We start from the raw sequence: 72,089 nt of genomic DNA, 5'->3' as shown, positions 1-72,089 counted from the left end.
TTTAAAGTAGACTTCTTGACCATCCACTCCATGCTAATTTCAACATCGGCGCGGGAGACAATGATGTTGCAGTTTGGAATTTTGATTTGGGGGCGTGGATCGTTTTGCTTGGGCATCTAAAGGCGTATGAATATATATTGTCGTAAGTAACATCAAAATGTCCTGGCACGAATACGTGCACAATCACCAAAAGATCATTATGTTGCCAGATTGCTTTATTCTGGTTGGCAAAATGGTTGCCAATAATCTTTGATTGATCAACATCTGGTTGGGAAAATCTTGTCAGGGCCAGTTATCACCGAAGAGCAGTGCCAATAAAAGACCCCCCCAAAAAAAACAAAAAAAACAAAAACAAAAACAAAAACAAAAACAAAACAAAACAAAACAAAACAAAACAAAAATAAAAACAAACAAACAAACAAACAAACAAACAAACAAACAAACGAACAAACAAACAAACAAACCACAAACAAAGAGAAAGATCCAAACATAAGAAATGTTTCTTGCCTCTACCACCCACTAGGACACGTCACCTCGATTTGCCGATTTAGGAAAACCATTTTTTACAACCTCCCAAAACCTACTGAAAATCAATGATCTCAGACTTTCTCGGACGGTCGTCGACCTGTCTTCGCTCAGGCCTACTGATATGTGGTTGTGGGGGCCTTAGATGGGTGTCGCAATGACATGTAAATTTTCGGTAAGTGTCACTTTTTTGTTTGTATACATTTTGCAAAAGCTAAAGTTCTTTGATATAATTATGTGGGTACAACATTTCAAGGGGAATGGAGAAAAATGGCATCGCTGTGTTTAAGACTTAGAAAATACAATATTATCTCGTTTTCTCATATTCGAGACCATTTATTCAATTAACTGCAAAGTCGTATTCCCAAGAAAAATGAAGGGAAAGGAAAAAGTGTTTATTATACAAAACAAGAGAACATATCGAAAACCTAAGATGACAACAAAATCTGTTCTTTTTGCTTTCTATATTTTTGACCTATGGATCCGTGCCCTTTATCTTGATCTTTACACTCGGTTTCAATATGCGAACCTACTCTTACACAACATGATTTGCTTTCAGATGTGTTCCATCGTATTTCTTCAGCATTTATACTTAAATTCAAACTTCCATATAATAGATTCACCACCATGTTTTATATGCTTGTAATATTCTATTGTTCACCCAATAAATAGCTGGATATTATGTATGATTTTCCTTTATCATATTTGATGTATTTTTCATCGGTCATTTATTTTCAAATCTGAAAATAAAATTGAATATAAGATTGAAGTTGAATTTCAAAACTTCCGCTTTGAAAGAGGTCCGTTATCACTATATATAGCTGTCGGGAGATCGCAGACACTATGACATAATTATACCATATGTCCCCCCCCCCCAAAAAAAAAAAAAATACAACGGGATCCTCCGCAATGATAACTTTAAAAATAATGAGTCAATCCAAATACAATTTCAGGGTATGAAACTATAACTCATTGTCCATATCTTACAGAAAACCCCATCCGATTTGCTTCAGTGCATGGTCAAAGAGAAATGAGGAGTTTTGTAGAGCATGTCAGGAATCCCTTCCCTCCAAGTTCTGTCCATTGTGTTCACACATTGTGAATTTCAAGGGCATCCAAGTGCTAAACTTGGAGGAATCAGACTCATGACATGCTTTACAATAATCCACATTTCTCTGTGACCGCTTAACCAAATTGAATGGGGTTTTCTACAAAATAGAGCTAAGATGTTGTATCTTGAGACCTTGAAGTAGTATTTAGAAAGTGTAATCATATTGGGAGTTATCAATGCGAAAATCCGATTGTAATTATTTTTGGACATACTGTATTTATAAGGATTTGTCCCGTATATGCAAGCTATAGAATGTTTGTGAGATCGCAAATACCATAATCGCTCATACTCTTCCTCATTTTCTTCCTCACCTCCTTTCAGTTTGTAGGCCATCTTCTTCTCTTTCTTCTTCTTCTTCTTCTTCTTCTTCTTTCTCTTCTTCTTCTTTTTCCTGTTCTGTATCGTTCTTTACTTTCTATATTTCTTCACTTCTCCTCATGTTCTATGCTTCCACTTCTTTTCTTTTTTCTTCTTCTTTTGCTTCTTCTGTCCTTTCATTACTTTTAAGAGGAAATAACTAATTCATGTTATCTACTAGTTTTATGACTCAATATAGAATATAACGCAACTAAATACGATCTAACTCTCACCATGTGCCACGTGTGAAATAAATCAATATCCTGTTTAACGGCTGTTAAAAAATCGCTCAATGAAACAACAACAAAGATATTAAGATGGAGATAAATATGCTTGGATTTCCTGACCAGTATATGTATGTTTTTTTTAAACTACTATTCCGAATATTCGAATCCTTCTTCGAACAACAGGGAGACCTTTTGTGTCAGTATTATTTCGTGTGTATCACTCTTTACGTGGTTTTCATGCAACACCTGCTTCAGCGAATTTTAGTTCGATGGGACCACAATGCCTTATTGTCGCTTGAGGGCAGTAGTCATCTCTTGCACTTTTGTTCGTTCGAGTGGAAGGTCGGAGTGCAAAGACCTAGGAAAGTTCGTGAGCATTGCTGTATGCAGCAGGGTATATCATCAACTTTTTATTCGTTAGTGTAGGTACGGCTTCATATGGTAACGTATGGAATCATCATTTTCACAACGTTTAATTCGTATGCAAATTGAGGCAGTTTAGAGGGAAGTTAAGAGGCCGGTTTGAGAGATTCCCGGGAAAGACGTTGCTGCGAAGAGCGCATAAAACAATCTTTTAGAGATCGTCATGATATATAATGAGCCAATTTATCGATAATATATTCGTTGTAATATCTATCCATATCACGTGGTGGAATTTTCATGGTAGCCGGAAATTGTCTTGTTCTTCTTTGATTTGTTTACTTTTTTTTCGACAGGATACTAGCTCGGATTCTAAACTTAGCATAGGCATAAAATTTCATTGGATCATTGGACTCATATTGAACTACGCTAAGGTTAGTAAGGGAGTAAGTGGGGTGGGGTGATATGTTTTCTCACTTCAAATAAACTTATGAATTTTCCCGAGTACAATTTTGTTTTTGTTTTAATAATAGCATTTGTTGATTATGCCTTATTAAATTATGTAATGGTATATCCCACATGTCCAGAAACAATTTGATGAAGATTACTATCTCCATGTATATTCTGGAGTTGTCTACAGGTATAGAAATGGCAGAACTATGCCGACTGGCCCCGTCGCCTCATTGAGAGCTTGCATGATTATATAGTTTTGAGTAGTCGAGATATCTACACCGTCTAGATTTTGATTGCTGAGCGCTATAATGACGTCAAAAAAAAAAAAACCACAACAGGAATCAATCGGTGATCAATGTTCTAGTAGTATCATTCACTGGATTTTTCGGATTCTTTCTGTAAAGCTTTGAAGTCTATCTTCGTTTAAGTAATCAGACCCCGAACAATTTCTCTAAGTGTTTAGCCGATAATCACATCAATTTGATCGTGCCTGTGAATGCATTGAAATGATACATCAGTGCTACAGAGCTTTCGCGTTATCACGCTTCCTCTTTTCTTTTGTCTATGGATTTTTACTGTTTACTATTATTTTTTTTTATTTGCATGATTTCCTATTGAGAATATATTCCAAAATTTTACTTTTCCAATTCTTTGGGTGAACAAAGGCAAGATGATTTGTTAAAGAGCGATTTGTTTTCTTAGGGACAATCGAGAATAAAACAATCTAAGAACGTTTTTTTTTTATTTTTTTTAAGTAAGCCTGTTATATTACAAAAAAGCACTGTTAAAATACTCGCTTGCGAACCGTCATGTTACGTCTAACCTGCTTACAAATTATATTCGACAAAACAGAGGTCGACATAAGAAGGTTAACACTGGGTGATAAAGTTCTTCGAACATCGGAGAGAGTCGCCGGGGGCAAAAGCTATAAAACTCAAGCAGAAGACTTGAAGATGGCGGAATAAATCGCCTTGTAAAAGCAGATCGAGGATTGGGGGTACAGAGAGGGTTGGTTGCTCAGGTAGCCGCATTTAGGGCAGCTACCAGGGTCTGGGCAGGTGGTGTTTTGTGTTTTCACGTTCCCATGGAGATAGGTTTGGACGGTAAAACTGACTCGCTTTGGTCGGTTTAATGCAGAACAATGATACAATATATATATATAAATATATACACTCTGTATATATATATATATATATACAACACTCTGTATATATATATATATATACATTTACTCATATATATATATATGATTATAATTATATATACATACATACATACATACACACATATACATTACAAAACGAAAATTGTAATATACAATCAGGAAACATGATGGGAGTCTCTCACACAGGATTCGTGAAATAAGAACATCGAGTCATAAGTCTATGATAAATGAATACATGTGATCAGTTCAATTCAATTCATCGATATATATATATAATATATACATACACATAAATGATATATATATGTAAATAAATAAATAAATGAATGAATATATATATATATATATATATATACATATATATGTATATATACACATACTAGTATATGATTTTTTTTCATACTTAGCTTCAAGTCGCCGTATGCGTTTTAACGGATCGATAGATTTTTAAAAGAATGCAGTCGTCGGTAAAAGCTTCTGTTAAGGATTCTCTGAATCGTGTTCAGCATTCACGCACAGCCGATATTTCAATTCCTTCTTCATCAATTGCCCACGCCAGAGGGAAATTTGTGAGAATTTAAGGGTCTCAGAAAGAGAGCAACTACTTACACAGATTCAGTTTACTTACTGCGATGGAAATCATCTTCACTGTTGACTCTAGGCGTAATTTTGATTGAGTGTATATCATCTCTATCTCTCTCTCTCTCTGCATGCCATGTGGTTTTTCTGCATGATCACGTGATACGCAGTAAGAGAAGCAATCGAGAATGCTAGAGCGGTTTTTTTTTCCCCAACGTGCTGATATAAGAAGTGAGTCGATCATTTCTTTAAAATGATTGTGAAACATTGCGCATGCATGATCAATGCGCAATCAATACTATTCATAAGTTATGATGACATTTTTAGGTTAGTACTTATCATCACAATGATGACAATGAAAACTGCTATTTAAAGTAATTGAAAATCATAGTATTCCTACAGTACTGGTATACGCAACCTGCTACTACTACTACTACTACTACTGCTGCTACTACTACTACTACTACTACTACTTACTACTACTACTACTACTACTACTACTACTGCTGCTGCTGCTGCTGCAGTGACTTTTTTTTTAGTCGTTATCATGATTAAAGTAATTTCTAACAATCACTCCTTCTCGTTCTCAACCGCGCAACATTTTTAGATATCACCTCTAAAATCATGGGTAAAAACAAGCTAAAATTCGACACACCATTCGCAGATGGTAGCCGCCACTTCAAGAAGACTCGTGTTGTCTCCACCATATGGGTTGCATCATTTTCTCCCCGTGCAAAAAAAAAGAGCAGACGAATCATCGGGAATCAATTACATGTATTACGTCATCATGGGAACCCTGTGGTATAGCGTGCGAATTAAGACTCTGAACTCGTAGACCGGAATGTCTTGGGTTCGAATCATGCCCGGTGCAGACTGACATTTTTGGACGAGATAGTTCAAGGTACATGCCCGATCCTGACGCAGGTGTAGATAAGTGAGGAGGTCGCAATGACTAGCCCCTCGGGGAGAACGGCACTATAGCAACGAAGCGGCTACGATGCGTTAATTGATGCTCAGAGAAAACTTAAACTATTGCCATGCTTGCACATAATCTCTTTAGCTTTGTTTGTGTATTGTTGCTGTAATTGCGGCTGTTGTGTCATTGCTTTCATTGCGAGTCGTTTATTTTAGCTTTCACAAAACATAGTGGGGCTCGCCAAAACGTAAGGACCATTTTTACTACTGGTAAGTGTAATTCGTACAAATAGAAAGTTGATTTTTTAATCATATTGCTCAGTGAAAAATTACGAACCTTCAAATACCACTTTAGGAAGACATTACCAATGTGTACAGTGTCTCTTCCCCCTTTCGTTCCCTCTTTATGGAAGTGCCTATCTTCAGAGAAATTAACGTACAGTACATAAAACGCGCGATCATAAAGTCTAAAATATTCCTTAATGGGCATATCAACTTTGAGTCATTTCATACATTGAATCGTTCTCCCCCTCTCTCCCTCTCTTTGCCTGACACAAACGTATACATACACATATACACACACATACACGCACGCACACACACACACGGCAACACAAATAGACACATTTCTCTCCTTTTTTCCATTTCCTCTCTAATATCCTCTTCTCTGATTCCTTTTCTTTTCACCCTATCTCCCTCTCTCTCTCTCTCCATCTCTCTTCTGCCAGTCTGTCCCTCTCTTCCTCCCCTCCCTTCTCTTCTCCTTTCCGGATCCCCCCTCCGAGTCATCTTTACTCCCCCCTTTTCTCCTCTCTCCTCCAACATCCTCCAACATCCTCCCCTCTCCTCCCGTCCCTTCTCCTCTTCTCTTCTCTTCCCCTCTCCCCTTCTCTCTTCCCCACTGCTCCCCGTCGCTCGGCGCGCGACGCGAAATGACGAAGCGAACGAACATCGATATTTTGGCGAACCAGACGACACTGTGTTTGATCTTTGGAAGCATACCACACAGACATCTTTCCCGCCCTTCGCAAGACGAGCTCATCTTCGCTGTGTTCCACAAACACACGCTCACCTTGCATGGTATTTCCAAAAATCGATACCGGCTCATGAAGCTGTATCAGACTAAATAATGTACACAAGCACACAAGAACAGACGACAGGAATCTAATCGAAGTGGATGATTCTCTCTTCTTAATTTTTTTTCTTCCCTCCAAGAATTCTGCATTTCTCCCTTTCCACAGTGGACCTTCCCGCCACAATCTTCGACAATGAAATAAACTGAATGAATGACGATAAAGGGGTTTACCGGCCGATTCTTTTTAAAAAGAAGAAGAAGAAGAAGCGTACATTGTTTCAATCCACGCGGAATCAAACCAAACCTCGCGTAATTTTGACACTTGGATTGCGCTATCTTTCGCCTCTCTCTGACCAGAAAGCTGCGTCAAATTTTCGAAGAATTGCAGCAGCACAGGACGTGCACCACCTGACAGTTACTGTAAGTACATCAAGGTGGATCCTCGAGGGCAAAGGCAGGAAGAGTCCCGAGCCAAGTTACACCTCCATTTGTAGCAGTCGTTATTTTGTCATCGCCGAGCTCCCCAGTTCATGTTGCGCTGAGCTATATCATATCATTTTCCACTGACGGATATAGCAGTTTGAAATCCAGCTGTGTGGAGAGTCAGTAAAAGCCGCTTCATCTTAGCTTTCGCTACTTTCGTGACATTTGTACTCAAGCTCTCTGTTTGAAAGTATTCAAGCAAATCTTTAAAAAAATATACCCCGACAACGACGACAGAAAAATTTCAAAATGGCTCTACACTGGATGGCTCTCATTATGTCCGTGCTCTGCATCGGCAACGGTAAGTACTGTTTTTTAATTTCACGTGTCTCATGGTCTCGTGCATTCCATGCTGATTAAGATCATAATGTGCATGCCGCATCGTTTTAATGACTGTGAGTGCATGGCGGAGAATAAAGAGCGGTATAAATGGAAGGATGCGATTCGAAAATGTAATGAACCGACTTTGACCCGTAAGGGACCGGTGTGACAGGCTTTCAAGTTCCAAAAACTTTATCGAGACGGCAGACTTGCATTTTGAAGATATTTTTGCCGTCTCTTTTGCAGACTTCCCCCGGAGTATCAGATATGTTAACTGACGAAGGTTCTTTGCCATAACAATAAGACGTATCGGGGTGAGTGAGGACACCCATGGGATTGTCACTTGAGGAATGAAAGTAGTCATGGTACTTCTTTTTATTTCTTCATTTTTTTAACCTTCTGAAATCTGAGAGATTATGTATTTCATCTGAAAATTGAAGGCACTCACAACCTGTGTGCACTCACTCGAGAAATATAGAGAAAGATAAAGAGAGAGAGAGAGAGAGAAGATCTGTTCTGTCAACGAAATATCTAGGATATAGTCATAATCTGAATATTGTACGGTATTCATTGTGAGGATTTCTACCGATCTTTTTAAGTGTAAGTGAAAAATGAAAGTGGTGTAAACGTGTCGTCGTTTTATTTTCCGAAAAGCCTCGGAGACAGGAAATAAAGCATTCGCACTTTTTTTTTTTGAATAAAAAAAGGAAGTCACGGAGAAACGATGAAAAAAAAAGTGAGAACACCTTCCCGCCAAGATTGAAAAGGTTAAAATGAATCGACGCTTGAACAATGTGTGGAATTGAAGAAGAAAGACGATTACAAAGGGGAGCGGAAGTGAGCTTGATTTTGGACAAGGAAGGAGAATATACTCTGGAAAATTTGTGGAAAAGGCATTTTACCACCTGAATAATGGGTGAATGAATAAAGGCGACAGGCAAGAACACACGTATCGAGCACTGTCAAACAGGGAGGGATGCAAACCTAAAGAGAAGAAAGAGAGCGGATGGTGAATTGAGATAATCTGATTACTGGAAGCGATGCGTGAGAGTTTAAGATAATGTCTTTCACACAGATATGTTTCTCGGCAAATATGCTGTGTCTTCCACGTTGATTATCGTCTCCCCCCGCTCGTATCGATCGTGAGTCTGTTCAATTCAGCGCCGTTCGTCAGCCAACAAGCTGTGAAACAAGGGGGCAAAACCACATTGTGACGTGGCGTCACAATAATAGTCTCGAATGCCAATTTCACCATTTTTCTTACTTTCTGTTTTATTATTTCTTTTTTTGCAAGGCGAAGAGTACGAATTTGTTTCCATTCCGATGCGAGAGAGAGAGAGAAGGGAGGGAGAAGGGAGGGAGAGAGACCCCCCCCCTCCCCAAGAAAACACTCAAACAGCCGACGTGTTATTCCTACATGTTGCGCAGTGTTTTCTGTGTACACCGGGAGTGAGCAGCTGAATGTATTTGCCAACATTTGGCAGAAGTGTGTGGGCCTCTCGGCGATTGATAATATCTATGTTTCTGTTCGTACGGGAAGAGAGGGAGGACCAACTCACACATTGGCAAATAAAACTGTGTCGGCGACGGAAGGGGAGGGGGGAGGGGGAGGGGGTTGTCATTTTGAAACATTGTACAATGGTGACGCTATAGAAAGACAAGAAATCCAATTTGCAGGAGGGAGTTCAAGCCCAGGGGTGCATTGAGACGAAAATATTGCCGAATTAGCGCGCGACTCACCGATGGCCTGTCAGGTGGCTCTGAAAATGGCGCCCAAAAATGAAGATGCATCGTCTCCAGTGTTGTTTCACAATGCGCCTGAGCGTTGTGGATCATTTGTGGGCACGCATTTAACCCCATTAAGGCCATTATGCGTTGCAGAATGTGGATAAATTTTCATTTGATATAGCAAAACCGCGATCTAAAATGCGGTCCCCTTAAATGTTTGGGTGGCAAGCCCGTATCGCTCATTCCTGAAAGAGTTCGCTACGTAACCTCACTTTGCACGAAGCCTCTTTCTTTTTTTTTATGTGTGTGTGTGTGTGTATATGTGTATGTGTCGTCGGGAGAAGACGCTTTCGCTCCAAACGACATTTTAGCCCGGGAAAGTCCTTTTACAGCGATAGGCTAATCCACCAATTAGGAATGAAAATTGGATTATGTGTTACCCATGCTCCAAGATCAGTGTATCGCTTCGCCAAGGTTAAGGCGTGCCGTGGCAGAGATGTTCTAATATAACGCCGAGCAGCGTGTTTCTCACGTCTGCAGCGCGTATCACATTCGTGGGAAAACTGGCATACGATGAAGATCAAATGAATAATAATAACAACAACAACAACAAAGAGGAGAGTCCGCCTTTTCATGAACAACCTAGTACATTCTTTTCTAAAGGAGCAAAAACAAAGCAAAACAACAGCTTGTTATTACGTGCTAAACAGACCATTTTTCTGTATCTATGAAAAGGGCAATAATGAAATTCGAAAATTTAAAGTCCAGACTGCATCAGGTAAAATCTAGTTGATTTCTGTTAGGTGAAAAGAATGCTGATACTTGTTCGATATCATCGTAAAAACACCGGAGTCAGGGAATGATGGGGGATGTCGACAACGTGATACTTGTTAAACCTTACATTCACACGCAGACCAGTAGAAAGAAGTACGCGATTTTCACGAGCATTCTTCTCACATTCATTTGTTGTCTTGTTCGTCGTCCCTTTCCTCTTCTTCTTCCTCCTCCTCCTCCTCCTCCTCCATTTTTTTTTCTCCTTCGATAACCATTGACTAAGGGCGAGGTTATGTAGGCAAGTTGGAGGGATAATGACGCTCGGTCCAGTGTTTCAAGGAAAGGGATATCACGGAGTCAATCGTGTCACGAGATAGCCGACACTATTTCTGGGGATTTTCACAATATCACCAACGGTGGTTGGTTTTCTCTTGCATAAAACTGCATTTTGCTCCAAAGCGTACAGTGTATACGCTCTGCTGACATTACAACGGGACTCTCTGTACACATGCAGTGAGTTTCGTGACACTCTCTGCAGAAAAAAAAGGGGGGAGAGTACTTCTTATTACTTTCTTTTAGGTGTGTATGTATGTGTTTATTCATATCTATATTCATAATTGATAAATCTATGTAACTATTTATCTATAAGTAGACACACACACTATATAAACATATATAATATATATATATACACTTGGTGATTCTATCCTTCTGTGAAGAGTGCTCGATATCCACAAAGGAAGAGCTAGACAGAAGTATATATACAGCAGGTTCATCCGTATGTATGCATACATTAATATTTTTATGTTTATATATTAACATATATTCCCCACGGGTAAAGAGTAGAAATGATTGTGTTTTGTCTTGAAATGACTTCCATGGTCTCATCTTCTAGGATTTAATCGTTCTGGATGTATGATATTTCGAGGATGTTAATCTGATAAGTCTCCTTCTGCGGGGGAATTCGCGTCCTTGGCCTCTTAATTGAGGCAAAAATAATTTTTGGAATATATCGTCAGGGGACGAGACCTCGTAAATATAAAGCCAATAGAATTGAAGAACTATACTTTTTTTTAGTTCTTAAATTTTACATGTACTTTTATTTGCGCTTTAGGTTTCCGTGATTAAGTGAGTGATATTCTCTTTGTTTGATCACAGGAGGATGGATGAATTTGTTTAAAGCATAACAGGAGGTTGAATGGAGGAAGGAGTAATCTAAGGGCTCAATGGTTTTGAGAGAACAATGAGGGGGAAAAGTCCTCTATTTGGGAGTTATCTGTAGCCTGCATTCCATTGTCTTACCAGGGCAGATATATTTGAGCTGAAACTAAGAATAAGAACATAGAGATAGAGAGTTAAAAAAACCCAACGTTTTATAACATATCTTGCCGCAGATACTAACCTTTAAACTTGATCCGAGGGCACATTGACGGCACTAGGGATTTGCTTAACGAGAGTGTCCATTATAAAGTGCATTTCATTTATATTTGAACCGAACAATCTCATTGGATATTCAAGGGAGGTGATATGAGACCCCTGAAAAGAGTTCTTATCGATCAGATCCATTTCTCTTTTGTCTTCCACAGCCATTTTGATTTAAATGAATTCTTAATTCACCATCATTTCAGAAATATAACTATAAAAACATGCACAAAGATATATAACCAACATATAATCTTGAAATCAAGACTCAAGACACATTTTGTCCATTTAACTGTGCATCATTATCAAGTATATCAGAAGCTTTTGCAGCACAGAATAAGATATGTACATAGGTTTTGCGCTTTATGGATTGATATTATTATCATTGTTATCATTATTGTTGTTATTATCATTATTATCATTATTATTATTACTATTATTATCATTATCATTATTATCAACATTATTACTATCATTATTATTATTATTACTATCATTATTATTATTATTATTATTATTATTATCATTATTATCATTATTATTATTATTATTATTATTATTATTATTATTACCAAGTACAAAACAACTAAGACTAAGAAAGAAGAATAACATGACAGGAGCACCAAGAAATCAATTGTTATATAAAGAGGCCCCAGTAAAATGATCACTTGAATACTACCGGAAAGTAAAGACGGAAAAGGGGTAAAAACAAATCGTTTATTATGTATGTACAGGGGGGTGTTTCATAAAGCTGTTCGTAAAGTTACGAACAATTTACGAGCGACTGGTGATCAGTTGCGATGTGCTATACTTACTAGAATTTCAATAATTCACCACAAGAACTGATCACCAGTCGCTCGTAAGTCGTTCGTAACTTTACGAACAACTTTATGAAACAGAGCCCAGGTATAAGTCTGCAAGAGTAGATCAAGCGAAATAGATAAATATGATATGAATAAATGTATGAACGCACAGCCGGGGAAAACTAATAAAGCAAGGAGAAAAGCTGAATACAAGTTGAGTAAGGAAAAGTGGGAATTATTAAGTCATGAGTCTGAGAGATAAGACTTTAAAAAGGCTTAATGTAAACAGTAGTGACAATAAAGGTTAACATTCGATTACTCTATCAGTCCAAGCAAGTACCCTGTGAGGGATAAACCTGAAATACCCTCTCAGGGCTATTCAGCGGCTCAACGAAGCGTTGCGATCGCACATAGTCGTTGCATGATGATACCACGAAAAATAAGCAAAATACACAGTCCCCCCCCCCCCCCCACACACACACTCACGTACGCATACAAGCACAGGCACCCACGGCAAAAACAACAAGGGTGTCAACAACATCAAAAGCAAAAACAAAACGAAAACTGGCATCATTCAGAACGTGTTGATTTCGAGTTTCAAGATACAGTTGTGACTTGTATCTTGAGAATAACGTATAACCATTTTTTTTTCTTTTCAAATCATGTTCATGATGTATCAATTATTAAATCTGTATTTAATAGTCACATCCAGTATCAAAACGTACCGCTCTGTGACTGAGAAAGCAGCCATCTGCAGTGTGGACATATTAATATATACGCATCTATAATATAAGAGTAAGAACATCTTCTATAGACGATCAAACGCAATTTCAAAACCCAGTTTTGGCAACTGAATGGATTTCGTTCTCCTACCTGCCCGTGGCCGGTACACTCGCCGAACTGTAAAGACGCGATGGTATCACACATCTCCTCAACTGGAACTACAGCTGTATTTTCAGTTATGACACTATCACAGTCCCAAGTAGATATAACACAAAACGCCATCTTAGTCTTCAAAAAATGTTATCGATGCAGTCATGACAGCGTATATTCCATACCATCAGGGAGGTGGAAAGAGATTTGAATAATTCTGCCTAGTTAGTGCACAGGGATAAACTGAACCGTGTATGGTCTCAGTGGCAGCTAGCTGACTGGTATCGAGGAAACCCGACTAAGGAATTAAGATAAAAACACAAAAACAACATTACTCCCCCACCCCCACCGGTTGATTAGGGCCTGGATGGTATGTGTATGTGTTTCACAGTGATTTTCCACAGCAGACACTCTGCCGAGCGAGAGTGCAATGTCACAGCACTTTCTCAAGATCGACGCAGGGACGTAATCAATGCACATTTGATTTTTCTGATAAACTGCGTTGATACCATCTTTTAATGTCCCCTGAAGATCATACTATAAAGATGTAAGCATTGATTTCATCCTACATAATGTGTTTCCAAAATTTACAGTTGTGATTACATGTACATTATATCGAATGTGAGATGAGCGAGCTTCCTTCGTACAGCAGCCAACGTTAGCCCACGAAAGTAGCAACCAAGCAAGCAAGGCGAGCCAGAGAGCAATACGATCACCATTCCACGTGGGCTAACTGCACGGAGGCACGCGGTGTGCGCGCGTTTTTCTGTTTCAGTAGCGATAGCCTGAAAAATTCAGGCCGGATTGAATGAGGCTAAGGGGACAAAATTTTCGAACATTTTGTGCTATGACAGAGAGCGTGTGAATTTTGCTCCCCGCGGATTATCCTTAAAAAGGGTCTATGAAAGGAAAGACTAATAATCTTCTCTCTAAGGGAAAACGAGCGCAATCCGCGGGGAGCAAAATACACGGTGTGTGTTTAAACACACGCATGTCGAAGCGGTTTTGTCGGTTCCCATAGACTTTACACGTGAAGGCGATTCTCTTGGCACTGAGCCAAGTTCGGCGAGCTCGCTCGGTTCTCCCGTTTTATCCTCTATAGGGTATTTCGGCGTTATCCTTCACAGGGTAGTTGCTTGGACTGTCTATATGAATAAGGTAATAAATCCATAGACTTTACCTGTCAACAAGATAGCTGACATCAAAAAATTCAAGCAACATGATCACTAAGACAGAAATTTGTTTTGACTTTTCGTAATTTGCAGATCATCATAGTCTTCATAGCCTTTAATAATACACCACCATGTTTCTCATCTCTGCGCCTAAATTGAAACCGTCATGAGTTGTCATTTTTCTTTTTCTTCGCTATATTGTCCGCTTTGCCCCACAGTCAACTTATCCTTTGCTGTTTCCTCACAACTTATGTTTGCTTTTGCAGTTTTATATTGTGATATAGTAATGCTACACACTAGTTTTCCAACTAGTGTTTTCCTTAGTTACACCAGACGACAGCAATTTGTTACAGTCTCTTGCCGGGCTAAGGGAAAGTAGATCCGGTGGTATCCTTCCTCATAGGTGGGATAGGTTTCATCCTCTCTACACATGTTGGTTTGCCATATATAGGGATGCGTTTGTTTTGGGAGTCTCTGTTCTTTTATTCAAGGATCATCCTTCTCCGTTCTCTCGGCCGACACTTGTTGTTTCAGTGCACGCATAGGAAAATTCAGTTCAATTAAGCCAGGACGTTTTGCCTGTCACGTGATACAAACCGGGAACCGAACAGTCTGTTGCCGCGGTCTGGAATTTAAAAATGGTAATCGAAACCGATTTAATTTACTCGGAGGACCAAAGAGGCCGATAAAAATGCGGTCGACGAAATTCAATGCCCTCAAAGAAATGTTGCGATGTGATTCTTATTTGCATATAATGTGCAAACGTAGCAGTCATTCGATACGTTCAACTTGAAGTTGAATCATTCGAATCTCTACTTGGACACGCCATGAAGCATAATCACTCCAAGATTTAAAGATTTTAATCCTTGACCGGTTGCGGTAAACTATAGTTGTATGCTACGTTAGATAAAATGAACGAAATGAGCACTATTTTTTTTCTTCAGAGAAAATGTAGTTACGTTCTAAACAGTAGTCATATTACAGTTGTATCTGATTGCGCATGTATAAGATGATGCAGCTCATCAAAAAGCCAACCAAAAGATAGAACCCATGTGAAAATCAAGAAATCCTTTAGCAAGGACAAATCATGCTCAAATAAATACATTAAAATAAAATCAATATTGCCTCATTCTCTTGAACATATTATTTAGCTTGGTTTATTTTTTGAAAAAAAAAAGAAGATGTTAATCTATCGAGCAACCTGACTCGCACATCTTCAAATCTCCTGCGGTTGATAATACTGATACTGCTTCGCCATATTGATCTCAAGCATCAATCCGGAGAGCTGCTGCTGGTCAGCAGACGTTGGGCAGGTACCGGGCCAGTGCGACGGCAAGAGTTTCCTTGGTGTTGTCAAGTGCGTCAACTCGTCGCATGAAGATGTGAAATCACTGATGCATTAGGTAGTGTCATATATTCTTCTTATTATTTTCCATCACGGTTATTGTTATTGTTATTATGATAATAATAGTGATGATGATTTAAATAATTGTCATCATTATCATCATTATGATCGTTATTACAATTGCCCAAACAATGCTCCAATTGTTGAAAGACGTCGAGAGAAGAATAAAGCCAGTCATAACATTTTTGGAGGTGCTTTAAGGAGATGACGCCTCTCGTACCAAATAGAGCAATTGTATATTTGGGGGCCAATCGAATAAAAGAGAGCTCCTTATTGAATCTGAACATCAATTTCGAAATTTTATCGTGTAGACGACGCCTCTTCCTGAAGTAACTCCATTATCATTTCTGTCATTTTTATAATTTTATAATACAGCTCCGGTTTGGGTAAAGGACCTTTAAAATGAACACACCTAGTCAATAAAACCCAACGCCAAAAAAAAAAATAAATAAATAAAAAAAAAATAGTTAAATAATCTGGCCGAAATGGGAGGGGGAAATTAATCATTAAGTGGGTGATGACCGTTGACTTATCAATAGTCTACTGAACAAGATATTTTTTTTTTCTCACGAGTTGCTAATGAGCTGGTACCGCGGCCCCCTGGGATGTACGAGCTTACCGGGATTCGAATCTAAGATCTCGTGTCCGAAGCCTAAATCCAACATCCCACTGGGCCCGCTGTTATGATATCGCTGAAGCCAGGTATATAGATGCGATGTGTCTTGCTTTCTTTGGAGTGTTTGCTTCCAGTTTGGCTCGTCTGAGATCGTGAACAAACAATGTGGAGAGGAAACACAGACGTCATGTCCTTTCAAGGTTGAAGGATGATTTTTCCCCCTCTCCGCGCCCAGATTGTAGGTTGAGAGAACGGAATAAGGCCATGGTACGGACATCAGGTCTTTGGGAAGTACGTGGATACACACTTCCCTTGAGTACTATATAATGGAAAGGCAAGGCATAACTATTCCAAATGTTCTATATATATATATATATATATATATATATATATATATATATATATACATATATATATTATGTGTGTGTGTGTGTGTGTGTATTCGCCTTTTCATCGCTGCATTCAGTCACTATTTCCTAATGTTTTCTATAGTACTCACGGAAATAATGTAACATGCTAATAGCCATGTATACATTTACGACGTATATGCACAAAGTGTCATTAACGGAGCCATAAAATAGAACAGAGAATGTCATAAAACATTGCTATATGGTAGACTGCTACCTTCTACAAGTCAGACGTGGTTCCTGTATCATATATCATTAGTACTGTCACTGTTCACAATATCGTCAATATCGTCATCATGATTTCGTCAGCTTCATTGTTTTTTTTTTCTGCAGAAGTGTGTCTTTCCGTGTATTTGCACCCAGCAGCCTACTGCCCCCTCCAGCCAGCAAAAACACGAAAACATAAACAGTCAAAAAAGAGGAGGAAGAAGAAAAAAAAACACCCGAGCTAAGGACCTCGAAGTACACTCCTGGGTCTAAAAACGGGGAGTCGCTGGAGGTGATTGATTGAATTTTTCGCGGGCAGGGTTCGCGCGCACCATTCCGTAATTTCTCGGCACACAACAAAGCGCGCTAGCGGCTCCTGATTTTCCCGTTAGCCCTCTATTGAGTCACAAATTTGTCAAAGCACTCTATCATACGTCACGCTTCAGCGACGCCTATGACGTCAGTCGGTGACGGAGTTCTCCTTTTTCTCGGCAATATCATGGCTCCGGGTTGAGCGCCATTCTGCCTATTATGCAATCTGCAGCTGTGCTGAAAAGCGCATCTTGTCATTACTCACGTCATCCTAACCCATCCGTAGCTCACGCATAGCTCTCCCTGATTGAAATTTCAGAGTTACATCCCGATTTAAGACACCGTGAGCTATAGAGACTTACGGCCGGTGACATAACTCCGCAAATTCTCCTTTGCATAGCAGTGCTCTCCGGGTAATTGGGTACCGCTTGCACAAATGTTCCGCGTAGCAGTACGTTGCGGAGGCCGTACAGGGCAAAAGTTCCACAACAAACTTTTTAAACCTAGTGACCGGGTATTCTGTTTTTGTATCAACAGAACTTTTCCTGATCAATCAAAGGTTATTCACGTACGTGTACGTTATGCAATTCACCATCATCAACTGCCTTTTTTTAGCTTTTACGGAATTTTTACAGTGTAAAATGGCGAAAGGGTCATTAGACATTAGAGTCTAAGTTTACCTCAAATGTTAATTTGGTATCGCAGACAACCTCCACTCAATGGTATGTGTGTGTGTGTTCATGTAAGCGCGCGTGATGGATTACATATAAATGTCTATGTATGTGCGCGCGCGTTTGTGAATGTGTCTTTACACAGAATCACAAAAGGCCATGTCATATCTATAGTTTCATGTGAAGCAGCTGTCCGTCCTGAAAAAAAAAATATCGAGGTAATGATTGATCATCATTTAAATGCATACTTCTGGATTATGTATGATGCAAAAGCAATCTAAAAGGTTTTGCATGGACAAGACAGATGTGCAGAATGTTGCAACGTCTATTTTGGTCTTCATTGTCCTTGATAAAAAAATTGCCTACATTCATGACCAATCCGAATGTCGTGATTTTCCGTCATTATTGTCTTCATTCGCTAAATCTAGGTTGGTAATGTCTTCAGCAGCAGCAGTAACAAATCTTGACAATAGCAATGCCAGCTGGTAAAGCCGTCTTCTGTGAACACGTGGAATATGTAGCGTTCATCATCTTGTTAGTACTGATTGTGGACTCAGGTAAAAGGAAAATGTTAAAGGACGATAAAAGGAAAATAAAATGAGTATTAATAGGCGCGGTCATATTGGCAAAAGATCGAGATCTTAAAGATCGCGATCTTAAACTTCGCGGTCTTTTGCCAGTGTGACCGCGGCTAATGAAAACACTTAAAAAATTATCTGGAATGATTAATCGAAATAGCCAAAAATGGTCTAGTTTTATAAAGATTCATGAAAATTGGGACGTCTGTGAGACGACTTTCTAATGCCTTTGCAAGATTTGGGATAGGTGTTGTGCATACGCGCATACACACAACTGTATTACGCACACTCTCTTTCTGTTGTAAGCGCCTAAAACCCGGATTACTTCCACGCGTCAGGCCACATTTTACCAACAGCTATTCGAATACGGAGATTGATTAGGTTCAACGCTAAGCTCTATCCGACCGTGTCCCATCAAGCGGAGGGTACTGTATTTTTCTGATGTCAATTTATGCCATACGATGATGATGATGATAATGATAATGAGCAGCAGACGTTTAAATCTTAAGCTGTATTCCCCTCGAGATTCCTATCAGACTTCTTTTCCTCACTGAAAACAACTTCAAACCTTTTCAGGTACAAACCTCGTTTCTTTCTAACCAAGATAAGTTTTATCTAAAGATGAAATTTTGAGCTGAGATTGCGTGATCGATCCAAACTTAATTATAGCTGAGACCATCAATGGGTTTTGTGTTTTTAAAAAAGTCCTTTTTTTCTCTAGATTTCGTGTACAAGTCTTTTGAAGAAGAATAAGATCTTTGTCGGCAAAACAGTGAAAATTTGATCAAAATCAGATGCAATTAAGGGAAGTTAGGAAATTGTAAAGTTGCACTTATTTTTTCAAAACAGTTCATACGAATTTGAGTGAGCTGATGATGTCATCACGTCATAAATTGCAATTAATCGTGTACACAAAACTGACGAAAATTCATTTCTCTGCTGTGGAGGTGTTACAAAATGATGTTATTTCGGGTTGAATATTCTAGTAACTTCAAAATAATCATCGGTAAGACATATTGGGATTAGGACTTAGGCGTAACTGCGCTTGAACAAAAAGCTAGAAATTTCAAGAAATTATGTACAATTCTTTGGCAAGTTGTGAAGCGACGATATAATCAACTATCGCAAGTCATGCGCATATTCATATTGACCTGTTAAGAAGTGTTTTATGAAAAGTTACAAAGGTTCACGATTTCATAACTTCCTTAATTTCTATCCGACTTCGATCAAATTTTCACTGTGTACTAAAAACTTTTACTCTTATTTAAAGACTGTTTTTTCCCCCGAATTAACAAACCTTCAAAATTAGGAACCACGTTTCGTTTTCGGAATAGCGAATTTACCCTTTTCTTTCGTTTTCGGAATTAAGAATAACGATCCTTCGGAATAATGCCACGAATGTTCTTATTAACGACAATTTCCTTTTTCATTTTCGGATTCACGGACCTTCGGAATGACGAACAAGTGCACGGTCCGGAATTTCTCATTAAGCAGCAAGTGTTGGTATTTATCCGCTAATGTCACTGAATGTTGCGGTAATGATCGTTATCGAAATGGTTTTCTGGGACTCTGTCTGATGGGCACCTTTGCTTTCGCATACCTCCTTTCCTTCCTTAAGGTCTACTTTCCAGGAGACGACGGGTCGATGAAACTCAATTCTATTTTTCATCAAAACTTAAGCAAAAAAACAAAAAACAAAAAACAAACTAAACAACAAAAACCAAAAATATCGTGTTATCGAACTGAAATATCACATTAGATTTACGACCATGTGCTGTTGCATGCAAGCGGACATCAAAATTTTCACCATTTTCCTCGCCAGAGTAGGAAGCAGTGCAGGACAAAAATCATTGCTCTCCACATCTGCTAATCTAATTCTACAGGTGTATATGCTGAACTTTGGCAGAATTGCATAGCAGGTGGAAAAATCTCTACGATGCCAAAAATTAATTTAGGAAATGCACGTGATAAGATTTATATCGCCTGAATGATGTCTCTGATTGAATTTAAAAAGAACGTCACAAATTTGTCATTTGAATCACGTTGTTCCTTAAGATGTGAAGCGGGGAATAGCTGAAAATCTAGTGTAAGATATTTTATGGCAGTAATGCCTGGAGTTGGTGTATACTAGCATGATAATGAGAAAGCTGATTCGTCCACTTTTTGGTAGGGAAGGGCAGCCTCTATTTTCTTAAAAGGGCTCCCATGAGGGAGAGTTTAAAAAGTGCGAATCAGCACCGTATTTGAGGTGACTCCAATGAATAGTATAAAGTCATACCAACTTATATTGTGGAGGAGGTTTAGTCAGATTAACGCGTTTTAGGAAGTATATCGATGCAAGACGTATCGACATTATGTTAATCAATTGAGGTAGTAACATCATCACCCACATTATATTCCTTTGACCTGAGCATAAACCTAAACTAGACTCCTTGTTTTTAAGGTAAAATTAAAAAAAAAAAATCTTTTGCATTATTTAATGATAAGGGAGTAAAGATGATTTTCTGGAGTGCTGGAATGTCGGTCATTATTGACCAAAACATCCTGAAATGTTTAACCATGCGAATGTTTTATAAGCTAATGACATCGGCATTTCATATAATTTGCATATCACGTGATTGCGAACAAAGCACCACAACCCTAAAAATCGACAGTACTTTAGGTTAATGCAACATGACAAAAAAGAAAAGAGAAAACACCGCGAAAGATGCCAGTTTTTCTACAAAAATAGACATGCCATCTGATTTTAATTTGGAGCTGCTGCTGAATTTAAGTTACAACTTTTGAAACCTTTAAATTCCGTAACTATTATTTTATGCCCTAATTTTTAAAGAATCTTCAACACTTTTCGCTTTGAACAGTCAACCGGATGGTGTGGAAACTCGCTCTAAGTCTGTCCATACTATACCTAAAGCATTCATAGCACACTGTGGACCAATGAGTTCATTTACAAGAATGGTAATATAAAGGAAAATAACTTCCTCCTCAAGTGCAGGGAAGAAATAATCCTTGTTATAATCACCATTTTAGTTTAACATACATAGCTGAAATAAAATGAAATGAAATGAATAGTATAGTGATGAAAATTTTCAGCAGTATGTTCTTTCGTAAGAGTCTAGGACTATATATTTTTCATAGGTATGATTCCATTTGGTGTTCCGTTTCCGTTCTGTCTCGGCAAAACACGCCATGGCATCGACACACTGACTGCTTATATACACGAAAACCTCCCCAAAACTCGCTGACTCAGGACATGCAAACACCATATTATGTGTTCATTTGGCAGATTGGTAATTCCACCAATCCGGGCTAGTCATGAAACTTTAGCCAGTCTAATCAATTGACTTGCCAAGAAATCAGCTTTCTTGTAAATATTTGAGACACACATTCTGTTTTTTTTTTCTTCCTCCCCGATTTCTTTCTCAACATTTCATCTCACGTCCTCTTCCGTTACATTTACGTCAATCGAAATGAAAGCCGCAACAAATCAACAAAGGCGCTTGAAGTATAGCAAATCAAATTACGAGGTACGCGATATTTCATTTCCGAGACACTCACAGGGCACACTTGTCTTTTCCTGTGGTGATTTCTCCCTTTTTTTTCTTTTAGTTATACTCGTCCACTGATTCTATTTAGATGAATTACAATATTAGCTATTTTCAGCAGCTTGTCCTTTTGTGTGTTCTCGTTGTCTGATTCGTATTATATGACATGTATCAGCATTATATTGGTTTTTTTTTCGAATGTGTTTTTAATATGGCATAACCGTCTGATAAAATTGCCGGCTAATTCAATGCTACTAAGTATCTTGAAACAACAAAAGGGGCTGCCAATGTGCATTAGGATGAATGAGTCCCTTTGTTAAGTTATTTCTAAGTGGGGGCACTGAGGCATAGTGGATAACACTCTTGACTCCAACGTCCAAAGCGGAGAACCCGAGTTCGATTCCCGCCCAGTGCTCACGTCCTTGGACAAGATACTTTTACCCACCATGTCCCTCTCGACCCAGGTGTATGAATGGGTACCTGGCAATGCTGGGGTAATAACAATGGCGGGGCCCTCTGGTAGAGCAGTGGCAACACTACAGAGGCTTCCCTGGATGGCGAAGACCGTATTATTATTATTATTATTATTATTATTATTATTATTATTATCATTATTATTACTACTACTACTACTACTACTACTACTACTACTACTACTACTACTACTACTATCATTATTATAAGTCCCAGCTGTAATGCGATTGCTTTTGTGAGTCAGAGATTTGACTGTCGCTTTATTTTCCCGCTTTATTTTGTTTTGTTTTGTTTTGTTTTGTAATAACGGATCGCAAACTCGTAGATTATATAAGGGAATACGCGAACATCGAACCAAGAAGTAAGGAAACAAAAACAAACAGAAAAAAAAAGCAAAAACAAGTAAAAGTCAGCATAGGCAATCAGATATCATTGTGGAAAGATGAAATTCATACCTTCTCTTCAATCATGCTGCAGTACGTTTGATTTCTTACAGTTTCCAACTGAAGACCTAATATATCAATCCCTTTACATGCAGTCTGCACATTATCTTAAACGCTTCTTTTGTTTTGCGAGAAGGTAAGTTAATGGATTGCGTGGGCAAAATATGGGATATTGATATCGGAATATGATTAATAAGTGCGCGCAGGAAGTGGTCTATGCCAAGAGAAACTATACACCTACCTAATTACTGGAGAAAATTTGATTTTGGTTGAGACGGATTCAATGAGCAACAACGACACTAGAGAAAGTGACCCGGATGTTCAGTGTATCAGAGATAATTAATGATTTTAGAAAAGAAAAATATGACAGAAAAAATAGCAATTGGATTAATCTGGAAATGAAGGCAAACAAGACGACAGCCAAGACAGTATCCAGATAGGATTGATGGTGAATGAACGAGCCGAGAGTAATAAAACTAGCACGTAATAAAACTATAGCGCATTAGTGAAAATTACAATCGGGAGACACGCTCAACGCCCTCAAATTGTATTTCACCGTCGGCTGCTAACTGTCTGTTACAATCTGCAGAACGTCCTTAATAATTTGAATTCATTCGGGTTCGTTTCATAACAATGAAGTAAAAAACAAAACAAAACAAAACACCCACGTGATAAGCCTTAATTCATAAAAAGTTGTGAACTATGCCGGTGTGCGTGTGTTTAAGCGTGTATGCGTGTGTCTGTGTGCTATACACTATGTGATCTATAATATGTATATTATGTACAGATTTCAATATCTGACATCACATGCTTGAAATGAAACCTCATAGAACAATTAATTTGTTAACTGATTCTCGCCATATACATATTTCGAAATGATTTCACACATATCTTTCCTTTCTTTAATGACCGTCGACTTGTATCGAAGGCAATATATCCATGCTTATTTTCAATAAGATAACGTGAGCTCAGATGCAATGTGTGTGCATATGGTAGGACTAACCATATAGAGATTTTCCTCACCACCTACTCATCCTATAAGCTCTGTGGGACTATATCCTAACAGTGTATTGGCAGTGAATGGGAACAAACGAACAGGTGCACCGCGCCATATGATTCACCATCTATGTAGAAGCAGTAAGCTTTGATGTAATGCACATAAGCGGATCAAAACATATCCCTTTATAGGATGAATGGCAGTTCGCAGTCTATCAAAGCGTTTTTCTCCGCATCAGCGCCCGATCAGTGCCGGGCGCTTGAATGAATTAAACATGAAGTCCGAACTGATGCCTCCTTAGAATGAGAGCAGGCGAGATGAGTTGATAAGAAGTGAAATTTGTGGAGTGAATAGAGAAGTTGAAGAAGAAAAAAAATCTCCTGCAACTTCCAGAAACTGTGAGCAGAGGCTGTGGGAGGCAAGGGAGGGGTGTCATGATGAAGATGATAAACAAAACAAAACAAAACAAAAACAAATAAAGAAGGATATCATGGAGCTGAAATGCGTTGGTAACATAACGACAGCAATATGATCTTCTTTATTCAACCAGGGTACAGCTTCGTCAGTATTAGCACAAGCTGCTCTCCCCCTGGACCCTGGCGTTATGATCACCCCATGAGCAAGCATTAATTGCCAAGTATCCATTAACCCTTTCTTTGCCAATGAATCAAATGTGTACAAATTTCACGCACAAACCTATGGAGGTAGTTAATGTGGCACACAGACGGTTAAATACACCTGGTTCGAGACAGACATTGTGGGCGAGACCTGCTGTCCAAGGATGAACTCACCTGGCAGAATACGAATCCATGACCTTGCGTGTATTTATAAATCCGGAGCCTTACTCACCATACCAATTTAAGGGAACAAAATAACCCTGGATATATCTTTAAAATGAACTCCCTGAAGAAGACGATTGAACTTCCTTAACGGGGGATTAATGACGAGGATGTCGACATGCGGTTATGTAAACGCTTATTTGATATGATCTTCAAAGAGATATAGGATCATATATGTTTTATATATGTTTGCTTAAATGGACATCAAAATGTGCTTATTCTTCGAATCCATCTCACTAATTATTCATCAACGATAGCGGGAACGCCGGTTGGGAGGGGCTATTAAAACCCGAAGCACACTGTGTATGAATAAAAGATGAGTAGCGGAAAGTAGAAATTGGTGCAATTAGAAGAGATATTAAAGCAGTCCAAGTCAACAGAAATTTTGGATGAGGGGAGGGGGTCATTAAGAGGCAGTAATGGTGTAATTGTATAAATTGATGGATGTTGAGATTGAGGAGGACAGAAATTTCTCTACATTCGTCCTCGGAGACGCGAGAAAAGTTTCAAGTCATCGTTGAGTATTATCGATCAGCGTCCATCAGCCGCACAGAACTCTTCGCTCGCAAGCCTGCTACGCTCACGGAAGGCAACGACTCCTCATAATATACGTCTGCTCCGCGGCAGTCCATAGGAATTTTATTATTTAGGAGAATTCAGGACCAGAAATCATTTAGTTTAACCAAAAAGAATTGTACCAGGTAAACAAACTATGCTACCAGCACAATACGGAAAATGTTTATCGAAAGCAGATTAAAAATAAGAAAGTAATGAAATGCTAAAGACCAGCTATTTTGTTTTGTTTTGTGGAAAACACTTCTTGAACAGTTGAAATGAATGTGCAAATGAGAAAGCTGTTGATGTTATCAGCTAAATTGATTTCATCGATCGCATAAAAAAATGAGGAAAATTTAATTTTCTGCTGGAAAGGTTTCAAGCATAATCTTATTCCAGGATGGATAACTTCAAAATAATGATCTGTCAGATATATCAAGTTTTGATGCAGGGATAATTGCGTTTGAACAAAAAACTGGAAGATTTGTTTGGACAACCTATATGTCAAGTTGTGAGGCGATGACATCATCAACTCACATTCATACTGACTGTTCATGAACTGTTAAGGAAGATTGTGAAGATTAGAGGAAACTTCACAATCTCATGACTTCTGTAATTTTTCATTCGATTTAAAACAAATTATTTTCATGGTTAAAACTTACAAAACTTTCGAAAGTTTCTATTTGTTATCCTTAAATGTCTTTTAAACCCCCAAAACATACAGCCCACACAAACAAACAAACAAACAAACAAACAAACAAAAAACCAAACATATCAAAAACAAAGAGATTGAGCCAAACAGAAACAAAGACAACATTCCTGTGCAGACTTTCGCTTTGTTGCGTCACATGGGCTTTCCAAGATCACGTGACTTCTCATGGGCCTACCGTGATTCAATTTTCAATCACACTCGGGTCATTGATACCTCGGCCAACGACAGAATGACAAAATGCTGCCCGAAGGTTTTATGGAAATGGATTGAATTGCCGATGTTTAGCGAACTGTCGAGGAGTTTGCAGCGTCCGTGATTTCCCTTATTCTTCTTTCTTTCCGGTTGCTATGGAACTAATTCAAACTCAATATATCCGCAAAGGAATTTGTATAGTTAATGAATGAAAGCCAAGAAAAAATGACAAACTGAATGTGATGGCAAGAGGATACCAACCGTCAAATGTAAAAGGAAAAGGAAGATAGCGAGATTGACTGATGTTTTTATAAAAAGAAGCATTCATGATAAGAATGGAAAAACAAGTGGAATGGTAAACGTAGTTCCGTCATTCATTTTTTTTTTTGGGGGGGGGGGGGGGAGGAGGGGGGGACAAGGAAAACGGAAGTTGACAGAAGAGAGAGAGGGGGGGGGGGGATGGGGTGGAGAGGAGAAAAGCGAAAGAACGCCAGAAGGTGAAATCAAGAAATGCAAGGGCCTACAAGGAAGCAAACGTCATTCTCTCATGGCAGTTACGGGGGTGAAAGTGATATAATCTCGGGATCGAAAGCAATTAATTCTGTTTCCCTGGCGAGATTTCCCGAGTTGACAATGTGCAAACTGAAGCTATTATAAAACTAGCTCTAATCGCTCTTTGATTACGCATCTCGGGTGCGCGGGAAATCGCGGAGTGGGTTTTTGTTATCATAGAGCCGTCAGCGCGCAGGGTCTAAACTGATAAGCACCCTTTTAACGTGTACAGTTACCACCTCCATCTCACTTTGGTGCACGATGCCAAATAGGAGTAGAATTGTTTTCTTCGACTCCGGCAAACTTTCCCTAAAAACTTTGCTTTTGCAATTCTTCGGTGAACATTTGCATTCTTTCTGTGGTATCTTTGAAGAATACAAAGTTCTGTAGAATGACAACGTAGACTTTTAGCTCATCCCTTTTCAGTATCTTTTCTTCTTAGAATTTGTCTTTGATTGCCTTTCTGATCATGTATATATATTTATATATGCAAATGATAAACATATATATATATATATATATATATATATATATATATACACGTGTGTGTATGTGTGTGTGTGTGTGTGTGTGTGTGTGTGTGTGTATGTGTTTGCGTGTGCGTGTGTGTGATAGATCCATGTGTTAGTACAGACCAAAGACATCGGTGAAGGAGAAGTTCACTTCGCAGAGCTGACAAGTTGTCAAACTTGGTGACATATGGCCATTTGTTTCAGCCCCTGAGCGTTCTGCCGTAAATTTGACGAACCAAATCTGATCTCATAATCTCCTACGCCGTGAGAGTGGTCATCAACGCAGCATCAATGGGGCGGCGTCCTCCCCATCAGGAAACGGTCAGCGGGGCGTTAAAATGCTCGCGGCGTTATATATTGACCATTGGTCGCATCACGGGTTCAATGAACGGTGACAGCGTAGTTTGGTCCTTGTGTCCAGTTGTCACGGTCAACTTGTAGTGTCGTTGATATTGCTATAGCCTAAGGCCACTCACCATGATAAGGCTGAATTTCATGGGCGCATCCAGTAATTGCTGTAGATCTAATGGCAAATAAAGAAAATTAATAGTGTCATTAAACTTAGTTGACCCAAATTCCCAGTGTGACGGAAAAGTTTACAAATTACTCTTGTTTCCCGCAGTTTCTGGTCATAAACAGGGACCGGAATGACGTACCCTACGTGATTCAAAATTCCTATTTAAAAGGAAATTGAGGGTGTCAATCCCGAATCCTCGACCACGTTGAAATTAGTAATGATCTATATCTTGACCACACGACCGGTTGCTCGTGGCTTTGTATGGGCTGTATGGCTGTATGGCTGTGTAGGCGTGTGGGATTATCATATATAAGAAATGAGTCTCTTTGATTCCCTATAACTTTGTATTTGTAAATGTTACGCTGTAGTTATACTTTGTTGGGACTGAAATACATGCAATGCAATGCAATGAACTTAAATGAAATAACTTCCGAATTGTAATAAGGAAGACATTCATTATTATTTATCTTATTCTCATATACATATTTATTTGTTTGTCTTCTTATTACTATTCATTTTTCTTTGAAACGCTATTAAAGCCAATATTTCAAGATTCATCCCAGATCCAATGTTTTGAGGAGCTTAAAGGTTTTCATCATAAAGAACGATACCATTTTGTCATGTTGTCTTGGAATGCACGAGTAAACATGTGCCATAGTCGGGGTCTTAGATCATAGCGCCAACAGTATTCACCTTAGTCTCCGAAAGGACATCCTTGTGTTGAAAAACAAGGCCGTTGACACGCTAATTACGACATTGTGAAAAATACGTACTACTTAATGGGATGGTATTGCTTTGGTGGAGGTGGGGATTCAGATTTTTCCTTTTTTGTGAGATAATTAGAAACCCCTGATATGATATTTGATGAAAATTGGTTTTGGAGTTGCTGAGATATCCCAAAACAAAGCAAAACAAAGTGGTCCTTATAAAAAGTGAGTCCCACCTGTTATTAGAACTTTAAATGTTTGATATCTCAACCATTTTAAAACCAGTTTTCAACAAATAAACTTTGGATTTCTTTTAGATGTATGCTATTTCATATTTTCTAAGAGGTTTCTCATGATTTCACCGAAAAAGTTGGAAACCAGAATCCCCATGTCAACCCAAACTATACCATCCCTTTAATGAATGCTCGAAATGACTTTTTCTTCAGAGTCAATGACACCGGACTGGAAAGGCAGCAGAAATGAAATATCATCGGTGTCTTCCCCCGTGCTTCTTCTTTCCATTCATCTTCCCACCTTATTTTTTTCTTTTTATATTCTCTCGTTCTCCTTTTTCTACCTGCTTCATTTATCTTTGCTTCAAAATCAATGTCACCGAGCCTTAAAGATAGTATAGAAAAATCTTTGGTATTTTATGCCTTTCTTCTTTTTTTCTATTCGTCTTCTCACCTTTTTTTTTCTTTTCAATTTTCTTTCCCTCAGTCTCTCCTTTTTTCTGTCAATTTTCTCAATGTCAATTCCAATGAACGGTAGCATGATCTGCTTTGAAAACTGCTGTCTCGTCAGTTATCCAAAAAAGAAAAAGAATTATCAGAGATCTCTATCGATATATAGTGGTTTCTAATCACATAAGTGTATACTTTATCCACCGCGAAGGTTGCAGATATCGTGAGTAAAAAAGATGTGCTTTTGATCTCAGAATAATTCTCGTGTAGTCTGCGGAAAGTGACGGCTAGTGTTCTTAACAGCGGACTAACTCTGATTTGCGCATTTCCCCTCGACTGGTTGTAGTTGTTAATCAGATTTCGACAACCTTGTCAATACACGTATTTAATTCACTGAGCTCTCAAACGCAAAGTCAGCATTTTTAAAAATCTCACTACACCTAACATTTCAGCGATTAAAGATGGATTAAAATGAAAATGCCAATGTGGCATTCGACAATTGACGACGAACATCAAAGCAAAGTGAAAAGTAATTAATTAATGACATTACAAAATTGCAGCAATCGCTTTGCACTTTAGACGTTAACACCTCTGCATGCTTGACATAAACATCTTATGCCAGATGCATGGGAAGGACGTTGACAAAACATGAAATTTTTAAAAGGGTGGTATAGTATTAGTGGAGATGCGAATTGGGCTTTTAACTTTTTGCGAGATACCAAGAAACCACCTTTGAAGTAGTATGCCATTCTACGACGAATTCAGAGTTTATTTGATGAAAATCGGTTTTGGAATGGCTGAGACACCCAAAAACAAAGTAAAACAAAGTGATCCTAATAAAAGGTGGGTCCCACCCTTTATAAAGATCGCATCTTTTTGGATATCTCAGCCATTGCAAAACCAATTTTCATCAAATAAACGTTGAATTCTTCTTGGATTTACATATTCTTTCGTATTTCATAAAAGGTTTCTCATTATCTCACCCCAAATGTGAGAAACCTGAAGTTAGGTCTCAACCAAAAACACACGATCCCTTTAAAGTCAGGGAATTTTCATAGATTCCTGTTGTTTAAAAGAAAGCTGTTATGTATGGAGCACATTCATATTTGCAAATTATATGGGGAGATGGTGTCATCGTATTACACCACAAGTCGTGATGGCTGGGGCAAAAATCATAAATAAAATGGAAAAGTGAAGTTCATGCATTTATTTTTTAATGATATAGTGAAAGAACTGTGATGCAAAGACGCAAATTATGCAATTTGCCAAAGAATTACAGTTTCATTCCCATTTCATCCGAAATTTAATGAAACTTTAATCGTAGTCATAGTAGTGTAGGCCTATGTTTGTCTTTATTTTGTTTGTATGAAATTCAAGTCAACTTAAGCTAGGTGGAAGATTTTCCTTTAGGTGCATTTTTTTTTTAGTTTGAAATGTTGAAAAGTTTCTGTAGCATGACGCGTGTCTGATATGAACACATGACCTCTCATCTCTGGTGGGGACATTGACCACTGAGTAGGCGTATAGGGTATACTACCATGGAATGAAAAAGCGGGGTCGTGGTAGTGGTGGTTGTGGTGAGTGTGTGTGTGTGTGTGTGTGTGTGTGTGTGTGTGTGTGTGTGTGTGTGTGTGTGTGTGTGTGTGTGTGTGTATGTGTGTGTGTTTGTGTGTTTGATTGGGGTGGTGTAGTGGGAGGGAATGGTGTCTTGGGAATTTGAAGAAATGATCAGAGGTTTTTACTAGTCACGGAGCAATGCCACCATCACTTTTGTCCCTGTTAAGTAATGAGATTGAGGTCAAGAATAGAGGTGAAAGGGAGTATGATGTCTTAAGGAATAGCAAGAAAAAGCTTGTAAGTTTTACCCGTCATTTGCCTTGCCATCTTCTTTACGATCAGTGACAGACTTTTAAAACGTATGTTCCCTGCACCAAAATCACGAAGCTTGACATTTTCATCTCCCTACAGATTAGATGGTGCAAATTATCATTTTATTTTCCCCCCTTTTCGGCAAATACCATCGACCTTCCGTTATTGGGTTCAGCGAGGACGTGTTATGAGACAACAGCTTGTATCGGCGAGCGATTATGCCTCTCGAAGCAGCCTGCAGGGTCGGCCTTGGAACACTGACTGCTCCGGTTGGATGGGATGATGATGGGGAAAATTGGACGCGTGATAGAGGGAAAATAACAGGCTCAGTTGAAGGAAATGAAGAGTACTGATGCGTGCAAGTCTGTTGGCCAGGCCCGTGATTACGACGAGGGGGGCAGATCTGAAAGAAAGTGCATTTTATAGGGGCTAACGTCTTAAACCTTTAACGTTGGCTGTATTATGTACAAATGTATCTCTCTTTTGTCGAATGTTTATAATAATAAATATAATACATGTACTTATACTAAATGTCTCTGAAGAGACACCTTAGAGATAAAATTTGACAAGCACAAAAGAAAACGACCCATGATAACATCAAAAGTAGGAGGAGGAGAAGGAGGAGGAGGAGGAAGAGAAGGAGGAGAGGGAACAAAGAGCGAGAGAAAGAGACGCCAGAAACGGGATATTGGATTGTGTCTTTTTATAGAGAAATCTAATAAAACTTGACAATTTATTATTTTAGTGTGTTAGTTTATCACAAAAATTACATTTCAAAACATAACGTGTTTATATCATATAATTTTCTCGATGTTATCAGTACAAAATGTGAACGTATTAAGTAAAGGAAAGTCTGAACATGGTATCCACCCTTCCTGCCTGGTCGTTGCAATATATAGGATGGATACCGTGATGTTAATCAAACATCTAAGTCCAAATGAGATTGTATAAGGCTCAAGGATACAGAGTCATCAGATATCTTCATCTGTATCTTTATCTTCGAAATGCAGTTTCCAACCAGAGAAGGTTCAATATCAAGGAGGGTTTATTATATTGTCTGCACCTTTCATAAAATGATGCAGTTTTTTGTTGCGTAATAATGATCAGATTGACTTCAGCTTCACTTTCCATCAGTTCTATTGAAAGAAGATACGACGAGTCAAAGAACACCGATGTAAACAACCCTATTTGATTTGAGACGCCACGCAATACGTTGTTCCATTTTCTACGCCCTGTCGAGTTTCAAGAGAAAAAAACCACGCATCCGCTTCCTCGTGTGACCCTGTAAACAAGCCATCTCGATTAAATGTCGTTACATTATTCATATTTCGATGATCCTCGGTATACTTGGACGGGATTGGAAGAGAGGTAATATTGGGTGAACAGCTGGTCCGTGTGCGCCACCTGGTGGGTGCACAATATGAACAATCCTTGCAGAACAAGGCCGCACGAAGGAACTTTCGTGGTAGGAGTGGTGGGGGTGGGGGAAGGTATTATTCCATGCATCCTGTGCCCTATTCCTTTTTCTCGTATTTTCACATGTCTGTACTCAAAGTATGACAGTTACTATCATCTTTGATTCCGTCCGATGATCTTTGCTACATTTCTGTTTCATTTCAAGTGAACCGTCATTTTTTCCCAAAAAAACAAGGGTTCGTTTAGAAAATTTCAAGAAAGGATGGGGGAGCAACTGACCTTGCTGCTATCTATACAGAATATGACCCGACCTTATAGACAGCATGCAGCTGCATGGTATAGGGTGATCCGAGAGACAAGAATTTCTACACAGCCAAGGCATCTACCCCAAGTTGGTATCGGCCACATTGTTTGCTGTAGATAATATGTTTATGTATGTGCACATCATCATAGCCCCGGGAACAGACGACCGGGCCTGATTGATCTGTGTCAGCGATATTGCTTTAATATCGGCGCGAAAGCACTCTTGTTCCGCGATGTCACAAGGGAAGTTTTTATCATGATCTTACAACGCACTTATATATTTGCGTGGGCCAGATTTGATATTATTGGCACGACTGTCTGCGAATCCAATCGAGAATTTTTGGCCACAGCTCTCTCCCCGCACGCAGCTGCATGGAGAAATTGTTAAAAGTCGGTGTTTCCCTCTCCATCTGGAAAGAGAAATTGTTTGCCGAAAGGTTACCTCTTGTTTTGAATCATAAACATGGCACGCCACCCGACTGTGAATAGAGAAAAAAAAATGACAGCAATTGGAATAAACATAGTCCTGTACATGGTGTATTCCCGTTGGTGTTGTTGTTGTTGCTGTTTCCCATCACAAATCTGACAACAGTCGATTTCATTTTCTTTCGTCTCATAAAAGATTTCACTTACGATGGCAGAAATGTAATGATAAATTTATATGCATCTATACACACACACGAATGCACACAAACGTACGTACGTTTTTCTTTTGCATGGCCATGTTTTTTTATTTTCCATCTTTCATTACAAAGTTTAGGATATTGGTAAAAATTACTTACTTCAGATCTTGACAATTACTTTAGTCACCGCATTTGTTGTCTCATATATAAGACGTTTAACGAGATGTGTTTCGAGTATCAACATTATGGGGGAAAAGAAGAACATATCGGGTCTACCCCGAATATTGCAACATGGTAAATTTTGGAAGTTGACATAACTTTTTTCCCGCCTTCCTCCCCTGGTTGGCTGGTCGTCTGATCAGGAAAGTTCCCGCCCTTTGTTTACATCCAGTCATTTTGGCCCTCAATTGCATGTCTCGCAAAACCTCGCAATTAACGAGAGTCCACCGAGAATGTAAGCCCGTGAAAGGGACCAGAAAAAAATGAATCGAGAAGGGCATGTTAAAGGGAAGGTAAACCCAAAGAGCAATGTGGATTGAGTGAAAGCAGTAACATTAGCAGAACACGTAAGTGAAAGTTTGAGGAAAATCGGACAATCGATGCAAAAGTTATGGATTTTTAAAGTTTTGGTGTTGGAACTGCTGGATGAGGAGACTACTAGAGGATATGACGTATGAGTGGACAACAATACAAAGAAAATATAAAGGAAATTCAACAAAATTCACTTTTCTAGAATTGTGAAGGAGCAGTGGACCAACCGCTTTCAGAAAGCAGGGGGAATAATTGCTACCCTTAACATATGTCAATATCAAATTGATGGAATTTGTAATTTTCATGAAAAATGGATTTTTGTAGTATTTGCTTTATATTTTCTTGGTATTGTTGTCCACTCATACGTCATAACCTCTAGTAGTCTCCTCATCCAGCGGTTCCAACACCAAAACTTTAAAAATTCATAACTTTTGAATCGATCGCCTGATTTTCCTCAAACTTTCACTGATGTGTTCTACTAATGTTGCTGCTTTCACTCAATCCACATTGTTCATGGGGTTTATCTTCCCTTTAAGGAACAGAAAGAGAACAGAGAGAGAGAGGGGGGGGGGGGGGGGGGGGAGGAGGAGGGTTGAGGGAGGGGTAAGGTTGGTGGGGAGGGAGAGGAGGGAAGGGTTGTTCTTATGGGAGGGCAGCGATGCACTCAAACCAATCACTCACGAGCTATTATTGGTGTCTTTCACTCCTGCTCGACTGAAATATCTCACCTCTCATTTCATGAATAGAGTCGCTTCATATACCTGGAGAATTTACCATGGGGTACTGGTGATTTTAACATCGCATGCTCCAAACATTGAATTCTCCGTCAACCGGGGGAGTAGGGGAAATAGGAAGACCTGTTCTCGGACCATAAATCGATTAGGTCCTCCCAAGAGGCCAACTAATGAGACGAATGGTATTCTTCCGCGGAGCATGAAATCGTTTCCATTGGGATCATTATGAACTAGCAGCAATTTAACAAAGCTTTTCAGACCGTCTCGGCATATTGGGCCCAAACTTCCTGGATACTCTCTATCTTTCTTTCTCTCTCAAAATGTAATTTACCGACATGGCTTTAGTCTACAATTCAGACGCAATATGCAAAAAAAAAAAAATGTTCCCTCATGTCCTTAACCAAGTTATGAAGGGGGGTCGGGGAGCACAACAAGAGGCACTTTAGATGCAAGGGGGAAATGCCTAGCGGAAAATCAGACATCGGTCAACAACTACCTTGTCACTACGGGTTCTCTCTCCATGTTTTTATGTCGTTTATCTAAACCCAACGTCGATGATCATCATGAAAAGTAAAAGTGACCTCCTTTCGAGTCCCATCTGTCTACCTTTGTAATTTTGTCCCTCAAAAATCTAAACATCACCACTTCTGTCAAGTTCTGTCCTTCCCCCTTCTCTCTGCTGTGAGTTGTATTCCCTTCTTCTGTTGTCTGACATGGTGCTGCTAACTATATCTTCTGCGTGCTAGCTGTCGAGTGTCTGTATCGTATTACCGCCCGCCTTTTCTGCCCTGTATTTACTCCCCTCCGCTATAGGCTCCCCATTCATTCCCAACCAACCTTCATTCAGTCAAAACATCCAAGCGATTGTTATTGTCAAGTCTCACATTTTTGTTTACCCCTGGCGTTTGTACCTCTGACATTACTTCACATATACCTCCAGCATTTTCACCTCTTACTTTTTCACATTTCCCATTTTCTCCCCTGGCGTATTAAACTCTGACCTTTTCACTTTCGTCATTATGGCTGACATTTTTACCTCTGGCTTTATTTATTTCTTTACCTCTGTTAGATTCACCTTTGACATTCTTGTATGATTATGTATACATAATTTTTTCCTGGCTCCATAGTATAAAACGACCCTCACACTTATCAGTGATTGCCTGTGCCAGTTGCAAGATATCACGCAGATACATGGGCACACACAGAAGACGATACTGAAGACGGTAGTGTACACACTTTTATATGCTGGGTATACATTTTCGCTGCTACCATTGTTCTGTATAGTAAGCCTCAAGATGAATTTCTGTATCCTGATCCAAGCTTCGGTTTTAATCCATCCGTCACGCCATCTATTAGGTCATATTTCTTCCACGCACTCCAGGATGTAACCTGTGTTGATTTATTTGACTGATTGATTTACTTCCTTCTTTCAGGAAGGACTTTATTTCTGCATGCACTTTCAGTACATGATACTGTAATTGATATTTCACAACACTTTAAAATTCAAAACTCTCTAACAGCAGAAGGAAATAAATGAAGTGAGGTACAGAAATGACAAACTGTACCCAAAAACTAAAATATGTAAACAGATTTCAGTTGATCTTGCATTATAAAGGAACAAAGATATCGGTAATAACAGCTATGCACAGCGCAGATGGCCGCCATATGAAGCATAGCTTGAAGGAATGGCCGGCAAGAATTCATATACAGTGACGTACAAGGGGGGGGGGGGGGCTGTAGGATGTTGAAGTACACACACACACACACACACACACACACCCCACACACACACACACCCACACACCCACACACACACATGCCATACAAAGGCAATGATTAACATATCAAATTTCCTGTCAAAAGAATTACAAAGTAAAATACATACGACATCCAGGTGTATATTAGAGTATGCTTTGTGAAAGTATATGAAAGTATTAATAAGCATAAACATCACTTAACTATACTGGGTGCTTCAAGACTGTAGATTTATCTTATTTTAACTTTGGCAGACACTTATATTGATTACACCTCTCTGAATCACCTTTTGTACGAAAGTATCACATATCACGAATGAGGAATGATCGACGCACGCAATCCAAATACACACAAACCAGGGACCGTGGAACGCTTTTTTTTGTAGCTCCCCCCCCCCCCCCCCCGGTTCCGCAACCCCTACAAACACAAGTCATGCTGCCCCCTCTCCCACTCCCTGTCCCCCCCCCCTCGTCCCTCTCTTAGAAAAGAAAAAGAAAAAACAGACGGAGAACCAAAGTCAAAAGCTGAGTGTACCGAAAGACTATAAGATGATAACAAACTGAACATCATTTTGTTCCTCTTAACTTTAATACATCTCAATGATATGGGCAAAGCGGAAATCTAGGGCACACTGAGGGGGATCTCTGACAATTTGATAAAGACATCTGCTGGGATTAAAATTTAAAATTTCACACTTTCCCGGGAGAGCGATTAACGATGCCATCCGGAAGAGCAGCTCGATGTACGAGTCAAGAGCATGAACCTAGTTTTACTCGCTAGTATTCTCGGAAGGTACATCACTAAGCAATTTTTACAAGTCTTGTTAAAATCCAAACAATAAGAATTAAACAGACAAATGGCACTGGAAATTATTCTAAGAACAATAGAGAAGTTATGAAACAATGATGGATTTCAGTTTAAATTAAAGAAAAAAAACAAACATTTTAGTCCAGGAAATGTCTGCTTCATGTGTTGTCTTAGTGTCGTATCTTATTTTATACCAGTAAGTATGTTATCTGCGTTGAAATGAATCACTGCACAAATGTAGCGTTGCGAACATCGTTCTCAAATCTTAAGATTTTTTTTAAAAGAAAATAAAGCAAAAAGAAGGAACACACATAGAGTGGGATGATAATGAAAGGTATTCCCTACGTTGTTAGAGTAAAGAAAAATTATCAATATTCATGGCTACTCTGAAAGTTACTCGAGCATGGCACCTCAAAGTGTTCATCGATCCATCAGATTCATCACAGAAAACACTCTCTCGACACACTATACATTCGATATACGTGTGTATTCTTTAAAGAGTTACAACCAAAAGAATGAAAGTGCTGTTAACCAAAAAGGAATAGATAGGTGTGGATAATCAAATAGATATACGAACAGAGCATACGAGTCGACATCAACCGAGAGATAGTAGGCAAAGAATCTTCTCGGTATATATTCACACGTCTTGCGTAGTTCCGAGTACCGAGTTCGAAACACTTCATGAGGGGAACAGCATGTGCTGCTTTCATTTCACTGTGATTCTCGCGCGGGCGCAAAAAAAAAAAAAAAAAAAAAATCTTTGTCAAAAGCATTAGCGCTGACTTCCTTATTTCGTTACTCGGCCTTTGACAGGAAAAGAAAACAAAACAAAACAGTAAAAAGGGAAAAAATATTTCTAGAGAGGCTGTTTTTCTCACTTCACGACAAACCGCAAAGTGTGCGTGAATCCGGTGCACACAACATTTACGTAAGCGGTCAATAACACTTATATACTCCCTGTGCACTTGTTCGTCTTTTAGGCCTTAGAAGGAAGGATGGGGGGAAGATGGAGTTACTAGTACAACAACACAATATGCATGAATAGGGTACAGAAAATAGCCAGGCAAACCTTGACTGCAGACCTTAATGTAAAACGTAATATACATATTATGGAGAATATCACATTAGTTCCTCGTGATGATCAACGTGGGTATTTTTCCTCCACTGGAAAGAGAGGAGAAAAAGTGTGATAGAGAGAGAGGGGGGGGGGGGGGGAGAAAGAAAGAGAAAGACTGAGAGTGTGAATGAGTGAGTGAGTGAGTAAAGGAGAGAGAAAGGGAGACAGAGAATGGTAGTGATTGTTTACGAGAGAGAAACAGAGAGAGAGAGAGAGAGAGAGAGAGAGACAACAATGACTATTCATTCATTCATTCATTCATCTAATTTCGTTTTTCAACAAAAGTCTTAAATCTCACTTCTGTTTACCAGAAAATAAGTGCCTATATTAACATTACTATGTGCAATAAACGAAATCTATAACTATGTAACAAGGAGGGTGAAAAAGAAAATTAATTCATTTATTCAATTTCCATTTTCAACAAAATCTGTAATTTCTTTTCAGTTAATAAGTGCCTATATTGACATCATAATGTACAATAGACAAAGTTTACAAGTATGCAATTTAACAAGGAAGGTAAAAAGAAAAACAACAACAATAAGAACAACATTTTTAGTATATGAAAATGCTAGAAATGGAGAGGAATGCTCAAAAGGCAATGCTTGTAAGGTGTACTCCATCGCAACATAAAAAGACACGATTACACAATTGACTTGCTATTTATACACATAAGTGAAATTGTACAACCGAATTACACGAACTAAGAATAGCAACCTTACTAACTTACACGAACTAAGAATAGCCTAACTAACCCTAAACAAATACCATCTCAAATATAACAAAGGAAGATATCAACAGGGTTAAAGAATGTGAGTGTATTTAGATTGTCACATGAGCAAGGAAGATAATGAAAATCAAACTGTTATCATCAATGAAGCTTAACCATCTAGACATAGAGGCGTTATGATATTTCCCCTATCGCTGTGACTGACCTTACCCACTGCGGTAAGGTATTTTGAAGAATCTCGCATTGTTGTAGTGCTTGTTTTTTGGGGTCTTTTTTTTCTGAAAGCGCGTTCAGGAAAAGGAGCATCGAGGTTTAGTGGCGCGCTGCGACGCGAAACTCACTCATCGATTTTATGCCAAACTCCTTGCTTTTGTCGATGCACCAGCTTCCAAGCTGCGTCCACCCCGCCAGATTTCCTTCGAGCTGAGCCAGGGGGGTGTGCGGTCAATAAGGTTATCACATCGAGGGGCTGCGCCCGTCACGTGTAATAGCGGCAGATCTTATAACGTTGATGGGTTTGAGAGGGGGGGGGGGGGGGGGGCGGTGTCCCTTTAACGTATACAATCTGAATCTATAGGGCCGGCATATTGCATCTCTTACCTTTGCTGAATCGCTGCTTTGGAATGCTAAACATAACCCTCCTTGTTTTTCTCCCCCTCGGTCCATTTCTTTTCATAGTAACAAATGTTAATGATAATGATAATGAATAACATTTATATAGCGCTTAATACTGATGTTTCTAAGCGCATCAATCCGGACAAAAGAAGAAAAAGGTATGACATAAAAGTAAGATACAGCATTATGTACATATTATGATACAATGACAGCAACAACAACAACAACAGAATTAAGGTTGTGTAAACAGATAAGTTTGCAACAATGACTTGAACCTATCAATATTTTCAGCATTACGAATATAAAGAGGGAGTTTATTCCAAAGAAATGGGGAAATAACAGAAAAGGCCCTATCACCATAACGGGTACAGGTGCGGGGACCACGTGATAATGACTATTTCACAAGTGTGACAATTTTCCTTCACTAATTTACTTTTATACATTTCCGTGATCCCCCTAATATTTTTTTTTTTTTTTTTTGGGAGAGAGATGCTCTTAATAATATCTCACAAATTAGCTCAAATGTAGCAATTCATTAAAAACAGTTAAAAAAAAGAAACAAAACAAATGGGATTGGAGTGGACAAAATGAATCTGGTGCTGACCATTGCCTTTGACGATACAGCTAAATCAAGTCAGACCAACTCACAATCTGAGTTTGTATACGCACAGAAACAGCGATCACGAATGAAAATGTTCAATATAGATGAGTGCGCATTGAACATTGACATATTGACCAATGTGAGATCTGCAAGATGCGTGACGTCATCCCCTTATCTGGTTTTCACTGACAATTCTGTCTAACGTTATTGTTTGCTTGGAACGTGACAAAAAAAAACAACAACGACAGAATAACGCATGTCGAATAGACCGGTTCGTCTAGTAACATATTCAAATTATCGGGTGTTTCTTCCGTGCTGTTGTAGTAACGAAATACTCGATTAACCTATACCTCAAAAACACTTTTAAATACTTTGAATCACGTTTGCATACATTAGTGTTTTTTTTTACGTCGGGCAAACCTCGGGCAAGCTTTCAGGTTGTCGAGAAAAATTATTGTCAAACACGCAAGCATAATCTTTGAATATGTCAGTAAACCTGTCTATTTTCATGAAACTAATTTTTTATACTATTTTTTTTTCGTTTAACTTTATTCATTCAAACCTCATTCAACAGTTTCTTGAATAGAGAGTGAATACATGCGTTGTGAATGCGACATGATTGAAATGAAAAAGACACCACTGAAATGGAGGGGAACGAGGAGAGATGTAGAAATGCAACTGGCATAGATAGATAGATATATAGATAAATAGATAGATAGATAGATAGATAGATAAATAGATAGATATATAGATAGATAGATAGATACATAAATAAATAGATAAATACATAGATAGATAGATAGATAGATAGATAGATATGCAGATATTTGTTTGTACAGATAGAAGAGAAACAGACAGACAGATAGACAGACAGACAGACAAGACAGAGAGAAGAGGGAGAGGGAGAGAGGAGAAAGAGAGGACCTTCAAAGGGATTTTTTTTTAAAAGCACCGAAACATATAATTAGATTCTCCTTTTCGGTAACAAGTTAACCACTATATTTGCCCTTGACTGTTAAGGTTAATGTTCTGCACTCGTCTAGCCACGTGTGATGGCATCAAGCAATATCGATCACATGGCAAGCAAATTGTCCTAAAGCCAATTTGGTGTAGTGGCGTCTGGGGTATACGAAAAGCCGCTCCTGCCGTTCCAAACTTGGTACAACGTCACTGTCAGCGCAATATACCGTGTATTCCATATAGCGCACATTACACGGGCAATGAAATAAAACCCCCAAAGATGGCAGGCGAAATGGAAGGAGAAATAAAGCACGGGGAGAAAAGTGTGCCCTCCCCTCTCAGTGTTATTTCTCGCCTCCACGTGTGTGATTATTTGTCATATCACGGACGAGAGAGCCCCACATGTTTGTGCCCCGCGTGTATATTTGCGCTGATGAGCGAGTCCGCCAGAAATGGCGACACTTGATACCTGTCTGCATGGCGACCTGAATTGCCACGACCGAACGGCCTGCTTTGATCGGGAGAACTTCTTCGGTGCGTTATCCTGCTTTGGAAGACACCGTAGCGGTTTTTTTTTTCTTTTATCTCTTTTTTTTTTCTACAGCGCAACTCTCCGCTGCGGCAGAATACAGAACCTCTTCCCAATTCTAGCCGCGAGATACTCACTGACGTAATTGCATTTGTAACTAAAAGACGCCCATAGACGCATCTATGAAAAGCTGAAGGGGTAAAATAGGTAAACAGAGAAACGAGTATGTGCTGGAATTTTCCGAGTCCCGACTATAACCTTGTAGCTATTGTACATTGTCCGGGGGGGGGGGGGGAATACCCCGATGTACTAAAACCAGCAAATTTCCTTCGTCAAACGGACATCGACGGTCAAGGAAAAGTTGTGAACACGTATTTTGTCAAGATCAAGATAAAGTATAAATTCGGTTCAGACTCTGGTGCTTTTCTACTTATATGCAAGGATATCTATCCAGATAAATTTAGACTTTTGCATCTGAACATCTATACTGGGTACAGAGTTTCAGAATTTTTTAGTGATAAGGATGAGAAGTAAAAATATTTTAAAAATTGATAACAAATCACAATGAACGAGGATGATGACAAAGCAGCTTCACATAATAATGCATCATGGGTGTCTTGAAGAAGCAGAACAAAAGAAAAAAAAATCATGCTTAAATTCTGCACAGGTGAACTTGTTTACGCAAGTGGTATTGCAATGGAAATATATTGCTACATCACTGGAATATGTGAGCCTATGTCAACATCCTTGTTCAGTTAATCATGATTTTCTTTTCAGAGTATTGACTTATTTGCTCTAAATAAATTTCACAAATCTATACATTGCATTATCGACTTTAAAGTAGGCCTACTACACAATGTGAAATTATATAAATCGTCTGAAATGCCCCTTTAACATTTTGGCAGTCTGAATAAGGCTGTTTAGTGATGCCGCTGTGTTGTTATCGGTTTTTTTTCCCCCGACAACAATAACAATCGCTTGCGTATGTGTGTAAGTGTATACTTCATCTGTATATGTGCGTGTGTGACGTGTTGTGTGTATGTATGGTATGTGTGTATTTGCGTGTGTGTGTGTATGTGTGTGTGTATGCTGTTTGTGTGCATTAATCAGCCGATGTTGTTCGGTATGGATTCCTTCAACTGGCGCGGATGGATATCCGGTTAACAACTTTTCCTGTAAAGAGAAACTTTGCCGATGCGAACAATGGGTAAATGAGGTTAATTCATACCACGAGACCTAAGATAATTCGTTTCCTGCGCTTCTTTGTAAATAGAGGAGCGATTTGATATCTTGGTATGCTGCATTGATTGAATTCATTTTTGGTCGGATTGCACACTTCACTATCCTGTAACGGCATCAATCGAGACGATACAGTGCTTGTTGTAAGTCTCAAGTTATCGGAATAAATGGAACGGCTGCGTCAGAATACACAAACAGTCTAAAATGAATGTAGGTCATATACAAGGAATAGTCTTACTTTATTTTTCTCTTGTCGTCGACTTTGTGCTCTTTTCTGCTTCATTAAAACGGATGACGTCTTTCTCGGCTAACGAATCACATTTCAGTATATCATGCAATACCTTTATGGAAACCCTGGCGATATGATATTTCGGTCGGTCTGCATTTTCAATTCAAACGAGGCAGTGGAAAGCTGCAAGAATTTCTTTTTTCTCCGTCATAAAGCTAGAGAAACGATCACGAAAATAACATGCAAAATGACAAATGGACTCCGGATTCCACATATCTGAGGGATATCATTGTGAAAGATAACGATATTGGCGACACGGTACGGAGCATGCCGCTGAAAAATTGCAACTAGACGGCTAGGCCATGATATACTTAAGATATATGGTAGCAGCAAATAGCAAATGACAGACGTCTTCGTCGGTATATTTTTCCCTTTTTTTACCTTATGAAGTAAAATCTGATCTTGTTTACCCTATAAAGATGAATGGACCTCATGAATTACAAATGGAAACTGACTAACCATTCAGAACGGGATATGTCGCAGGTATCCCGCGTTCAAAGGCTTGGGATTTGTGTAATCTTAGGAAGATTATTCAATTACGTCTGATTTTGGTAAAAAATAAGAGTATGCATTTTCAGTGTTGGACGTGTGATGGAAGATGACACGTGACCTTTAATTTTTCCACGCTGGAAATCTCTTTAAAAAACCAGAATGGTGTTATGCTACTTCGACGCATTGCTGCTTGTCGTTTTTGGTTGCCGCCTGCAAGGAAATATTCTATACAGTATGTCCCCCCCAAAAAATTACAATCAGATTTTCGCATTGATAACACCCAATATGATGAAGTTGTCTAAATGCTACTTCAGAGTCTTAAAATATAATCTCTATTTTGCAGAAAACCTCATTCAATTTGGTTAAGCGGTCACAGAGAAATGTGGATTGTTGTAAAGCATGTCATTAGTCTGATTCTTCCAAGTTTAGCACTTCGATGATGTTGTGTGTGAATACAATAGACAGAACTTGGAGGGAAGAGATTCCCGACATCCTCTATAAAATTCCTCATTTCTCGTTGACCACTGAAGCAAATCGAATGGGGTTTTCTGTAAGATGTGGGCAATGAGTTATAGTTTCATACCCTGAATTTGTATTTAGATTGATTCAATATTTTTAAAGATATCATTGCGGAGGGTCCCGTTGTAATTTTTTTTTTTTTGGACACACGGTACATCTTGGAATGCTGTTCTTTGATATACTGTTCGATTCTAAATTCCGTGGTGTCATATTAGCAGACTGTAAGTTTTATCTTCAAAAAACCAATACCATTTTGGGTTGCTGCTGCGAGTAACAGTACGTCTCGGGTGTAATGTTCATAACAACTGATTGGCTATTTCCACTCTATTGTGATTTGTGGCTCGAATCGTCAATGCTGTAATGTTGTTCCTCTATCGGTCAAAGACCTGTGCATGGAAGTTCGGAAATTACGAAATAAGTCTCTTCATCCTATATTTTGTATTTCTTGTCAGCACGACGGTCCCCGTTGCATTTCGGAGAAAGTCCTGATCTAATTTCACCCTAGGGAGATATTAGCCACTCCATAGTATGTCCACGGAAAACAATTCAAATAACACCTTTGTTTTGTTCTTTATATTAAAAAAATGTAATATGATTATCTAATCTCTAGGCGGCGGTTTTGCTTCAAAGTATAGACACCAAGAATAACCCATGAATTTGAACAGACCGAAATGAGCTGAAAACTGAGTGCCACTTTGTTTTTTCTCCCCCTTTTTTTTTGGTGGGTGCCACCTTTCAGTCATTCTGGGAATAAAGACCAATCAGCCAACACACTGGCAATCACAGTCATTTTGCAGGTCGTTCACTCCGAGCGCTGGTACTCAAGCGATCGATAATACGAGATATGCCTGTCAGGTGATAACATCAAAGATTTCAAGCTTTGTTTGTATTTTTTTCTTGACTTTTCGTTGCTCCTACATCTACCGTACAATGGCGCACGATATCGAGTATCAGCATTGTATTTACCCTTGGGAAGCTCTGTTATCCATGAAGTTTAATTGTCATGCATCAGGTTACCATGGTGATGTCAAAAACAGAGTGTAAAATAGTTAAATGGTGCATGTAGGCGTTGATCCCAGCCGGTTGGTCTTGTTGGTATCTGTTTAGAGAACTTCTTTAACGAACTTCCCTTCCCAGACGCTAAGAGTTTTGGAAGACATTCTATCTTACTAGCGACGGAGAAACATTTAGAAGATGATCTTATAAAAGAAGAATTGCCCGGATGGACGCCAGGAGAGGGCCAATCTGCCTACCACATCAGTAAGCAAATGCCAGTTGAAGAAATAAACGAACTCTTTCCCCCCTCACTTTCTCTCTCTCTCTCTCTGTGTCTCTTGCACTACGCAGAGCAAGTGCCGACATGATGTGGATTGATTTCATTTGTTCACCTTACGAACGGAAGTTCATCTTAAATCTGATTCTGCTTTCGTCAGGACGAAGAGATACTAGTAGAGAGAGTAGCTTCATTAAATTTATCCATTGCGATCTATAGCCCCGCAGGAGCCAAACGCTTTCGACATGAGATACTCTGCAACCTCTGTATTCAGTTGTGGTCTTTTTTTTTTTGCTTTTGTTCTATAGGATGCTCTTTGTGAGCGGTTCTTTCTTCCATTGCACGGCACGGACGCTGCGCCGACGATGTTGAGAATTGCTCAGGGTTTGAAAACTGCAGTCACTTGATCAATTCTTTTTCATATCTTTACTGATTATGTTGAGCAAACTTTTCTTTCTGTCTGATGAGGAGGAATTTATAGAAGTTATCAAGCTCCTTTTAAGTGAGGTACCTTAGAACGGTTACAGCTCGTTATTCCGAAGGTTCGTTATTCCGAAGGCTCTTTAGTCCGAAGATTCGTTATTCCGAAGGTTCATTGTTCCGAATGTCATTTTCGGATTAACGAATCTTCGGAATAACAAACCTTCGGAATAACGCCACAAATGTTCGGATTAACGAACCCTTTTTCATTTTCGGATTAATGAACCTCTAGGTACAGGGAATTCGTGTGTTTCGGGTTAACGACCATTCGGAATAACGAACCTTCGGAATAGCGAACGTTCGGAATAACGAACAACACCCCTTTAGAACAACGTATCCATACACAGTTTCTTTTTTTTTTCTTTCAATATTTTTCCTCTTTGAAAATATGATCAAACCTTGGTCCCAGTCCAGGACCAGTCCAGGACATTGACTTTATTTGCCTAAATTCACGAATATTGAAATCCAACACTCACATGCGAATATCTCTTGACGAAGTCATGATAGTTTATGCATGGACTCATCGAACTGGTGTCACGATTTTGTTCTGTTTGTTTGTTTGTTTTTTACCTAAATAATTCTCTGGAAATGAAATCGCACACATTTGTGCCTCAAACTCTATTTATTTAGTTTTTATAAGTTTCTCTCAATTTGATGGTAGCACTATATAGTCGTATTCTAACCAGTGCCAAATGTTGCGTGGTGGTCAATCGCCTATTAATTTTCTTTTGCTGTGGCAAACGATGACTCAAGGTGTAAATTGAACCTTGATAAATCAGCGTTACGTCTTACAATATTGCCTGGTTACTGACAATATTGATCTTGTCCTACTGCGATGTCTTAAAACAATGACACATTTTACCTGATATCATGTCGAGCCTCTAATTTGCTATCATGTGTAGATGGTAACTTAGTGCATAAAAAAAGTGCAGTGTCCCGCATATGTTTACCTTCCGTGCTGACTTGTTAGAGAGGTATCGTCTCTCATAGAACCAAACATGCTCTGCGATACGGTTGACAAGTGGAGATATAGTTTGTGTGGCATTGCTTCAGATTTCTCTCTCGATTTCTGGTGGCTAGACTGCTGGAAAAAAATTAAAAGAAATTCACCAGTATGTAACAAAATCCAAACATACGCATATCGTGTAGACCAATGACACACCTAATGAAACAGGGGTTTATTTAGGAGATGCCTGATCATTAACTAAGTCAATAAAGACCTTGTCTTTCTCACCCCATGACTTTCAAAAATATGCCACATCTGAGAATATTACGACTTTGGTAATAATCATTCCAGTGTGGTGCCCTTGCTTAAAGCTGCTTGATATGCAACGTATAGCTGACAGGGAAAAAAAAGCAAAGTGAGAAGGGTATGCAACTTATGTTCTTATCTGAAATAGAGCAGGGTGTTGTTACAAAATCTATGATATGTCATATGATATGATATGATATATCATATGATATCATATATCATATCATATCATATCATATCATATCATATCATATCATATCACATCACATCATGTCATGTCATATCATATCATATCATATCACATCATATCATGTCATCTCCGCCATCGGCAATGATTAGATAAACACGTTTGAGAGAAATCGGCAATTATGGAAGCTGCGGGCGGGCGACACCACTCTCGGCAGAGCTAGTCCCCCCGTGTTTTCCTATCCCCAGGCGTTATCGCGCTCCTTTATCCGGCGAGAAAGCTATCATCAAACCATGTGAACCACAGAGTTATCTAGTCACACATGATGCCGCCTTCGGGGGCTTTATTGCGGAAGGCGGCTTTCATTCAAAAAATAAGAGAGGATAAGAGAGCTGTATGCGGAACAGCCGCGCGCGCGGAACTGTTGGTGTTAGGCGGCGGCAAACCGTGATAACCGATATGGAATCGCAGATTTTGCCTGCGAACACATAAAGGGGATCGAGCGATGTTGTGATAGATTGCGAACACGTGGACGAGCGGTCACGTGACTTTGCCCTCCCTTCTGATGGGGGGAACTAGGACTAGAGGCACGCCGGGTCGGAAGGAACCGATATCGCATGACAACCGTCATCAATTATGCGACAGGAGTCACACATTAGCCGGCCTGCATGTATAGGGGATATCATGACAGCGTGCATGTATGATATCATACATAGACGTCCTTGTATGAGTGTCCATGTGTATGACGTCATGCTCCTGCATATACATTTATGTTTGTTCAACTATTATGATCATACAAGATTTTATTCATCCTAAGGAGCTTCTTCAATACTAGCACTGCTCTTCCAACGTGCCGTGCGTTTAATTTCTACCAAGGAGATGCAAGGAAGCATTTTGGCATTTTAGTACAGTATACTAAGAAAGACATCATGAGGAGGAAACAAAACAACAACAATCAAACAAACCCACAACGTATCGTCCAAGAATACAAGCACTTCGAACCGAGGGCCTATAATATACGTTTTAAAGTCAAGAGTCTTATTCTTTATACCACATTGCCTTTACAAAATAAATAACACTAAAAAAATTAATGCGGTGGTAAGCCATGCTTATTTAGACTTATTTGAGCGCAATTTTAGGAGACCAACCAAATGATATTCAGAGGTCGAATATAAATGAAAGAATTCCAGGGCTTATAACAAAGTACAAACACAAAGCCCTACAAAAACAAAGCAAAACAAGACAAAATAAAACAAAATAAAACAAGCATTCTAAAGTATTTTTCATGTTTTTATATGTTTATATACTTACTTTACTTACATAAAATGTCAATACACACTAACAAAGTTTGAGAGCACTTGTATCATAAAACAACCACAATTGCTTTTATAGCTTCGATATTAGATTATAAAGGTCTTGCCCATCAGCTGAGAAAAACGGGAAATTGAAGAAATAGCAAAGTGAAAGCGAACTGAACAGGTAGATAAAGGAAAAAATGAAGAGATATAGTGAGGCGAGAAAGTGAGGAAAGGATGGAGGAAGAGAGCGAGAGAGAGGGTGGGAGGGCGGGAGAGAATAGGAGCATGTCCTTGATTAATACAATGATTGAAGAGCCCATCGTCTAACTTATGAGGACGACAACATATTGAAAAGGAGAGCACTGTAGAGAGGATATGATGGGGACATATTCCCCTCCCCCAACAAATAAAAAAGACGAAGATGTGGGCTGGGTTAACTTGGAATATTGGCAGAAAGAACTGACTATCCCCCGCGGAAGAATTCGCTGTGTCGCATTAGTTTTGTTCATTGCAGTTCACTGATTCACTACCATCGGAGCACTTGAGAAAGTAGAGCGGGGGTGATTACAAGTCAAGAAGGGGTGGAAGATCGGATCTAACGATAGATATAGGGGCTGGTCAGTAGACGGGAACTCTCGTGTCACTCTTGGGTTGATTGAAGTTGGCAACATTTCGTGAGGCGACAATCATGTAAGAAAGAGGCTTCCGTGTTAGAAACGGAAGTAACATGTTGAGATTATATATGTTACATTCTCTTGTTGAAATAAGCATTACGATACAAGACAACTTACACACTTTACTTCACTTACTCACAGAGAGAGAGAGAGAGAGGGGGGGGGGGGAGGGATAGAAAGACAGAAAACATATTATTTGTCCCTGACGTCTACACCCTCCCCTCTCTCTACGTCTGTCTCTGTCTGTCACATAGTCCTTATCTGCATATACCGTGATATTTTGATTGAGAGAATGAGGGGAGATATAGAGATAGAAAAAGAAATAGAGATAGAGATAGGGATGGAGATAGAGCTAGAGATAGAGATAGAAATAGAGATAGAGATAGAGATAGAAATGGAGATAGAGATAGAGATAGAGAGAGAGAGATAGAGATAGAGATAGAGATAGAGATAGAGATAGAGATAGAGATAGAGATAGAGATAGAGATAGAGATAGAGATAGAGATAGAGATAGAGATAGGGAAATAGAGAGATAGATAGATAGATAGATGGATGGATAGATAGAAAGATAAATAGATAGATAGATAGATAGATAGATGGATGGATAGATAGATAAATAGATATATAGATAGATAGATAGATAGATAGACAGATGAAGAGAGAAAGAGTGAGAGACACAGTAGAGAAGAGAGAAGGGGATATATACCTCAAATACAGTTACGAGCAATTTCTTCATTGACAATATACCGCGCCGCTGCATAAATAGCATGCATGTTTATCATGCCGTATAGCATGATTGCCTTTTCTCCTTTACTTTGTCAACTTTTAGAGAACAGACCTGACTGTCTTCAGGATTCTGGATTTATGGGGATAATCTAACAGTCATTTGACGCCTTATTTGGCAAAGAGACTCCCCCGAGGGCCAGATGTAATTAAAAACACACAGTGGCAAATGATGTAGAAAAACGCGGGGGAATTTGCAGACGATGTGTGAGAGAAAGATATGGAGAGAGATAGATTGATAGAGAGAGAGAGAGATAGAGATGTGGAAGATATACGTATATATATATATATATATATATATATATATATATATATATATATATATATATATAAAGAGAAAGAGAGAGAGAGAGAGAGAGAGAGAGAGAGAGAGAGAGAGAGAGAGAGAGAGAGGGGAGAGGGTGGAGGGAGAGAAGGAGAGATGCCGGGCATATGTTGGGGCAGAAAGTTTCGACGGGAATGCTTCGAAATCCTGAGCCGATATCTCTATTCATGCTTTGTGCACCTAATGTAAATTGCCCCTCCGTTGCTGCCATCAGACCAAGAATTCATATTCGTTGCGCCAGTCCGCCATGCCACTTGTCTTCCACTCCGGGCTTGAGGGGGAGATTTGCTCCTCGATAAATCAAGACGTCCTCTTCTCACTCCATCTCTCCATCTCTCTCCCACCCTCCAAAATATCTCGCTCCGATGGGCGATATTACAGCACAAGAAATAATGGGCTTTTCTTTTGATTGATTCGCAGCTACCCATTCCAATAGAATATGGGATGGCACCAACGCTAGCGATGCGCTTCACACTGGATTGCCTATATACTGCTATTTCTCTCTTCACAAGCATATTGTATGAAAATATCTCCATGAAACATATCTCGCTGATTTGTTGCGATGAAATATGTTTGAGTTCCGCTGATTCAGTAGCATAGGTCGATGTAAATTCACAGTCGTAACACAGCATGTTTTTATTAACCTTTAAGGTTTAGCAGACGCATCATGCGGCTGTGCTACATACAGACGATGGAAAAAACATGACAATGACATTCTCATTATTATAATTTCGTAGCGGCTGCCGAAAAGCTGAGTACCGGTGTGAATAATTTTACATATTATGACGCGTGTTCTTCGTGGGACATTGTGTGTGTGTGTGTGTATGTATGTGTGTGTGTGTGTGTGTGTGTATGTGTGTGTGCGTGTGTGTGTGTGTGTGTATGTGTGTGTGTGTTTGCGTATGTGTGTGTGTGTGTACGTGAGTGCACAGGCGTTCACACACACGTGAATGTACATGTATGCGCATGCTAAGAAAAAAAAAAATAATATCTCATAAGATACCGTACATGGAAAACAAAGAAGATTGATTAACTTACATAATCTATACAGAAAAAGGGTCTGTAGTTCGCTAGAAAATTGATGGTATATATGTTGAAGGATACAATTATTGGGAAAAGAGAAATAATGTTCTTAACAGACGACAATGACGATGGTTAAAGAGAGCATTTTGTACAAGAAATCTAGTTCAAATGAGTTCATTATCGAAGTTTTCATTTCAAAACAACTGGTCAAAACCAAGGAAGACAAATCCTCCCACCCACTATGCAGGTAGTTATGAAATACGCCATCCCTGTACTTATAGGAAGAAGCTTTAGTCGCTTTGTTGGATACAATGGTACTTGAAATACTCGAAAATAAAGAAAGTCGTACCCCTTAGGGGAAAAAAGTCCAATTGCTTTTTTGTATCTTGTAATTTGCGAAGCATCTGCTCTCCTATTTCATGATTTTGCACCATCTGTCTCAATTAATGTTAATTTTTAATGGGTGGCGGTTATCATGTAAAGACAAAGAGAAAAGTTAATCGAGAATAGACGTTTGTAATGATAAAGAAATTATAAGGTATCGAGGAAGGCAACTGTCCTCTTTTGTCTTGTGCTATTGATGCGATAATAATCATTCTTTGGTTATCTTTCTTTGCAACATGACGTCCAAAATAAACACACACACGCAAAAAACCCCTCCAACAACAAGGAAGCAAAACCCCGCGATTTTCAATTTGTAATTAGTATTTCATGTCGGCTTATAGAAAGTGTTATAAGCAGGATATGGATATTACCGAAAACCTCTCTTTTCCTTATTTACATCACCATTCAAACCTTCAAACAACACAATGTTGTTGTAATATCGTCAATATTGTTAATAACCTTACAGAATGCAATCTTGCATTAGGTCTTGCTAGCAGACGAAGTCAATGACGATGTTTGACCGATCATTGTGGATACAATTACGTGCGATGTCCGAGAAATCAGAGAGACCCCACACTAGTCTGCTAGTTTTGCTCGAGGGTAAAGCTATTTGAATAGAACCATGCCCACAAAGGGTGCGCAGGTGGGTAAGGGCACTTGGGTTGACTGTGGATGTTTATGTCTACCTGCATGTAGAACTAGAAAACACCCAAACGAACGAACAGACAAACAAACAAACAAACAAACAAACAAATGATAATAATGATAAAAAGAAACGCTCTTAAAACCCACACAAAAACGGATAAAGATCGTCTTGAACCATACCACTGTTAAAGGATTCTTAAATGGTGTATACACGGACACATTGCACTTTAAATAGTTGATTAACGTTAACAGCCAAATCTCAATCCCCCTTAAAAAACAACAACCAAACACACACACACACACACACACGCACACACACACACACACACACGCAAACAAAACAAAAAGAAAAATGTGCGAGCGCCAGCTCATACACAAAGAGTTGCCTTTATTTTATTTTTTTTTGTATCACAAAGGTCAAGATGCCATTCCCCTGCTGACATTATCATCCAACTTCCAACTTCAATGTTCAGCAAAAGGTTATCTCACCCTAATTTTTTTCCCAGACCTCGGTTTCTTGTACTTTTGGCTTTAAAAAAATGCAGGTTTATGTTGGTTCCTCTCTGTTGAATGTACAACTAGGACTTGATAAACTGAAATTCTGCGATGAGAAAGCTGAAAGTGGAGGAGGAGGAGGAATGACCTAATATGAGAATAAAGGAGGAGAAGAAAGTGGAAAGAATAAAACACAGAAAGAATAATACGCGGGAAGAAAAGTATGAATGCTTATTGGGATCTGTACGTATAGGTGATCAAGAGTCAAGCAAACTGCCACATGCGCCCACCGGCAAATGTTGACTTTTGACTGGCTTAACCGACCTAATGCACGAAGAAGCATCGAATATCTATTCTTATCTTGTTTGTTTTCACTTATGAACCTTCGGGTAATTAACGCCTAACACTTTAATCCCGACGTGCTCTCAGGATTGGGGTAGAGGCTATATGTCGGAGTCATCTTGTCAATAAATTCATATTCCGCAAATTTTGATGATTGCAGTGTGCATAATCATAACCATGGGCGGGTTGGCATGCATCCAACAACAAAAGAAAAAAAATGTCATCAAAATAGTTTTCTGTGCTTGCGGCTTGGGAAATGTGTTTCCACGATCCCGGGCAAGAGGAGCGTGCTCATTTTCGAAAACCACATCAACTGGGGTCGTGGGCTGAATCCTCCTCCTCGGTCGCTTGGAAAACTGCTATCGGTAAGAAATCTAGCCGATATGAATAAACGTTTTTCTGCTCAAAGCAAGCCTAATCAAGGGAATATCGGAGATCGGGACAAATCGATGCGGAAAGGTTTTAGCCCAGACGACGAGTAAGGCAGTTCGTCGTTATGTTGGATCGCAGCAGAACGCTACCCTTAATTTGCCTTTCCGTCTCAATATCAATCAGGGAGCCCAATTCGACTTCTTTTTTTCCAGACTCTCTCCTCTCGCTGCACAAAAAGCTGAGCGCATAACAGCAAATTGCTTAAGATTCGATGAGGTGTCCGCAAATGCCAGGGTTCCACAATTCGAAGGGGGGCCGGATTAATCTTATCTTGGTCTTATAAATGTCAATGACTTTAACTTTATATTCAAGAAAGCTATTTTGACTCAAATACTATTGGGCCAAGTCACATATATGACTTCGACGTACATGTGACGTGACACACAGAAGCGAAGTATATCAAACAAAATAAGGCAAAGCAAAAGAGATACGACATCAAATATTTGTGTCTTCATCACGGCACATCTATTTTCCATCTTTCTTGCGCATTAAATCTGTGCAAGTTTGAAAAACAGCAAATCATAATAGAAATGTTGTTGAATGTTGCTGCAATTCGTCCTAATTTTGCAAATGGAAAGTCGGTGAAAATCGAGAATGTAGGCGGTTTCGTGGGGGAATATTTTGAAAGAATTTGGAATCAAAACGAGTAGCTCATGATGTTATGTGGATTCAACTACAATGTATACTCACTACTGATTATAACAATTGTTTGCATATTGCAAAGCTCTATTTGGTAATTTGCTGACTACCATTATAAACGTATATTTTTTTCTGAAAGTAATCTTGTCACAGAAAGGCTGTTTATCAACCTTCATGCTGTTCAGGGCCTCGAAAATCATTAACCCTGTTTTACTCCACTTATTAACCAAACTGATTTATGGAAATATTGACTACCATGAAATTCACTGATATAATTATCCAGTCTGATCATTTTAAGAGACATTGAACTTAGGGTACATACACACACACAAACACACACACACACACACACACACACACACACACACACACACACACACACACACACACACACACACAACACAAAACCAACAACAACAAACCAACAACGACAACAACAAAGTGAGAGAGACAAACATTTTGCAGAGCATGCGGGAAATGCAGCCACACGGCTATGGAAAGCCAAAAGTAGGAAATGAGTTTATAGAACACAAAATTGATAGGCATCTCTGCGTGCTGTTACGTCAACCCCGGGTGACAAGCATAAGGAAATCTAAACACGAGGCAGGAAAAGCTCGTGCATCTTAAGCGCTGCGGAGGATGTGAATTTCATCCCTTAAACGAGATACGTGCTAGAGCTTTTGACATAACCCGGTCGCATATGCTTAATGGTAGATGCATCAGAAGCTTGTGACGTAACAGTTCCAAGCTTCTAGAGGGGCAGTTTTTTTTTTTTTTTTTTTTTTTTTGGGGGGGGGTGGGAAGCTTACGAAGAGGATGACACAAGCATAGAGTTAAAACAGCAGCAACAAGAAAACATGCACTCGTACTGGTTGCAATTTTTGCAAATTGCTTTTTTTTTGTGCTGGTTGCAATGTACGTGACCATATCGGTATTCTATTTCTTTTAAAGTAAACGAGTATACATATCGTTTTCGACTTCCAAACAACGTGACATAAACAATGTGCTGGTTAGCTTTGCGGAGCCGGCTCATTCAAACCGCTGGTAACAAATCAACGCCGGTTTTTGTACAAGAGGAAGGTGTATATATCCATGGTATGTTCGATTATTGAACATTTGTAAATGACAGTTTGCATCACACAGAAGAAGTCACGCCACCTTGAGGTGTAGGCTACTTGTCACACAGAATACCTATCTCTAGGATCAACCACACTTTTATAATTCAAACTCTTCTGGTGTTGCAATTTGGGTTTTTTTTAAGGTAATATATATATGTGTGTGTGTGTGTGTGTGTCCCCCCTCTCTCTCTCTTTATCTTTCTTTTCCCTCATATGCCTTTCCCTTCATTTAAACCATGTTCGGGGGGCATTTCATGAAGCATTTTGGTTAGATATTTTTCTGACAAACTGTTACAAGCTACTGAAATCCTTGCATCTGATTGGCTGAGAGCAAGTTTTTCCGACAACTTTGTCGGACAAAATGCTTCATGAAATGCCCCCCTGATGAAGGGAATCATCGTGGCAATGATAAATACACACTGTTGTATAACGCGCGTCGCAGTTCAGGAAATGGCGTCACCGACCCGTCTGTGGTAGAAGTTACGCCAACGCAGCGCGCCGAATGAGGGCGCCTTATTCTCCTGGCCTTCTGCCAAAGAAAGCTGTACTCCCCTTTATTTCTGGCGGAAGAAGAGTCAAGTGACATGAAGAGAAGAAAACAACAGCAGCAACAACAAGAAAACTCAAAACACCACGCGGACCTCGCTCGCGGTGTCAAAACATTTCCCATTTGTTTAGTCGTTCAAGTTCCCATTAGCGGTTACAGACAATCCATCGCGCATTTGAAGGAAAAATTGAAGCTGATCACCAAATTTGCAACGGCATGCTATGCACCTATGCCGTCTGATATCATTTCCATGAAATTTCTATTTTTGTACAGGCTTCGCGATTCGATAGTTGTGCGTTTGTGCGTACATAGAGGAGTAGTATAATGTGTTCAGGCCAATTTTAATCTGATGAGTTTGTTTTCATAGAAAGTGTTTCACATGCAGCTGTAATCAAATTTCGATTACTATTAGTTGACGAGCCCAAGATGTTTATATTCTTCGAATTTCGAGTTGCTGCTATGTTTCCTGATTGCTACTTTAGTTTGGATGATGTGCGATTGGGCATTCAAGTTTCCTGAATTTTCATCTTGGAAGATGTTCTCAAGCCAACTTACCAACTTGGGTTTGCGTGTGCACCATAACCATTATTTCGTCCTGCAATTCCTAGTGAAAATAATTTGGGCCTATACCTTTTGAGAAGTGTCTAATGTATAAGATAAACTCCTCGGACATTAACAAGCTTAAGCCTTTAATCAGGGCAGTTTATCAGTCGTGGATATGACGAAAATATTCCATCTTGTAGAGACTGTACCCATGGCAACCATAAATGTTCAACTTAATGATGCTCACGATACGATCACCTTTTCACCGTCATTTTGCAGACGACCTCATTACAGAAATGACGACTACATTGAATCTATGACTCGGAATTATCCAAGTAGGCCCATATCTTTCACGGCAATGCTTGAAGGCCCATTCAAACTGTAACTTTTACAAAGATGCTTCCATACAGAGAGAGGGGATGGAGGGATAAAAAGAGAAACAAACCCGAAGAATTCCCGAGTCTACAGTCATCAGCATAAAACACCAACAAGAAAATAGTGGAAGAGAACAGCGTATTTTGGGAAGACGCAATCAGCGTGGCTCGGCTGCCGCTGTCCCCGGGGAGGTTGATCCACTTTCCGCGCTGACTGTGCCCCTGAGCTGGTGATGTGATTAGAGGCAGAACCCAATTGCTTGCTACGGTATTTTGGCCAGAAGCTGCCAAAACAGATAGCAGCCAAAGTACCCGTGCTAAGCGGGCACTTCTCTCGTAGAAATGTTCCGCCTTCTCCTCCTCCTATACAACTATACTGCTTTTGGAACCAATAATTCAAAGAACTATTGGTCTAAACGATTATGCATCGTAACTATGCATCCTAAATATAACCCTATCACGATAAGAGTCTTCCAACATTACGAAGTATTATTGTCCAAAGCCCTGGAGTCGCCACAGAATCTTTTGATTATGCCACAACGCACTTTAAACCAACCCTTTATCACAGAATTAACAAAACAAAAACGCATTCTGTAAGGAAAATTGATTCGAAAAATAAAAAGGAAACTCAGATCTTCCTGATTAGAAAGGTTTATAGCACTGTTGCTCGCGTGGGAATTCGCCATGTGCCCAAATTTCGTGATCACTCTTAAAATGCAAATATCAGTATTTAGATAATACACATCTGATATTTACACATGGGAAAAGTTAAATAAATCTGACATTTATTTGTCGTGAGAAAAAAAAAATGAGATCGATAATCGATACTGATTCTTGATGAATTAACACTGTACCAGGGTGTACAGATGCTCAGCGAATTATCTTACTTTTTCTCACTAACTTGCTTGTTAACGGCAACCATCAGTGCAAGGGCATGAGGACTTTATATAATGTTAAGTTAAAATTATTAGGCATCTAAAACGACCCATCACTGTACACTTTGTGTCGTCTGTTAGAGTCACACGTTCTCTCTTTGCTTAAACAAAAAACAAATACAAAGACAGAAACAAAGACGAGTCTTTGCTCATGAAGATATTTTGCTATCCATACATTTACCTGCCAAACAGGGCTATGATCTGGGTCAGTCAGAAGCGCATCTGCCTCCAAATCCAAAAGAACCCGGGTTCGATTCCCGAGTCTAGCTGAACAATGTTGTGTGTAATCATACCGTCTGTGGAGCCGGGAAATGTGCAAACGCCGGGAAATGTGCAAACGCCGGGAATTGTGCAAACGTCTCGCCGGGAAATGTGCAAACGCCGGGAAATGTGCAAACATCTTGCCTGGAAATGTGCAAACGCCGGGAAATGTGCAAACGTCTCGCCGGGAAATGTGCAAATTTCATCAACGGGAAATGTGCAAACATGACGCCGGGAAATGTGCAAAAGTTCAATGTTGCCGGGAAATGTGCAAAACGTCGCCGGGAAATGTGCAAAACGTCGCCGGGAAATGTGCAAATCATTTACTTTAGCGACATTGTGTATAAAGATAATAGATAAACTCCATATCAAAACTGCCCATGAACTTCCACCATTTAGATTTTCTTAATAAAATCCTTGACAGATTTTCAACAAAATTGGCAGGTAGTACGATTATGGCAATGGGATCTCAATTTGTTTATATAGTAGCCACCACCCCCCCCCCCCGAAAAAGGGGAGGGGGGCTCAATTAAGTCCCCAAACTACGGTATTATCGAAATTCTTCTTGTATCATATAACCAAATAAGAATGAGCTAGGATGTTTTTTTTTTTTTGCTATGCTCACACCGCCCCCCCCCCCCCCCCCCATGAGATCTCGGCCACTGGTGGTGCGATCGCGATGAAATTTCGCATGCGCGAGACCCACGTCATAATCTACAAAAGATTGTGTCATAAGATTTTTTGAAACAATCAATTTCTAATTCAAATCAATTAATTATGCAAATTAAGCTCAAGATGATATTTTAGCCTAATTAAAAGCATTGAGAGTCTAATTTTCGATCTGTAAATCTGTTTTTGCATATTCAACAATTGTACATCACAAAAACTTCCACAAAAACTTCCGTCCGGATCGCGGGGGAGGGGGTGAGGGGAGGAGAGGGATTTTCTACATTGTCAGTATCTTCTTGAAAAGTCTAGGACAGATTTTCACGAAACTTGTCAGATAGCCTCATTACGGTGATATGATCTTTATGAATTGAAATTAGCCCCCAATCCTCCCCCCCCCCCCCCCCCGGCCGAAAAGAGGGGGGGGGGGGGTTTAAGCCTCAGAGTCCCTAAACTCTGGATTTTTAAAAATCTTTTTCTGTCGAACAAAAAAAAAGATAGAGCTAAGTTAGTGCCTTGTATGACTGAAATTTCATGTTTGATTATGGCAGATCCAGGGGTGCCCTGATTGGGGGTGGGGGGGAGGGGAAGTAATGGAGAGGAGGGGGATTGTCCACATTTACTGCATCTTCTTGATAAATCCCAAGAAGGATTTTCACCAAACTTGGCAGATACCATCTTTACGGTGATATGGTCTTATATGGTAAAATGAGCTCCACCCCCTCCCATCGCCAAAGGGGGGGGGGGGGGAGGAGGGGTGGAAGTTTTAGGTCCCTAAACTCTGGAATCTGTAATCTTCTTCTGTTGAACCGAAGAATATGGAACTACGTTATATGAAGACACTACAGTTACTAAAGTTTCAGGTTTGATTATGACGGGTCCAGGAGTGCGCTGATAAGGGGTGTGAGGGGGATTTTCCACATTTTCTGCATAGTCTTGTAAAATATATGACGGATTTTATACCAAACTTGGCAGATTGATTATGGTGATTCGATCTTAATTTCTTAAATTGAATCCCCCTCCCCCCCCCCCTCCCCGCCGACGAGGAGGGGGGGGGTGAAACCTCAGAGTCCCTATTCTTCTCTTGATTTTTTTCTTTTTACTTCTGTCGAACCAAAAAAGTTAGTGCTGTAAAGCCATTAATGACCGAAATCTCATGTTTGATTATGGCGGATCTAGGCGTGCTCTGATCGGGGGTAGGTGAGGGTGAGGGGGAGGGGGTGCTGTTCGTTATTCCGAAGGTTCGCTGTTCCGAAGGTACGTTATTCCAAAGGGTCGTTAATCCGAAATACGCAAAGTCCCTATACCTAGAGGTTCGTTAATCCGAAAATGAAAAAGGGTTCGTTAATCCGAAAATTTGTGGCTTTATCTCGAAGTTTTGTTATTCCGAAGACTGGTTAATCCGTAAATAAAATTCGGAACAATGAACCTTCGGAAGACTGGTTAATCCGTAAATAAAATTCGGAACAATGAACCTTCGGAATAACGAATCTTAGGAATAAAAGAGCCCTCGGAATAACGTTCCTTCGGAATAACGAGCTGTAACCAGGGGGAGGAGGGGGATTTTCAAAATTTTCTCCATCTTCTTGAAAAATCTATGACGAATTTTCACCAAACTTCGCCATAGCATCTTTATGGTGATAGTACTGTAAATACAGTTAATGCATGATGTACAAGTAGGCTCAAGTTTACAATGACAGATGAAGGGATGCCCAACAAGGTGAGTGGGTAGGAAGGAGGCTTAATTTTCACATTTTTTGTCTTTTTCCTGAAAACTCAAGACGCATCCCTCGGATAATAAAATTATATATCAGCTTTAAAAAGAAGAAAAAAACCTATACAAAAATGATGGAGCTAATAGAGTGCTGGTGCCTGTTATGGTAAATTAATTCATGAATATTAACGTTAAGTGCGGCGGAGGCGGATTTGTCACTTATTCAGCTTCTTCTTGAAACCCTTATAATAGATATTTGCCAAGCTTGAAACGTATAGCGTAGCGTATTTATCTGGTGATATGACCTCAATTTGTCTAAATGAGCACTGCCCCAACCCCTAAAGTGGGAGGAGATGGAGCCCCCCCCCCCCCCTACCTCATCTCCGCCCCTTGAACTTGAAAGGAACCAACACGAGGGGGTGGGGTCGTTCGGGTGGAATTCAGAATTTTGTTGAAAACCCTATACATATGAAAAAAAAAAAACCGGAAAGAAATTTTCTATACAACCAAGAGTAATAGAACACAATCTTATCACATTTTTAGAAGGTAGATCTATACTTTGATGAAATTTCACTTCTGCTTACTAAATGATGTGGGGGCTACCCTGGGCTTATCCCTATAGCTTTGGGGAAGGGGAACAACTTGGACTTGTTGCCCCTTCGAACAAAGTGGGACTCTATTACCCTATGAGAGATGCTACCTCCCACGTTCGATGGAAATCCGTCAAAGATTTCTCAAGAGGATGCAGAATGTGTGAAAATCCCCCTCCTCCCCCTCAACCCCCCCCCCCCGATAAAGACACCCCTCGATCCGCCACAATCAAACTTGAAATAAAATTTCAGCCATTAATGTCTTCATAGCACTAAGCTCTCTTTTCTGGTTTGACAGAAGAAGAAAAAAATTGAGTTTAGGGACGCCGAGGCTTCAACCCCCCCCCCTTAAGCAGTGTGTGTGTGTGTGTGTGTGTGTATGGGGGGGGGGGGGCTCATTTTAACAAATTAAGTGCGTATCACCGTAAAGAGGCAATCTGCCAATTTTGGTGAAAATCTGTCGTAGATTTTTCAAGAAGATGCTGAAAATGTGGAAATTCCTCTCTTTGCCCTCACCCCCTCGATCTGGAGACCCCTTGATCCGCGCCATAACCAAACATGAAATTTCATTCATTAACGCTGTGTATTCATAGCACTAACTTAGCTCTATCTTTATCGGTTTGACAGAAGAAGTCCTAGAGTTTAGGGACGTTGAAGCTTCAACCCCCCGCAGTCCCCCCCCCCCCCCCCTTCGGCGAAGGGGGGGGGGGCGCATTTTGACAAATCAAGATTACATTACAATAAATATGACTGTCTCTATATTTCACAAGTTGGGTGAAAATCCGTCCTAGATTTTTCGAGAATGTGCTGAAAATGTGGAAAATCCCCCTCCTCCCCTCACCCCCGATAAGGGCACCCCTGGGTCCGCCATAATCAAACATGAAATTTTAGTCATTAATGTCTTCATAGCACTAACTTAGCTCTTTCTTTTTCGGTTCGACAGATGAAGAAAAAAAAATCAAGCGTTTACCATGGTATAGGGACTCTGAGGCTTCAACTCCTCCCCCTCCCCCTCCTCAGGATTGGTGTGTGTGTGTGGGGGGGGGGGGGGCTCATTTTGACAAATTACGATCATATCACCATTAAGATGTTATCTGCCAAATCTGGTGAAAAATCGTTGTAGGGTTTGCAAGGAAATGCTGAAAATGTAATAAAAAACTAGAAATGTCGCTATGGCGACTGATGCCTCCGCCATAATGCATGATTCTCCCAATAGGTGTATACTAGTAGTACAATGTCTTCACAATGTGTGATGACAGTTTCACATAACTGGCAAAATATTGAAATGACAGGTTTGTCAGAAATATCTTGAATGTTCACTTTCCTTGAACTGGGTTTGCTATAATTATTGTCTAGGAGTGCAGGTACACATATTTAGGAAATTGAGAATTTTTACTTGACTTCTGACGGACCCTTTTATAAGTTTATGCATTGAGTAATTTCCAAGGTATGAAAAAAGAATGTAATTACAGTACAAGATAGTTTTTTGTTGTTGTTGTTGTTTTTTTTTTTTTTGGGGGGGGGGGGGGGCATTGAAACCTGGCCCTTGACACTTAACCTTTGACCTTTGATCTTCTGGCTGGAAATTTCCCGGAGAATCTCCATTAGGTAATGCACGTATATATTAAGTTTTAAAACTAATAATGCAAGCATTGCATATACTAGTATATGAGGGAAATAGTAAACTTTGAGGAGTTGACCATGACCTTTGACCCCCTGACTATTGACCCACGACCCCTAAATTCCCTAGATAATCCCTGCCAGTCAGTACATGCGTGCACCAAGTTCCATGAAGATACATTGAACCATTTGCGAGAAAAGTGATATTGCAACATTTTCACCTAACCTTTGACCTTTTGACCTTTGACCTTATGACATGAAACTCTCCTTGGAGAATCTTTACGCAGTAGTACATGTCTACACTAAGCTTCAAGAAAATACCTTTGGGCATTGCATAGATATGGAGAAATAGCAACATTTTCAGCATTTGACCTAGACCTTTTGACCTTTGACCTCTTGCCAATGTCACCTAAATCTACTCAACTAATTGATCCATCCTACATCATCCTTGGACCAAGTTTGGTGAAAGCTGCTTCATCCAGTTTTGAGTTATCACGTAAACAGATAAATTTTAGGATTTGACCTTGATATTTGACCTTTGACCTCTGTCCGATTTCACTAGAAAACTAATCAAGTAATTGCCCCATCATACATCATCCTCCGACAAAGTTTGGTGAAATTTGCTCGATCCAGTCTTGAGTTATCGCGTAAACGGATACAATTTCATGATTTGACCTTGACCTTTGACCTCTGACCTTCGGCCGATTTCACCCAAAATCTTATCAAATAATAACCCTATCATACTTTATACTTGGACCAAATTTGGTAAAATTCCAGTCAATATTACTTATCTTACTTATATTACTTAAAGTTACCGCGTAAACGAAAGCGGATGGACGTACGTACGGACGGACAACCCGAAAACATAATGCCTCCGGCACCACTTCGTGGCGGAGGCATAAAAAGACAGATGGTCGCTAAGACAGGTGGTAAAGATGGTAATATCGTGCGCAGCTTTGATTGAGAGTTTCTCTTCCATCTCTACATAATATAGGTGAAATGAATGGTTTGCACATTTCCCGGCGACGTTTTGCACATTTCCCGGCAAAATTGAACATTTGCACATTTCCCGGCGTCACGTTTGCACATTTCCCGTTGATGAAATTTAGAGATTTGCACATTTCCCGGCAAGACGTTTGCACATTTCCCGGCGTTTGCACATTTCCCGGCGAGACGTTTGCACATTTCCAGGCGTTTGCACATTTCCCGGCGTTTGCACATTTCCCGGCTCCACACCGTCCCCTATAGTATCAAAGAGGCCAAACTCTGTCTCTCTGGTAGGACATTAAATGGAGGTCCCGTGTATGAGAGAGTCACAACTCATGCATCATGTAAAAGATCCCACTTCATTCATTCATCGCAAAGAGCAGGGTGTTTAACCCGGCGAAGTGGTTCCGCCTGACATCTAACTGGACCCCATGGTAGACCAGCTAGTGCAGCTTAATATGGGCTATCCAGCCATCTTCTCGGAGAAAAAAATGAAACAAACATACAAACAACGAAACATTCGCATCACGATGGAATGGTGAAAGTTTTATTTATTTATTTTCTCTTCTTTTTTTTTTTGGGGGGGGGTATGGTTTTTTCCTTTCTTTCGATACTCAAATGGGCTGGTTTATTATATATTAAAAACTTAGTGTTCTAGGTAGGACTGACAGTAACGACATACTCCATCCGCCTGTGCCTATACTCAATGAACTTGTATATCAAGACTCCAGTTTGTCTACATGTCTCAGGCGAGTTTATGAACAACCTTTATGTAGCAAAGGCATGTACAAATTTTGAATTCATTAGTGAACCAGTCTACATGTATATTGCAGAGACATCTCTCTTAATAGGTCAGCTCTCAAGCGTAATCGAATTTATGTATATTTTTCCTCTGAGGACTTCATACAGGCAAGCTAGTCCATCTACCTGCGCATAGTCGATGCATTTCAGAACTTGCGATGCACTTTCCTTGCATTAGTTCTTGCTATGTCGGGCAACCCTCAAGCAAGCCTGGGACAAATTTTCTTTCTTACTTGTCGGGAAACGTTTTTGTTAAAAAGTAATGTGTGAATGAAATGAAATGCGTCATTAGATAATAATTGATCTACTGTATTACATTTTGTGCATATCATACACACTATGTGTGCAAGTGTACTGTATGTGTGTGTGTGTGTGTGTGTTTGTTTGTTTGTCTGTGTGTATTTGTCTATGTGTGCGCGTGTGTGTTTTCTGCACAGAGATCAATGGTATGATGGCCATTGCAAAAAACAAAAAAAACAAAAAAAGAAGAGGTAAAACCATTACAGTGCCGACTCTTACGGCGGCCGTCGACCATCTATACTTGGATACTCATCAAACATAGATGGTTTGTTGTAAACGCTAAGAAGTGTACGGAGGCGTCATAGCAGCTGGTCTTCGTTTTGATGAAGAAAATATTATCAACAATCATAATCAGAAAATCCCGAGGCAATGCTAGGCTCTGTCACATTTACTAAACGAGGATTATTCTTCATGCGTCATCTCAATTCCGATTAAAATTTAAACTGTCAACAACATTCTCGTTCATATTATAGTCATATAATATCCTTGCCTTTATGATATACACATTTCCCCTTTCATCATCTTTTCTGGCGGTACCAGTGGCTTGGCTACAGCTTCTAACATTTTCTCACCCTTCCATGGTATGAATATTTCATAGTCCATGAAGTCCATCCATAAAGGCAGGCCAAAAGAAGTCGTTTGACGCCGGGGCAGCACCATCGACGATACAAAAGATACGAGGGTGGCGAAAAAGGCAGGTGTTTCAAAAATGATGCTTGCTTTTCCCGCAGGTTAAAGGTCCTTGTATATATAGAAGGCTGTTAATGCTCCGACACCATTTTCCAAAATATTCCCTTGTTTGCGCTTAAACCGGCGTTGCTTGTGTCAAGGATATTTTGGTCTCTATTCTCTTCACCTAGATAGCATTATTTCCTTTCACGAGATACTTAAAATGCTCGTTCAAGGACAAAAATTGATCCTCTCCCCTCCCCCTACCTCCCCCCAAAAAAGTAATGCTCGTGGAGCAAGATGGTGTAAATGCATATTGGTCATGTGTTACCTATTGCAGAGGATTCAAAATGGAGGCAAGGTAGGGGAAAAAAAACACAACACGCGCTATTATTTTCTTCCCCGCTTGCTCCTACATTATATCGCCGATGGATGCTCCTTTTAATCTTTTGGCTCTTAATCCCAGGTGGGGAAGCTTAAAAACTATAAGCAGATTAGTGCCTGGGTGCACAAAACAATGACGTCATACATGGCTTTCAAATGGAAACGTCGGTTTAAAGGGATGGTACAGTTTTGGTTGAGATAGGGCTTGAGGTTTCCAACGTTTTTTGGATGATTATTTTTGGAGCTAATGAAAATCCTCTTATGAAATATGAAACACGATTATAATTCCAAGAGGAATGCAACATCTATTTGATGAAAATGGGTTTCAAACTGGCTTAGATATCCAAAACAAAGCTTTCCTAATAAGAGGTGGGACCCACCTTTTACTAGGATTGCTTTGTTTTACTTTGTTTTTGGATATCTCAGCCATTTCAAAACTGATTTTCATCACATAAAGTTTGAGAAGTCCTGTTAGAATTGTATGCTTTTCAACATTTCATATAGTGGTTTCTAAGTATTTCGCAAAATGTTAAAAGCTGAATTCTCACCTCGACCAATACTATACAATTCCTTTAAAGGTACGGCGAATAACGTAGGACTCCATATTATTAGGGAAATCAGGAGATTCCACAGCGTATTCAACGGACTCTACAGGGGCGGGAAAATTATATTAATCAAACTTCACGTCCAAAGGGCAATCGACTTTATTATTGCTCAGGGAGTGCAAGATTTTGGTTCAGTATAAGGTGACCATTGGTTCATTTCATGTCCGTAAATAATGTCGTTTGGTTCTGAATGAGATTAGTCAAGTTAGTGGTAAACATGTTAATGGAGAGGGGGGGGGGTAAAAAGAGCGTCAGCTGGTAAAGCAATGTGTTCGAAGGCTCTTCTTCGTGGTTTTAGTTGCGGCTGTTTACAGAGATTCTTCCTCAGTGAGAGTGACCACAATCAACTTGCTGATTATTCTGTCACTGTCGTTCAGGTCTAAGTTGCACGTGTCTTCAAAGGGCTCAAGAAGTTGCAAAAGTAATCATCGTCCGAATAAGACAGCGCATAATCAAATGAACTGGTAAATCCATGAATACTGAACAAATGAAATACAATTTGTAAAACACAACTAAACAACGAAGTTACTGGTACTTTTTTGTTTTGTTTTGAGGAGCCATTTGTGAGCATATAATTACACTGTGCGAAACTCGCTGAAGCAGTGAAAGGGACAAAGTCACGACTGTCTGTACTCCTCTCTGTCTGTCTGTCGGTCAGTCTGTCTGTTGTAATAATGTGTGTGTAGACACAATTAACAAATACATGATGTTACGCACCATGCGCATGATCGATCTGTTTAAAGCTAGATCAAAGGATAAATTGGAAGATACGACAATTGACCTGAAAGCATCTCTGTTGGGTTTTATGGTATCTAAAGAGGCAGCAAGAATAGTTCTTATTACGAAAGATTGATTTTAATCCTAAACTAAATTCTTTTGTCCGTAACCCTGAGACATGTCGCAGGTGCCACACGTTATGTTCGTGCTTCTCACACGCATGCGCACATAACTCGAAACGTATATCTAACTGGAATATCTTTAAATCGGTCGAGCTGTTTCGAACTGAATAAAACTTGAGGATCATGACTGAACAATAATTGTGTGGTGCTGAATAGAATACCTGAATACGATTTAGTTGTATGAGTGACTTCATCGTACTGAGCTGTGTGAACGACGTAAATAAAAGATTGAATGAAACTACTTTAATGGGTTGGATAACACACAGCCCTGCATGATGCATATCTTTCTTGTGAACTTTTTCAGGTTACCCAGAAACTATTTATAGAGTCGACACCTATATGCATGGCGACACTATGAATAAAGGATGATACCCTCCTCTCATTGACATTTCGTTGTATCACACCGAGCGATGCTAGAACGAGACATTAAGGCAATCAACCCACCGTTGGCGATAATTCCGTCTCGTTTACGGTATATTTGCTGTCAAGAAAGCAGGCGAAGGGTTAACGTTGCGAGCCATAGCGGAGAACCAGGTGGCTGAATGGATATCATCTGTGCGTTTGACGCCTTCACAATAAATGAGCTAGAAATTGACTGGTCAAACCGGTCCTTGCGACGATGTGAATATCGCGACTGCCTGTCTACACGTACTAATCCGCCACAAGCTTCGTGCCTGAGTCGAGTGTTCAGATCCTTCATTAGTGTAATATCATTAATGTAACGTCAGTTTTACTCTTTCCTCCCCATTATGCATCGAACTGAATGCACTGACGAGCTATAATGGAACATTAGATGCATGCTTGGAAGGGCTTACAGAACGTCCAAGGGGTGTTTAAGTGGCTCTCGGCGCTTGACAGCAACATTAATAGTCACGTCTGGACGGCCCGTCAAATTTCACAGTCAAGCACCCTCGTCAATCGCTCTTGCACGGAGTCTCGCCTCCCGTCAAAATTTAGGCCGTCTGGCTGATGATGACGATGATTAGGAGAGGGTTCTGAAAAACGAAATGCTCAGAATTAGAATGGACTCATTGATCTAAATCTCGTATGCTTCCGTATATACGCCAAAAAAAAACAACAAAAACGACGGGTTTTCCTTTTAGCTTTTAGCGTGTCACTGCCTTTTTTTATCAAGCGATCAGCAGGCAATGACCGAATAGTCTGAAATGAAAAGTGCATTGTCCTGTTATCAAGTAGAATAACTGACACATTTTCGTCGCTCGATTGCCGCTTGACCCCTAAAGTTGTGTCAAAAGGGTTTCTTATCTACAAACATGGACGTCGACTGTTGTATACTATTAGATTCTGACAATTTTAGTGGTTCATTCCAAACTCGACTGAACAGCGTGAGAACTGTCGTCTCGTTGCCAATGTAATGATGTGTCGATCATGTCGTAATAGGCTTTTAACACACGCACAACTCGTGTGTTACTAGCTTGTATTGTCTGTAAAAAAAAAAAGATCAATTACGGAATTTAAAAGATACGTGATATTTAAGACTTCACTTCAGCTTCTGGCAGTCTGACGGAAATGGTGAAACTCTTAAGGGATCAAAAACAATCACGTCAAAGATAAAACATGTAATTTTCTTTCTGTGTGCATATGGTCTTTGTGTCATAACATCAAATATGAAAAACACATGAACAAAATATCGTTTTCTACAAGTAAGTGCTAATTATCTCCTTCTTTTTTTTCATTATCTCACTGTGATGGAGTAGCTTCAATTACCAAAAATATATTAATTACTTTATCTGAAAGTATCGATGACTACAGGAAATTGGGTCTGGCCGCATTCAAACTCTTTGCACTTATACAGCTGTTGAGTGGCCTTTTAGGAGAAGTTTAATAGATACTAAATTCAGCTGCCTAAAAGATCTCAAGAATTAAATACACTCTTGATTTATTTCAGACAATAAAATTAAAACAAGTTTGCTTTATTCTGAAATAAGAGAAGTGATAGGAATATAGAGGAAAAAAAGAAAGAAAGCAGGAAAGGAAGAGAAGAGAGAAAAAGACAGATAGAGATAGTAAGATGGGGGAGACAAGAGAGATATTTTTGGGTTGCAGACGTTCATACAGAGATCACTGCCCCTGTCCATTATCCTCACTAGAGCTTGTTCTTCAAGCTTCTAATCATGTCACCTCGCTCGCATCATTTCCTCGAACACCCCTTGGTCCTCAATGGAATGGAGATGTTTCAATTTAGGAATCACTAAAGAATCGGAGGTACTTAAAATTTAGTCGGGGAATAGCAAAACGACATTTCTCTGTGACTAACAGAAGACTTGATGGAATGTTTCTGCCTCGTGCGAGCATGTGTTTTCAAGATACATCATGGAAGCTCTTTTGCTCTTTTAAATTAAGCTGATAGTTATTTGAACATACTTTGAAAGAGGAGGCCTCTAAATGATTTTTACATTTCTCCTTCCTGTCGACTTTAGCCTTTTTGAACCTTTAAAAGTCACAAGGGAAAAATGTTTATCTGAATGATCAAAATAGAATCCAATCCGTAAAATCCAGACAATGCCAGATGAAAATTGTTTGAGTGATTAAACATTTTCCATTGTATCCAATATTCACACATTTTGAAATAATGATCATGCTTTCTTGAGACTTACAAATGTATAAAATGTAAGGTATATAATTATATATCTATACCTATCCAACTATAATTATACATACAGTGTGTGTGTGTGTGTGTGTGCGTGTGTGTAAGTTTCTACATTTATTGGCTTGAGAATATTATTCCGTATCAGGAATGAACCTGAAAATTCCTGTGGAGAAAGCGACCTCTCCTTATCAACCTGACCTTATTCTTGTTTTTTTTTTCTCTCTCTAAAACTCCATTGCAAGGTTTTCACCACAAGGCCTCGAGCAGTTAACTTCAAAGTTCGCTAGTTTTGTAAATCCGCTTTAAGAGGTCACGACCTACTTCTGGTACAGTACTCTATTCCAATGATAATTGGACAGTAACTCCGTCTTTTATGTCCAAGACACTTCAAGGAAGGCTTAACCTGTCTAGCTTGACGAGCGGACTAAAATACAATACATAGTCTCCTGAAAGCCAGACTTAACTTGTGCCAGAATTTGCCTGGAAACCAGTGACTATAGAATGACAGTCATGAGAAGATACAACTCCGAGACGAGATGGAAAACACTCTCTCAAACATGGATGACGCGTTGCTGGGAACCTGATATCCATGAAAGACACGTAAAGTGCATTAGGTCCAAGGCCTATGGAAACCCCTCCCGTCGCTACAGCGACCGTGTAATAATGAGGCATTGAAATCGGCTACTGTCGCTTCTCGGACGCCGCTCTGATTTCAGAACTGATCATCGTTTTGAAGCTACTAGTACTACCATTCAACTCCCTTGCAACTAGAGAGTAGAGTGTGCTCGAAAGAATCGACTAATGGTAACCGGCGTGACTTCATTTACCGGAATCAAAGACATTCTATGTTGAACGTATGGAGAATAAGTCGCGATATGTCCCCTGCTAAAACACTTCCTAAGCGTAATCATTTGCTCTCCTCACGACATCAGCACCAGAAAACAGTGTTTGCGGAAAGTACGTTTTGTCTGGCCAATCACTGGCTCGCCTCAGTCCAAGAAATGATGTAGATTCTATCAAGCCGGTACGAGATCTGATAATGAGGAAAAGGTTCGTCGTCGTAAATATTATAGCTACTTTGTCTGTCCTTGTTATGTCTCGGGTGTAATAATGTGACATACCCTTAGCAGATTTGCCAACAATGCATAATCATGATACCACTGCAAAAGCAAGGGTTTGAATATCAGGGAACGACTCCAAATTAACTTACGGCATCTCCGGGCGGCATCTGGGGACACTGTGTAGTAGGGCAGCGATGTGACTCACTCGGGAGAGAGCGCATGCTTCGCAAGCAATTGGCTCGGGTTCGATTCCCATCGAGCGTAGCTGGGCAGTGTTGTGTGTAATCATGCCGTCTCCTTTCGTAAGATTCAAAGTACTATATCTCTCGGACAGGACATTGTAAACGGAGGACCAGTGTGTAAAGGAATCACGACTCAAGCACGTAAAAGGTCCCGCTGCACTTCCTGGCACAGAGCAGGGTGCTGATCCGGTGAAGTGGTCCACCTACCTACCCTCTTCAGAAAATGACGCTGACTCTTTGTGTTTTGTTCCAAGTGACTAGCAATAGTCAGCAAACAACTAAACCAAAGTACACATGTGGATAGAAGGAATGCAGCAATATTAGAAGATGACATCGAAGTTTGAGGAAAATCAGATATTCTCTTTTGACTCTGTAAAGTTTCGGTGCTGGATGAGAAGATTACAACATTTTAGTGACGTCACGTAAGGATAGAAAATATACAGAAAATATGACGAAATTCAATTTGTTTTCAATTTTTTATCGTAATGGAAGAAAACCTTACTTACTTCATTCAGAAAACAGGGGAATGATATATTT

The sequence above is a fragment of the Diadema antillarum genome, unplaced genomic scaffold (assembly GCF_040938485.1).
Source record: "Diadema antillarum isolate AM-2024a unplaced genomic scaffold, OU_Dant_1.0 seq00000819_RagTag, whole genome shotgun sequence".
In the NCBI taxonomy this organism is placed as follows: Eukaryota; Metazoa; Echinodermata; class Echinoidea; order Diadematoida; family Diadematidae; genus Diadema; species Diadema antillarum.
Note: the sequence above shows the minus strand (reverse complement) of the source record.